We start from the raw sequence: 70,832 nt of genomic DNA on the forward strand, positions 1-70,832 counted from the left end.
AGCTGATGAATGAAGTAATCATATGAAGTTCTAAACCTCAAATCAGTCTCCCAAACTGCTGCAGCCCAATCGATCGCTTTACCAGAGAGAAGTGTCATCAGGAAAGCACTTTTTTTTTTTTTTTTCCCATCAGAATTGAACTTGTCCTTCTGGTTATCAAAATAAATCTCCACTTGGCGAATAAACCCTCTACATTGTTCAGCTGAACCATCAAACTTATCAGGCATAGCAAAACTTACTGTTTGTGGCATGGGTGGAGGAAGTGATCGAATGTAGTGGGTCAGGTATTCATTGGCAGATTGAAGCTTGTCGAGCTGTTCCTGGTATCCTTTAAGCACTTCACTTTGATAAGCGAAAGCTGCTTGGAGCTCGGAAACTTCTGCTGGATTCATTTGAGGCGAAGTATTCTGTAAGGAAGAGGCTGAAGCCGTGTTAGAATCCATGTGCAGAAGTTTAATAGGCAAACGAACCAAGGGATAATCCAGAAGGCAGGAGTCAAGAGGCAGGTCAGAAGGTAAAACACAATAAACAGTTCAAAAAGGCAATCAAGTCCAAAGGGTATTCCAGAAACAGTGATCGAGGTAAACAGGCAATGGTCAAACACAATGCAAACAGACAATGGGTAGAACGCTCGGTAAGGCAGTAGAACTGGCAATACTTCGCAAGGTCTAAACCATACCTGTAGTATTGCGAGAACCACTAGTATTTCACGTTATTATGGCCTTGCCCCCCCCACGTGAATGACAGGGTAGCCTGCATAGTGCTGCTAATGTCATCAAAATGGTTCCAGGGCCCACCAGATATGCTGTTAGACATAAATGACCTGAGACATAAACCTTTGTAAAAAAAAAAAAAAATCATATTCTGGAGGTTTAAATTGTTGGGGTCAAATTGACCCCCAGAGGGTAACAAATGTTGCTAGATTTGAGGGTAACAGGAGGGTTAAAAGATGCTCAAAAGTGGTGAACGGAACTAAGATTGTATTTAATGTTTAAAATAACTGGGTATACAACAGTTAATAATGGCTAACCTAAACATTTCATCTTTCAGAACTGAGTGGGCAAGAAGAAATCAACAAATGTGTCACATGAAGAAGTCTTAAGCAAGCTACAAAATCATCTTATTAAGACACAACAAAAACAACTTGTAGATGACTTATCTTGGAAAGATCTCAAGCATTCATGTTTGTTGGTGAGAAGTTTAAGAGTGATGGCGAGCTGCCAAAAGCAACAAAGGCAGGTGTAATTGCTGACTTTGACTACAGGCTATGACTCACTTCATGGACTTTATCACAAAGGCACAGCTTCCTCTTTCCTCTGTTACTTTCTATAGTTCATATTACCAGGTACAAAAACATGCTGCCTGTGGGATTACTAATGTTATATTTGGAGATGACTGAGAATATTGTTCCTTAATGATTTCTCATATTTTGCAATATGAATAGTTAGAGCATAGATGTGCATAGAGAGTTGATTATGTATTTAAGCAATTGATGGTATATTAAATCTCTTCATCCACCAATGGAGAATCTCAACCAATGTCCAGAGTCGGTCAATCTCATGAGGTCCTCAGTTAACCCACTGTCGTTACCTGGGTTGTCACAACAGGCCGTGGGTTGGGCACCATCACTGTGGGAGCGGCCATGACCGCAGGCTGAGCATTCACCACCATGTGATTTGTACAACGTCTTTTTAATTCCCTCGCTATTTGGTACCAGGAGCGAATGTTGCAGAAGGTCACATACAAGCAGTCGGATCCCCAACCCCCCTTTAAGAGAAGTAAACCATAGTTGTTTGTTCAAAAAGGTAAAACACGATTGCCTCGTTACTCTATTTGAACGCATTTCTTCTCTTCAACTCTGGTTTTTAAAAAAAGTGAGTTTTGAAAAATTTAAGTAATCCATTGCTTGACCAGTGTTGGGGAAAGCTACTTTTAAAACAATATTGCGTTAAAATTGCAGTAATGTGTCAAGTGTCAACATTGCTATTTCTCACCTGGGCTGGGCTTGCTTGTTTGTATTTTAATAACAAAGAAGTTCTATTTTTGGCAAATGTAAAGCTCTTACACACTTTGGGCCGGTGCAATGCGACGGCAGGTGTGACGCAAGTGTTTTTTGCTAGTTTCAGCCCGACGCAGTTATCATTCTCTCGTCCTCCGCCATGTTGTTTAAAGGGATGGTAAAACATGATTTCACTTTTCTAACTTTAGCTAGTGTGTAATGTTGCTGTTTGAGCATAAACAACATCTGCAAAGTTACAACGTTCAAAGTTTAAAGCAAAGGGAGATATTTGCTTTTAAAGAAATCAATTTCTAAGGACTACAGCAAACGGCTGGTAGGCGACTACAGACATTCCTCCAGGGTTGGTGACATCAACAGGCTCAATATTTACATAAACCCCTCCTCCGAGAATATTAAATAAGGGGGGGGCGAGGCCATTTTTTATTGCTGTGGAGAAGAGTTGTTGTGGTTTAGTTAGTAGGCTGGAGTGTTGTTGCCGCAATGCTGACGAAATGCTGTTATTTTCATCCAGATTGCAGGTCCACTTTGAAGCCTTCCTACGGACGGGGGAGTTGGTTAAAATCAATGGTTAAAATTTATTTTTAACTCGTCCCTCATAATTATTACCCAAATCTCGCTCTCTGTGCAGCACATTTCATGGAGGAAAGCTTTCACAATCTTCGCAAGTTCAATGCAGGATTCGCACAACGGCTTGTCCTGAAAGATGGATTTAAAAACAGAAGCTGTTTACAGGCCACAACCTGTAAGTCTGATTTATTTTTTGTCGATGTGTTTTCCTGTAATAGTTTGTATTGTTAATTGTACGTTAATTGTACGCAAGGAAGTAAACAAATGACAACGCTGTTTGGCTCTGCAAACCAGTTTGTTAAATGCTCATTCATACTTAACGTTATCCGACAAACACCTAACTTTACAAACTTCTTTTAAATCTCAACAGCGAACTTGGAATTAGTTTAAATTAATGCTTGTTTATCTACGGGCATGCTAAACATGGTTCTGTGTTTGATTTGGCTACTACAGTAAAGCCAATGTTTAGTGTTCGTTTTGGGTTAATAGTTCTTGCGACAGATATTTGGCTATAATCGTTCTAAAAATACAAAAGTAACAGTGCCATTCAGTAGCGATCACTATAGATCCGCAGTCTTTACTCTTGAGGAATGAACAGGTTCTGCTCGATCATCTTCACTAAAATGTTCTGGGTCTGATTCGGGCTCAGATTGGTATGGTTTTATTGACGCCATTGTTTCTAATACTGACCAAAGCACAGTCTACAGGTAAAGGTAAGGGGCGTGGCGTTTCCGACAAACGTGCACTAGGCGGTTAGCGAATCACAACACACTGGGCCAGCTAACCAATCTGAGCCCATTGCGTATTTTTGAGGGACTGGCTTCATACAACCCGGAAACCATCAGACCGTTTTACAAGGAGGGACAGAGCAGTGTAGAATAAAGGTCAAATATAAGAAAAATAATGCAATTTTTTAAAAACGAAGCATGAACACATGTTACAGTGCACCCCACAAACACAATCAAGCCTTTGAAAGAATGTGTTTTACCACCCCTTTAAAGAGCAATTTCCGCCCTTTAAAAGCGCAACTGGCTTTTAAAGGGAATGGGAGATGACACTCTGATTGGTTTATTGCACGTTATGCCCAAAACACACCCATGACTCATTAAGAGAATAGGGACAACCCTTTTGGACCATGAGCCTGGCGCTCCAACCATTTTTTCCGTCGTTAAACTAGAAAAAGTGGATTCGGACACACCCTAAGTGCACTTGCGCCGTGAGTTTCAGACCATGAGCTCAGATCATTCAAATCGAGCCCTAAGCTATGAAAGCAATCCGGAAGGGGTAGAAAGTGGACAATCTCAAAACATTTCAGACCCTGTTTACACCTGTATTTAGTGTCGTCCACTTGTGATCCGATCAACCAAAATGCATCTTAATACCAGGTATAAATAGATTGCAAGCCTACTGGGTTCCTATATTCATATACCATAGTATATACAAAAAATTCTATGCGACATGTCCAAATGGCAATGGTATTTGTAGGGCATATGTCCAAAATCCAATGGTACAAACCCATGGAACATTTTGGTAAGTTTTACCAAAATTACCCTGAACAATTTGTCCCGGGAACTCTTTTTCCCCCAGACCTGCTGCTGTCTGCGTTTCCATCGCAGTCTAAAGTAGCGTGAAGATTAGTCCGCTGGCGTAGGACTGCGCGACTTTCCAGTGCCCACTGGATTTCATCCTCCGCAAATAACCTTAATAAAGCCTGAACCTCGTTGTCGGTCCATCTGTCGTATTTTTTTAACTCCATTGTTGATTTGAATAGTAAACAACTCTTACTGCACGCACCTCAACAGACTTTTAGGTTGAAATAAAATGCTGCATGAACTCAACCAATCAGCATGTTCAGCGCTCAAGTCCCACCCCCGAAAGTTCCTGAACTTTGAAAAAGTACTACCTCGCGAACAGGGACGTTTTGAGGGGGAAATATTTACCCGGAACTTTATTTAGACCCCGTTTCCTGTGGTCAGAACACACAGAGTACCACCCCAAAGTCCCCAGTTCCTGGGGAAAGTTCCTGTGGTGGAAACGCGGCTTGTTATTTTTTTTAGATGCAACACATATGCTACCTGTATGCCGTAGTTCTCTCAGAAGCCCGCAGTGCCATAGATATCAGAGGAGTGCAGGCACAAAGGTCAATCAGGGGCAGACAGCAAAACTCCCCAAGATCTGATGTTGAGGAACAAGTAAAGCAGATGGGGAACCATGTGGCGAAGCAGCCTGGAGAGAAGCAAATACAAAAATAGATGAACGGCTGAATGAATCCCTTCAAATGGTGATGAGCAAACTCACAGGCATCGCAGTCATCGAAGCACCCACAGATTCCAGTGCTCCACTGGGTCGAGCTCACGGCTATCACAGGGCTGAACTGAGGCTGCTGAAACAGCATGTTTGCTGCTATACGGTAGCCACTGCAGGGGGAACAGAGAAAATAAGAGTAAAATAAGCTAAGAACTCATTCATTATTGATACAGCATTAAGATGAACTCACCTAGCTCTTCTCACACACAGAAATGTGCTCTGTGTTATGGCTTAACAATTCAACTGGAAGAAATCAAGGCTTATTTGAATACAAGAAGGAAGAATGTACTTGTATGGATATTCCGTAGCAAAGCGTCTCAACTGAGAAAAAAAAGAAGCTATTCAGAGTTAGACAGACGTCAGTCACAGAACACACAACCAAAACAGCAGCCGCCTTTTACAGTTCCTCCTGAACCAAAACAACCAGCACATGCTGCGTTCACCCCATAATACTGTAATTAAGAGATGGCAACCTGTGACTTTAGCTGTTCACGTCCTCAGACTCGGATTTATGTGTTTCACTACCAACACTATGTACGGCGAATTGAATCTGCAGCAGTCGGGTGGTGCAAGTAAACATAGATATCCATAATAAAGGCTAGATGTCTCGTGCGCGCTGCTGGCCAATGGAGGTCGACGTCCACACCTGGCGGCCATCTTGTCACAGGCAGCTCGCTCACTCATAACATTGTTTTCATGGGTGCTTGCACTTTTTAAATAACCATAACTTGCTAAATTTTCTACTGATTTTCAAACTGTTTGGTTTGTTATAAACTTCAGAGATGTAGTTATGACACTGCATACTTGTTCAAGCATCCATAAGTATAGCCACGTTAATAACCTTTGTAAGGAACCAAACCATTTGTGAATGCGTCAAGATTTCAGTGAGATAAGAGTATTTGTGTTCACGCAGATCACTCGCCTTACATCAGGTACCACAGAGCCCTGCCTGTGACAAGATGGCCGCCGGTGATGACGTTAGAGACTCCGCCGTAAGACATCTAGCCTTTAATATGGATATCTATTCAAGTAAAGCCCAATTTATACTTCTGTGTTGAGTGTGCGCCTTAGCTACGTCGTTGGCTGTGTGTTGCACGCGTAGCCTATGAAGTACACCTCTCCAAAAATGTAACAATGTGTCAATTCTACGCGGACCGCAGGCGCTGTGATTGGTCTGCCAAAACCCCTCCCTCAGGGGTACACAAACTCTCTCTGCATGTGTAACTGCACGTCGATGCGGACAAGGACGCAGAAGAATAAATAAAAAAATTGACGCGTAGCCCACGCCGTAGAGGCTATGGCGCAGGTCAGACGCAGAAGTATAAATCAGCCTTAAGAGCTCTGCAAGTTGTTTGTTCATTATTATTGTAATGTTATGTGCTTTGAGACATGAGGTAGTTTAACGCCGTCTCTCGTGACGCTTTGCAGACTCTGCTCTGGCTGTGTGCGTTCATGTGCTTTGAAGGAAGTGAGGCTTTGGAGACGCTCTGAAGGGAGGGTGGGATCTTGTGCTTTCAAAGATAGCTTTTAGGTGCTTTTACACCTGAGCGTTTGTTTCAGAACCTGGTGCGTTTTCTCCCTGGGTTCGGTTCATTTAGGGATATGAGAACACGGCAATTGCGCTCGGATCCACACCAAAACAATCGCTCTGAGATCGCCTGAACGAGGTGGTCTCGACCCGATTGCAAACGAACTCTGGGACGGTTCACTTGAGGTGTGAGCAATCCGACCCAACGGACCAACAAACCAAGTGGCATAATTCATAATGGAGAATGTGCTATATAAATAGCAATAGTGTCTGATTCTGTGAATGAGAACATTAGTTATCACAGTTGGAAACCAAAAGAGTTGCGTAATTGTGCTTCTCTTTGCGAGAATGCTGTCCCGATGAAGACTTGTCAGTGTTTGCGTGTCTTGACACAGCTAACCTCTAGACAACGCTGGGAGATCCAGAGAGAGCGTGTTTGAATTTGCTGCAGTATTAATACGAACGTAGTATTTAAATTTAACAGCGGGAATGATGGCTACATTTGTAGTGTTTGTGTGTCTCTCGACAATTACAAATAAAGCCGCAATAAGCTCATAGAGCGAAACATCTTGATGGATGACCAGAGGAAACTCTGACCAATAAGAGGACAGTTGTACTCGCATGTGACTTGCTAAACAGATTTTGGTACGCTTTGAAAGGTTGCCTTGTGAAAGCGAACCGAACCAAGAAGAAAACGCAACATTGTAACAAATTAAGTTCCTGTTTCGGAACAAAACAAACAATCTATAGGTGTGAAAACGCCCTTTGTCTACCCTACCTTTAATTGTAAGGAGTAGAAAATGGGTGGACACAGTTCCCATTCAATTTTTGTAAAAGTGGAAAACGGCAGCCTAAGGGTGTGTAGATGTTTCTAAGCATAATTCCTAAAAACATATATTGTTTTGTTGATAGAACATGAAACAAATGCTTCAGCTTCAATCAGCTTTATTGAGTGCCCCAACATTTTTATATTCTATACATTTAATCATTTACACAAACACAGACACACAGTAAAACATTTTTTTCTAATATCAAACCTCCAGTGTCACATATCAATGGCTCAATAGGACAAGTTTCCAACTACAGTGAAAATCGTACTAAACAGATATTTTCATAAAGATCCAGAGTGTGAAATAAAAAGAAACGCTATGCCATGTCTTTAAAAATGAAAACATAATACAACAATCTATAATAAAAATAATAAATGCTGTAACACTAAAAATCCCAAATCGACATATTCCTTAAGGGAATCCATTGTTCAGAATTCTTCACTTCCTGTATTAAAGCTGTAGCCCAACAACATCTAAAACACATTCCGCTACGATGCAATGCCAAAGGGCTGATCTCAGGTCAGTGTGTGTGGGAGGAAGATCAAAAACTCAGATTACACACGCAGAACAGCAAGTCTTTGTGTTTTGGACTGACAAGACTGTGATCCGATAAGGACAGAGCGCTTTAGAGAATGTATTGTGAAAATGATGAGGAAGGTGAGGAAGGTGATGGTGATCTTTAGATTGGCCTGTAGTTGAACAGAGTGATAGGTGTTAGTCTTGCCTTCATCTCCCGTCTGATCTGGCACCATGAGCACGGTCCGCAGAAGTAAGTGTACACGCAGTCATTACAGATGGAGTCCTGTGTGAAGAGAACAGGGGTTAAACACCATGCACCACAGTACACTGTAAAAACTATCAGTTGGCCAAATTGAATTTCTGTGAATTGTTGCAATTTAATTCACAGAAATTCAATTTGGCCAACTTTTTTTTCAATTTGGCCAAATTTTGCAATTTAATTCACAGAAATTCAATTTGGCCAACTAAAAAATTTAGATATGATCGGTCACTAGAAAATGTTCAATTGGAGACATGATTTTTTTTTTTTTTTTTTTAAAGATCCTTGACCTGTAAGGAAATGTTTTCTTCTGTTGCATTACAATATTGCTAATGTGATGGTGTTCAATCAATAGTGTATAGACCTTATTCAGAGCAGCGCCATGACAGGTATGAAAGTGAGGCTGTGTGTTTTCAATGGCATCCTCTTAAAAGCCCCTTATCACTTATATTTTCAACCAGAGCTCATGTTGTCAAGAGTTTTTTGTCTACGGAAATTTCTTGAAAATATATTTTTGCAGTGTTTGTTTCGTAAGCAGAACAATCCAAAACACATTTAATAACAGAACAACCCACTGAAGAGATGCAGGTCTATCCCTCACAGCCTCGCCTTCATTCCCGTTAAAAATCAAAGATGGCGCTGCTTTGAATAAGCTCTACAGGCTCAGTAAAACTTATTCAGAGCAGCACCATGACAGGTATGAAAGCGAGGCTGTGAGGGATAGACTTATCGTGTTTTCAATGGCATCTGCTGTAAAAAGCTAGGGCAGCAGTGTCCAAACTTAGTCCTGGAGGGCCACTGTCCTGCAGAGTTTAGTTCCAACTTGCCTCAACACACCTGCCTAGAAGTGTCTAGCATCCCTAATAAGACCTTGATTAGCTCATTCAGGTGTGTTTAAATGGAGTTGGAGCCAAACTTTGCAGGACAGTGGCCCTCCAGGATCAGGATTGGACACTGCTGCCCTAGCTTTTTACAGCAGATGCCATTGAAAACACTATAAGTCTATCCCTCACAGCCTCGCTTTCATACCTGTCATGGTGCTGCTCTGAATAAGTTTTACTGAGCCTGTAGAGCTTATTCAAAGCAGCGCCAGCTTTGATTTTTAATGTATTCCCTTACTAAAATTAACCATGGATTTAGGCCTACTACTACTACTACAAAAACATGGCTATTGTAGTTAAACCAAACATTAACCATGGCTTTGCTACACTAACTCTAGTTTAACCATGGTATTAGTAGTAAATCTGTGGTTATACACATGGTAATCAACAAAAAAACATATTTACATACAACATGATTATCCAAAAACATGAAATAACCGTTCACTGAAGAGATGTATATCTATCCCTCAAAGCCTCGCTTTCATTCCCGTTAAAAATCAAAGATGGCGCTACTGTGAAAAAGGTCTATGTTAGACGCCATATTGAATTTAATGAGCCACTAACTCACAACTTTCAAAACTGTGTTCGTCTATTGAATGGCTTATTTTTTTTCAGAAATAATTTTATTCAGCTCAACAATGTGTGCTTTAAACAACAGTGTGATCCATTGAACGCACTCTACTCCTTTGTTTTCATTCCTGTCAGAACTTAAATATGGAGATACCCTGATCAAGGTCGATTGGTTCAGCGTGTAATAACACAAAAGGACCCCGTTTCTTTCTTATCTATGCTTTGGTTATCATAAAGCTTTGTTTTTTTTGGTTGTCTTTACCGTGATGCCGTAACGTCGGCGCGTGGACACCCTCATGGCGAGAGTAACCGGGGGAAGACATCCGCAGCTGTCCAGCAGAGGGAGACAGAGACACTCTCCGTGATCTCTGGCTGTAATGCAGGCGAAGCAAGGGAAGCACCACACAGAGAAACAACCTGCAGAAGAACGACCAATTCATTCATATTTCTGCCTAAACAACCACACACACACACACACACACGCACACAAACTTACATTCATTGACATTGTCACATTCACAGATGCTGGTGGTCCACTGGTCTGATGCAGCAGACACTACCAATGCTTTGGGCTGCTGAATCACCATCTTGCTTGCCATGATGAATGTTTCTCAGACTCAACAACTCTAAAATCCCAGAAGAGAAATATAATTAGGAATAAAGCACAATTTTAGAATTTAATAAACAGGTGACTTCAAAAGTCAGACACTAAAATGTGTTACTTTGTCCCATCCGTAAAGGAAATTATCAATTGTAAAAAAAACAACAACTTGGCTCAACAGTTGCCTCAGGAGCAGATTTTTTCTTACCTGTGACAGGTGCAAGTTCAGCAGGCGAATGACACCTCGAGAGGCTGATGCTGTCATTTATTCAGGGGGAGGGAGGAAGTCGGGAATGTCTGGACGTAGATTCTCACACACACACGTACGCACATAGTGAAGGATGCTTATCAAAGAACAACTTTAGCTGTGTTTTCATCAGACCAGAGCATGGTAATAATGAGAAAAATGACAAGCATGCAAGATCAATAGATTTAGAATATTTCACAAGAAATACGACGTGATTGTTAAAGTGTAGTTATCCTTATTGTCTTTTGTGATTGAGAAAGTACCTAAAATAAGTGCAATGTGTGTGAGATTAATGTCACAATATTTATATGGATGCAGGTCTTTAATTGTTGTGAAACTCAGAGTAGGCCAACTCCAAAAATCTTTACAACAACAGACTTTTTATGAAATCATTAGATCGATTTTACAGTACTGATTATGTAAAGATATCATTGACTGCCAGTACATTATGTCTCAAGTCTTTTGGTATGTACTTTAAGGTTACAGTAAATAGTAGTGTACATTTGGATAAAAAGCATCTGCTAAATTGCAAATCACTAATAACTATTCAGGTTTAATGCTTTCTGTTAAGATAAAATCAAATTCAGACCTAACTAACTACCAAGCCCATGGCATGTGTGATTTTTGTTCAACTAATTGAATACTAACTAACTAACTTTTCTGTTTTTAGTACATCGATCATTGTCACATAAACGTACCCTCAACCCAGTGAGCGCTAACAAAACCCATAGACACAAGCAAGGAATGCAACAAACCAGCAAAGATATGAAGGAAAGGAGCACGATATGAAGGAAAGGAGCACGATATAAAGGGAGCAGAGCACACGAGGATCAGGTGAACACAATCAAGCAAAGAAAGACTAGACTAAACAAGGGATGAGATGAAATGAGCACATGGCAAATACAAACACAGACAGAGCCATGTGTTCAGGCACAAGACAAACAAAGAAACAAAGACAAAACAGACAAGACCATCAGGGCAGGACCCTGACATAATTACTATTACTAATAAAACTAATATGAACCCTAACAGAGAATCACACATATGTATTTTGATCCTTAAAGGGATAGTTCACCCAAAAATTCTGTCATTAGTTACTCACCCTCATGTCATTCCATACCCTCGTTCATCTTCAGAACACAAGTGAAGATATTTTTGATGAAATCCGAGATTTCTCTGACCCCTCCATAGACAGCAATTTAATTACCACTTTCAATGTCCAGAAAGGAAGTGAAGACATCGTTAAAATAGTCCTTGTGACTCCAGTGGTACTCTGCGGACCCTACAGGGTCCGGAACGACATCATCATGTATTTACTAACCATGTTAAATGTCTGTGGAGGAGCTCTGACCCATATATGGCCCATTTGAAAGCTTAGAGTCTCTACTTTCCGGAGATACACTCTAAAAAATGCTGGGTTGTTTCAACCCAGATTTTGGTCAAATATGGACCCAACCCAACAGTTGGGTTAAACAAATAATTAAAACATTTAACCCAAAGGCTGGGTTTGTCCACACTCTAAAAAATGCTGGGTTAAAAACAACCCAAGTTGGGTTGAAAATGAACTAACCCAGCAATTAGGTTGTTTTAACCCAGCGATTGGGTTGTTTTAAGCAAACATTTAATCTGACCGCTGGGTTAAAATGACCCATTCACTGGGTTAAAACAACCAATTGCTGGGTTAGTCCACTTTCAACCCAACTTGGGTTGTTTTTAACCCAGCATTTTTTAGAGTGCATATTTTACCCAAAATTGGGTTAAAACAACCCTGCATTTTTTAGAGTGTATGCATCACTTTGTTGTATTTGTTTTACACAAAGTAACTTATTTACACTAAATTACTCTGGAACATTTCCGCCTGGATTTGGCCTCCCCAAATTGAAAAGCTTCCCATATCCACATACAGTGTCTCTAAATTCAAAAATGTGGTGTCATTTTACAGGAAACCCTTTGAAGTTACATAAACCATTGCTAAAAGTGATAAACATTTAAGTATATGTTGTCTGAGCTGTAATATCCGCCCCAAAAAGAGACGCTTTTTAATTTTTTTCACCCTGCAGACAGTTTGGGCTGTTTCCACTAGATTCCAGAAAATTCTGGAAACAAGATGTTTGTCTGGATCATGTATGCAAGATTTATTCAAATTAATTTAAATGGAGGAATATGACCTTTTTTATGTAACGCCCCCCCCCCCCCCCCCATACCCATATACAGTGGTATAAATGCAATATCCCTCTTTTTTTTACAGAAAATCCAGAAATTACTTAAAACACTTCTAAAGTGATAAATATTATAGTATATGTTGTGTGTGTGATATAATAAACATATACAATATAAAAAAATATTTTTTTGAAAGTGTATAACCCAGGTCCTATGTGCTCTAGCACTCTGCAGGAAGTTTTGGCTGTTTCAGCATATGTCAGAAAACACTGTAAAAAAGAATTCAATGACACTGGGATATTGCATTTATACCACTGTATATTGGTACGGGTGGGGGGTCACCCCTTCAGAACCATTTGAATAAATCTTGCATACATGATCCAGACAAAATTATTTTTTCCAGTATTTTCTGGAGTTAGTGGAAACAGCCTAAACACTCTGCAGAGTGCACACCGGGCCTGAGTTACACACTTTTAAAACTGAATTTATAACCAAAAAATAAAAAAGTGTCTCTTTTTTGGGGAGGTTATTACAGCTTAGACAACATATCCTTACATGTTTTTCACTTTTAGCAGTGTTTTATGTAACTACAAAGGGTTTCCTTTAAAATGACATCAAAATTGTGTATTTAGAGACCACTGTATGTGGGTATGGGAAACTTTTCAATTTGGGTAGGCCAAATCCAGGCGGAAATCCCAAAAATGGTCCCAGAGCTTAAGAGGTTAATGTTATGAAGTGACTGACTGGAACACTTTTTGTGTGCGAAAATAAACCAAAATAAAGACTTTATTCAACAATTTCATTCTAGACTGTGCCAGTCTCCAAGCAGTTTATGTTGTAAATACAGCGCAGTTCCCGAGTCATCATCCCACATGCGTCGTGGTGCACTATTTACAAACTGCATAGGAGTCTGACACAGTCTAGAATGAAATGAAATAAAGTCGTTATTTTTGTTTGTTTTTGCGCACAAAAAATATTCTAGTCACTTCATAACATTAAGGCTGAACCACTGGAGTCACATGGACTATTTTAATGATGACTTCACTTCCTTTCTGGACCTTGAAAGTGGTAATTAAATTGCTGTCTATGAAGGGATCAGAAAGCTCTCAGATTTCATCAGAAATATCTTCATTTGTGTCTGAAGATGAAGGGGTTTGGAACGACATGAGGGCGAATAATTAATGACAGAAATGTCATTTTTTGGTGAACTAATCCTTTAAGCCTCAATCTCTGAATCTCACTATTTATTAGAAGATATTGTGTTCAAATTCTTTCTTTATTTCTATAATTTGACATGTTTGAAACCATAATGAGGAAATAATTCATTTTGAATCATTTGTTGACAATGAAAAAAAAAGGAATGGAAGGTGTCTTGCTAAAGTGGTGATGAAAAACTCGAAAGGATGCTATGTAGATGCATGAGGGAGGAAAAAACCTTGGGACAATGATAGATAATTAGACATTCAATATACATGTATGTGTGTGTGTGTGTGTGTGTGTGTGTGTGTGTGTGTGTGTGTGTGTGTGTGTGTGTGTGTGTGTGTTTTTTGTCCCCATGAGGAAAATAGCTCATAAATCATGCTAAATCTTTTTTTAATATCTGTGATGGGTAGGTTTAGGGTTAGCGGATAAATGAAATAACATGAAAGCCCACAAAGAAGTGCAGTTTTTAATCACAATTCTTTTTTATTTCAACACATCCAATGACATAACACATAAAAAACATTCATAAAATTAAACAAAAACAGCTTTAAAACAAAATGACCATATGATTCCAAGTAATAATCTCACACACATTTAAGACTTTTTTTTAAGATTTACGCAATTTAACTAATAGTGAAATTCCATCAAATTGAATAATCCTTTACGTAATAACTGAACAAGCCTTAATCAAGTATTCAATTAGGATTCAATTCAGTTTGATGGAAATTATACTATTAATTAAACTGCGTAAATCTTAAAAAAAAGGCTTCATAATTTTTTTTGAGTGCAGTAGATACAAACAGTGTTCATTAAGTGTAAGGAAGCATCAATAGAGCGGTTAACCTGAAGATTCATGCGTTTTAGAGAAGAGTTTTCAGTGTTCATTCCTCAGCCGACGAAAGCTGAAATCCACACCACTCCTCGGGTCAGAACTGAATTCCAGACAGAGTTCATTTTAGAGTCGAAGTTACGAATCGCTGACGGATGGTGAAGTGTTTTATTTTCGGATGCTTAAGAGGGTGACGGGGTGGTTGCGACACTTCAGCTCACGTCTTATCTGACAATAGGAGCACGGCCCGCAGCAGAAGGATAACACACAGTCATTGCAAATAGAGTCCTGATAGAGAGAAAGAGAGAGAGAAATCAGTCAGGACATCAAAGATTATTCTACATCACATCTAAATGATTCTTCATTCGAGAAAGGCTGTTTTAATACTGGAAAACAAGAACAGATTAAGATATGCATCAGTGAATTTCAAAGTCATTACCTCAATGCCATATGTGCGTCGGACAGACACTCGCATCGCCATAGTGATGGGTGGGATGAGGCCGAAACTGTCCAGCAGAGGCAGGCAGAGACACTCCCCGTGATCTCTGGCTGTGATGCAGGCGAAACACGGGGCGCACCAGAACGCAAAGCAACCTGCCCAACAAGATGGGGAAAATCAGTCCGCACACGAAGAAAAAGATGTCCGACTATCCATAGCGAGTTTTCATTAAAAACATGCACTCACAGTCTGGGAGGGTGTCGCATTCGCAGAGGTCGGTCGACCACTGGTCAGAACCGGGAGCCAAAATCAGTGGCTTGGGCTGCTGGATCACCATCTTAGTTGCCATGATGACTTGAGCTCTGAAAGACAACACACGTTAAAAAAATTAGGACTGAAGGTCAGCCCGATAGATCTTTTTATTATCAAAAGACGGGGCAAGACAGTTCTTACCGTGGGGACGACGACGAAGACCAGGAATGAGTGTCTGCGAGAAGGTTTCAGACTTTATAGAAGCAGCAGAGACCAAACACCTGCGTAGAGACGCGAGATTAGCATCACACCACGTCTCCACAGAGCAGGTTAGTCGGGTGCATGCTTTTCTTTTTATCGATAGATTGAAGGTGATTACCGTGAGACACAGTGACTCATCTTAATGAGACCGTCCACCGATGCAGAACCTGATCCACCAACAGCATTCCAATCAACCAATCAGATTTGAGGGAAGGGACACGTTTAGTTTACGTCTAGTTTAGGCTTCCAACCAGGGTTAGATGCTTCTACATCAGTGTTATTCCCCTAGCGTTTTTTGGGTAGGGTTAGGGATATGGTTTGGATTACATTTTCGGACAGGAATGTTGACCAAAATATGTTGACCCAGGGCTAATGATGATAAAAACAACTGCAAAATCAGGACGTGCGTAGACTAATGCTGATACTGATATCTGTGAGAAAGAAAAGAATTCAACAAAAAAGCACTCAAGGCAAATATTTCATCATTTCAAATGTTTCAAGAAGTAACAGCAAACAGAGGTTATGGACGTGAGGTTAAAAACACAAAAATGTGTTTTTGACACATACCGGCCCTTTAATTAAGGCACTACTGCTGTTTTATCAGTCTTCACACACAATATCTAGCTTAGTGTGTGCAGTATGCATTATGGGATGTTGAACAGATACTACTTTTATACAGTAATAAATGCTATTAATTAAAAATATGCACTACCGTTTAAAAGTTCGGGGTCAAGAAGATAAAAAAAAAAGTATAATAATAATACTTTTATTGAGCAGGGATGCATTCAATTGACTAAAATTGACAGTAAAGACATTCATAATGATTTCTATTTCAAATAAATTTTAATTTTGCAGTTTGTATTCCTAAAAAATAACCCTAAAAATGTACCAGGTTTCCACAAAATATTAAGCATCACAACTGTTTTAATGAGAAATAATAATTATAATGAGAAGAAGGCAGCAAATCATCATATCAGAATGATTTCTGAAGGATCATGACACTGAAGACTGAAAATACAGCTTTGATCACAGGAATAAATGACATTTTACTGTATATTCACATAGAAAACAGTTATTTTAAATTGTAATAATATTACTGATTTTACTGTATTTTTGATCACATAAATGCAGCCTCTGTGAGCAGAAAATAATATATTTTCAAACAAAAATCACTCATTTAATAACAATATTTGCCTTTGTTAACGATCTAACAGTAAAAATACTTCTAAAGAAAATATTAATTTCAACATTTTCTAATACATTTTTAAAAAACTAAATTTGTATCGGTATATTATTAATGGAAAGATGAACTAAGATTGAACAGTTGTATTTTTTTATTAACTAATGTTTACAGATAATTGATTTAGTTAATACATTATGGGAAATTATTGGTAAGTGTTACCAAAAAATCTTACCAACCCCAAACTTTTGAACGATAGTACACTCTAAAAAAAATGGAGCTATATGGCACTAAAAGTGGTTCTTTGGCCAATTTAAGTGCTGTATATAACCAACTATTGGTGCTTCAGTGGTTCTTCAGTGGTTCTTTGGATGACAGAGGTGCTATATAGCACCGCTACCATATACAGAACCTGTTAAGTGGTTCTTCAGGGGTCATTTGGGGGTGGTTAAGGTGCTATATAGCACCAATGCTGTACAAAGACTCTTATAAGCCCCTTTAAAGCCAAATAACCAATGTTGGTGCTGTTTAGCACCATTTTTGAGGAAGAAATTAAATGTGATATGGCACCTCTAATGGGTTCTACATAGCACTATTTTACAAAGAGGCTGTAGAGCACCTTTAAAGACATGGTGCTATATAGCATCAAAAGTGGTTCCCTTATGATTACGGGCCAAGAACCACTTTTAGTGCCATATACAGCACCATTTTTTTAGAGTGTAGGCTACAGACTTGCTAACACTAGGTTAGGCCTAACATTTGACAAGTCAAGTCAGGATTAGTTCCAGGAAACAATCATTTGTGCATCTCTAAGACAAGAACATTCTTCTTTTTCAGAGATCCAATCTTACCCTTTTAATGGCAGCTGTAATACCCAGTTATGTGCAAGTTATATTACACACATTTAAAACACAAATCTTATGCTAATTGTAAATCAGTTCCTACCAGAGACATGCCGCTCAGGGTCGGGCCGCCCTGGAAGTGAGGCGACAAACAGGTGTGGACTTTTCCCCAGGTACTGCTGTCATTTATTTTCATTGCATTAGGTGGAACACTTCACACTTCAGGGCAGAAAGCTGTAATTTCATAAAGAATTGATATATCATTACGGCTTCTTGTATTGCCAACCACCGGCTTCAACATCAAATCTTCACGCAGTCGCTAAAATACAATTCTTAGAAAGCAACTCATTCATAGCCATTCCCCATGAACACCCAAGCAGGGCGTGTGGCGGAGACGACACAACAAACACTCGTTAGAATATGTGAAAAATGTGGAATATGTGAAAAATGATCCATTATGTTGATTTTTGATATTCCACACAGAACATTGAGTGATCTTCTTTACAAAACGAACACAGTTAGGAGTAACTCAATACGTTATGATTTGTCGTGCAATAACTTCTCTCCTCTCCAACCTGCTTGTATGGTATGTGTGATTTCTGTGATATTAAAAAAGCATGATAAAATATGCATGTAAACATTCACATTACTATAACTAGGTACAACTAAGTTGGCAATCAATGGTGTGAAACAAATATTACACAACTCTGATGTGCACCCAAGCTAATTGTACAGTGTAAAAACAAACCTGTTACTTCCAAAAACAGTTTATATTGTTTAATAGTATTTTACACTTAAATTAAATTAAATGTAAAGCTATAGAATTTTTCCCAGTATAGTAAGGGAATATATTATTAACAACATGTTGTACACTGTAGCATTTTTAAAAACAGTTTAGTTCAAATTATAATCATATTTGTGTGTATGATGTGTGTATGTTTGATCATTGGGCTCCCTCTAGTGGTTAACTAACGTAAGATGTCATGCACAATGTGTGTGTATTTGTTCGTTCACTTGTTTAGACTCGGTTAATCTTTTTTGTGCTTTTGTTATATTTAATTGCTACATAACACATACACGTGTATATAAATGGCTTAAGTCAATGGATGAATACCACTTTTGTAAAACTAAACCCAGATGAAATTGTAGGTTTAAAGGGATAATTCTGTCACTAATTCCTCACCCTCATGTTGATCCAAACCCGAGGACTTTCGTTCATCTTCTTTCGTTCATCGGAACACAAGTCGCTCCATTGACAGCTACGAAACTCCCACTTTGATGCTTCAAAAAATTCATAAAGAGATCGTCTATGAATTAATCCACATGAATCGAGCTGTTTAGTCCAAATTTTCTGAAGAGACTAGATCGTTTTATATGATGAACAGATTAATTTGATCTTTTATTCACATATAAACATTCAACTCACACATCAGTTGTGATAAACGGAAGCTCAAGCATGTTTGCTTGATGTGCGAGAACCAATGAGGTTCATTCTCGTGTTACGCATCACGTTTGAGCTTCAGCAAGAACCAATGAGGTTCATTCTCGTGTTACGCATCACATTTGAGCTTCAGCAAGAACCAATGAGGTTCATTCTCGTGTTACGCATCACGTTTGAGCTTCAGCAAGAACCAATGAGGTTCATTCTCGTGTTACGCATCACGTTTGAGCTTCAGCAAGAACCAATGAGGTTCATTCTCGTGTTACGCATCACGTTTGAGCTTCAGCAAGAACCAATGAGGTCAGTGCCGATCCTGACCTCCCTGGGGCCCTAAGCAAAATTCTGCTAAGGGGCCCTCTAACTGACCCGTGACGCCGTGAGCTATGTAAACCATTTGCCATTGCCACACAGTCACACCTGACACTTCAGTGATCCCAATACAATCCTCCCTCCTTTAAACAAAACAGTCGCAATACAGAATGAGGTTCAAACAAACAATATTTATTGAATAGAGTATTTACTATAGAATATTAAGATAACAAGTGAATATTATTAAGTGAATATTAACGTAAACATAAATAAGAAGAAAATAATAAATTATAACTCTGAGCTTTGGCTTTTGGGATTAACTTAGGTTCTCACTACAGCCTGGGCATTTTCGGCATCAGTATGGGCAACACCAGTCTATTTTATTTAATATTATTAGTATTAGCTATTATTGACTAACTATTAGTAAAAATAATCAAGAATTCACATTGCAAATAGTAAAAAAATGTAATGCTTGATATCAAAAATGCATAAACTGTGAATGAATAAAAGCTAAAATGGCTTGCCATAGCATGTTAAAGTTTTTTTTTATTTTTGTAATACATATGGTGAAGCAATTCTTGATTTATGGTTATTATTAACTGAGGGATGTGCATCCACACATTGACCAGTATGTCCAGCTAATCAACATTTTAAATTCAATATAGCCTATAAATCAAGTCAATCACTGTCAAATTATCAATACATTGCTTTCCATCTTGCATAATTAGTGCAGTGCAGTTGTATAGAGTTTTTAACTACACATTGACTGAGACTAGATAATCAGTGTCTTGTTTTAAAAGTATGTATGTATAATGTGCACTTTTGATGAGGAGTGCCATCATTCACGCCCATATATTGTACAGTCTGTCTGGTCTCCACATATATTTCTGCTTGAAAAATGTGCATTTCATTTCGTGCATATGAATGAACGCATGATAACACACGCGACGCGGTTATCTTTTCCGAGCTGCAGTAAACAAACACCGTTGCACTTTGTCGTTTATCAAAAACAAACGTAATAAATAATTGTATTTTACTCTCACTTTTGTCAGGCACAAAGTGATGCAAGAGATGCACTGCCTGCCTGTACAGCTAGGTTAGCAAGACCGAAAAAACACAACAGAAATGCACATAAACTTTACTTTGCTGACATCAAACTTAGAGAGAAGACAAGTTTACCTGATTGTTGTTCCTGCAGTTCACTTTCATGGTTTTTTCTTTCTTTCCTCTTTTCATGACCTGAACGATAGTTTTGCTTCATTTTGTCATGGATGTTGTAAACATTAATTGACGGTGACGTGACGCGCTATGACACGGGAGGACGCGGGGCCTTGAGTAATTTGCGGGGCCCTACGCAGCTTGCGTAGTGAACGTATAGGGCTGATCGGCTCTGAATGAGGTTCATTCTCGTGTTACGCATCACATTTGAGCTTCAGCAAGAACCAATGAGGTTCATTCTCGTGTTACGCATCACATTTGAGCTTCAGCAAGAACCAATGAGGTTCATTCTCGTGTTACGCATCACATTTGAGCTTCAGCAAGAACCAATGAGGTTCATTCTCGTGTTACGCATCACATTTGAGCTTCAGCAAGAACCAATGAGGTTCATTCTCGTGTTACGCATCACATTTGAGCTTCAGCAAGAACCAATGAGGTTCATTCTCGTGTTACGCATCACATTTGAGCTTCAGCAAGAACCAATGAGGTTCATTCTCGTTTTACGCATCACATTTGAGCTTCAGCAAGAACCAATGAGGTTCATTCTCGTTTTACGCATCACATTTGAGCTTCAGCAAGAACCAATGAGGTTCATTCTCGTGTTACGCATCACGTTTGAGCTGGAAATAAATGAAACGGTGGAGTTCTTGCTATCATGTTTGACCCTTCTCTTGTTTTAAGACTTTAGTATAATGTTAATAACTCATAGCAGTCAGATTGTAAATTTGTGGTTTGCTGCCATCTACTGGTGGGACTAGATAATTATATATATTTTTTTATCTTTTACTGCTGCTTTTTGGCTTTTGGCTTTGTGCTTGTAACTTTCTCAGAGTGACCTTTTTTCATTATTGTTATCATTATTATAAGCCTTTATATAATGCATTATAAAAGTATTTTTAATACAGTAATTATGCCTTGTTTGGTGGAGGGGGGATTATGGTGTGGGGGTTGTTTTTCAGGGGTTGGGCTTGGCACCAGTGAAAGGAACTCTTAATGCTTCAGCATACCAAGACATTTTGGACTATTTAATGCTCCCAACTTTGTGGGAACAGTTTGGGGACGGCCCCTTCCTGTTTTTAACAGAGATTTTGGTAAATGGACTTTAATTGGAGGGACAGAAATCTCTCACATTTATTTTAAAAATATCTTCATTTGTTTTCTGAAGATGAATAAATGTCTAACGAGTTTGGAACGACATGAGGGAAATGGCAAATGATGACAAAATGTTCATTTTTAGGTGAACTATCCCTTTAAGGAAAGTTTCATAGAAAGATTTTTTAACGGATTCTAAAACAGAGACACCAGATGACCATCAAACTGTTTTTATTAAGGCAATAAACTAATAGACACCTCCACACTTTCACCAGTTGATTAATCACAGTTCAATAAAACGATAGTTCTGTATTACAAGCTTTCAGATTATTTCTTTAAATATGCAAATGAGGCATATCCAATGAAATATGCATTCATTTGCATACAATTCCAGAACAGAAATCTGAACATTGGATAAAGCCAGGTTCAAAATTCTTCTTGACACATTAGAGTCATATATGTTTTTACATCTGGGATTTTGGATTTCTCTTTTCATCACTCAACAGTCAGAAAAAAAAAAATAATAATAATACACCATATAAAAGGAATATAAAAAGGAACAAACTGTAACGTTTGGTGTAAGTTCTGCTGAAGTGGAGATTTCTGACTATATAAGGGGGAAAAAAAGCCTTTAAGATACGTGTTATAATTGAAACTTACAGATGCAAATAGATAAAAGGCAATAAAATAAACACTTAAATGTGCACTTTCCACTAGTCTGAAAGAAGACTTGTTATGGAAACAAAATCCAAAATCTCAAAAATGAGCTGTGTCATGGTTTTGCCTGTAAACGAAGCAAATACAAAGGTGCAGATCTAATGTCACAGAGAAGACTGAGGGTCGTTTCATTTTGTTACTTGTGCAGAATACTGAGAAAAATGTAGGGCCTTCATTTTGCTCGATTGTTGACGAGTGTGACATTTTGCTCACGGATATTCATTTCTCGAGACATCTGACACCAGGAGCAGATCCCACAGAAGGTGGAGTAAACGCAGTCGTTACAGATAGTACCCTAGAAAGAGAGAGAGAGAGAGACAAACACCATAAGCTCTCCAGATTTAAGGTACTGCTAGGATAGAGAACTGGCTTTAAAACACAGAGTCCTGCTTGTCCAAACCTGGATTCCATAGCGATTGCGCACCGATACCCGCATGGCCACAGTTATTGGAGGAATTAATCCAAACCCGTCGAGCAGAGGCAGACACAGACACTCGCCATGCTTGCGAGCCGTCGAACAGGCAAAACAGGGAAAGCACCAAAACGCGAAACAACCTACACACAGTGATGAGAAGGAATGAAAGAGTTGTAAGCAGCATTGACATCTCACTTTTGTTTAAATGCATTAATTACACGACTCTCTGGCATACTTGATTCTGAACGACTAACTGTTGCATTCATCAAACGCCATTTTCATATCTGCCGTATGATTTCTGCTGCCTTCACGTGATATGGGGAAAACCCCAGGAGCAGGGTTAAAGGTAATGAGGGCAAATGGAGAAATCATTTATGATAAACACTGCAATATTTGAGAAAGAAAATAATTGATTTCATGGTAACTTTAAACACATGCAGATTGCGCCATCTAGTGTCAATTATTCATTCTAGTGAAAATGACTTCAGTATTAATATAATTTTACTGTAATATCATTGTAGTGTTAGGACTGACTATTGGGCATTTTTGGACTATTTGACTTTGTTTAAAAGCATCTGCTAAACGCATGAAAAATGTAAACATAATATTGAGTATTAACATGCCCTTAATATCCTGTTTGCCCTGAGTGTGTGTTTATTTTGCACACTCTTAAAAATGCTGGGTTAAAAACAACCCAAGTTGGGTTGGAAATGGACAAACCCAGCGATTGGGTTGTTTTAAGCAAACATTTAACCCAACCACTGGGTTAAACTCAAAAGCAATATTTAACGTCACTGTATTTAATTATGTGGGGAGTAGCTGTAGGTATGATATTGGACAAAAAAACGATATTTTGTTTCTCTGCAATATATATATATATATATAGTGATATGAAATAAATTATTAGAATTAACCATTCTAGAATGATTGAGGTAATTTTATATGGAGTGAGTCTGCATAGAAAATAATAAACAAACAAGATAAATACAATAGAACAAAGATACAAATGAAATAAACAGGTTGAACAGTATTCAGGTAGTGTAATAATCAAATGTAAGTGAATTTAAGTGAATTAAATATAGTTAATCTTCATTAAAGCTACAGAAAGTGATTTTCTCTTTGTATTTTTTTGTTCGATTAACATTAAAGGGATAGTTCACCCAAAAATGAAAATTAGCCCATGTTTTATTCCCCCTCAAGTCATCCTAGGTGTATATGACTTTCTTCTTTCAGGCCAACACAATCAGAGTTATATTAAAAATGTCCTGGCTAATCCAAGCTTTATATGGCAGTGAATTGATGGTTTGTTTTTGAAGTCCATAAGTGCATCTATCCATCATATAACTGCTCCACACGGCTCCGGCGGGTTAATAAAGGCCTTCTGAAGCGAACTAGCTTCCGGCGGTCAGCGGTACGCAAGTCGACTTACGGCGAAAGAGTAACCCTTGACCCTTGAACCCTTGTATTGACGAACGCAGAAGCGCAGAGGATAAAGCAAAACAAAACACTGGTTATTAATTAGAGTCTAAAACAAGAATTTTTAAAGAGAAATGGCGGATTTCGATTTCAGAGAAGAGGGGCTTCAAACCTTGAGATGCTCCTGTACATCACGTCAAGGGTCACTCTTTCACCGTAAGTCGACTTGCGTACCGCTGACCACCGGAAGCTAGTTATATAAGTCTATAAAGTTTTAAATATGGATATTTTTCTTACACAAATGCGCCACTTTACTTCAGAAGGCCCATATTAACCCTCATATACACTCATAAAACAACCTTTTCATTGCACAAAAGGTTCTTTGTAGTGAAAAAAGGTTCTTTAGACTATAAAATGGTTAGAAAAAATGGTTCTTTAAAGAACCTTTCACAAAACGTCTCTTCAGGGAACCAAAAATGGTTCTCCTATGGCATCACCGTGAAACCCCCTTTTTGGTTCTCACTGGCACCTTTATTTTTAAGAGTGTATGATGGATCAACACTTTCTCACAACCAATCCGAGGTGGCTAATTCGTACGAATTTGTAGGTTTTGTCTAAACCCCAGTACTGGGAAGGTTTAGGGGCGGGGTTTGAGGTAGGTCATTCGTACGAATTAGCCACCTCGTAAAATATGTACGAATTGCCGTGAGATTGGGTTGGATGGATAGATAAGTCACTGCTATTATAAAGCTTGGATTAGCCAGGACTTTATTAATATAACTCTGATTATATTCGTCTGAAAGAAGAATGTCATATGGATGACTTGAGGGCGAGTAAATCACAGGCTAATTTTCATTTTTGGGTGAACTATCCCTTTAATGACACAGACGCAGCAGGAATATTAGGCTGCTGTCACTTTAAGATCCAATATAATGATACACATCATTTTCTTTCTCAATTGATTATGTTCACATAAAAAGCGACTGAGACCTAAGAGCGCTTGAATGTTTAAACAAACAGGACCTAAAACACGTACAAATGAAGGTTAAACTCGCAGCCCTCACCATGAAATCAAAATGGAAAATTTTTTAAGGAATAATTGCAATATTTATTATAAATGATTCATCTGTGTGCGAGGGTCTCACATGAGATCACAGCAATAGCAAACGATAATGAGCCAACAGTTTTTCTTGTCCGAGAAGCAGTTTCACTCGGATATACGTCATAATTGGGATGAAGATACTGAAATGTCCAGTTTAAAAAGAATGACAGTCGACCAGTAATTATAGCAAAAACTGATTACACATTATCCCTTGCTTAAGTTATTCTGGCACTCCTCCGAGGAACCCTTTACACACATACTTCAGTGATGTACAATGACAATATCACAGCTACATTTAGCAGGACTATTGTATAGTTACAAAGTGACATTCTTCAAGGAAATACACCTGTACAGACACACCAAAATCAACATAGCTCAGAGAGAGACTCACACTCTGGTACGTCCTGACAGCAGTCGCAGATTTCAGAGCTCCACTGGCTGGAGTTGTGCGCCATGACGAAGGCCCTGGGCTGTTGAGAAGTCATCCTGTTTATTACGAAATCCTTCAACACACACAAGAACACACAGACATGTGAGTGCATACACCGCAAAAGAACAAATAAGTAAAACGATTTTCTACCTCAGTATTTGTCTTGTTTTCCATTTATCACAAAACATTTATCTGAGAAGCAAACGTACTTAAGATATAAGTCATGTTTTCTGAAAAATCGACCAACATTAAGAGATTTTTTGCTTAAAACAACAACAACAAAAAAATCTGCCAGTGGGGAAAAAAAATCTAACTTCATTTAAAAGGAAAATACGTTTATTTTTCTTACCCCACTGGCAGATGTTTCTCATTTTCTCACTTTACATTTTAAGCGTAAAGTCACTTATTGTTACACATTTTTCATAAAGATTTATCTTATGTCATTTGCTTTTCAAGTAACATCTACAACTACATCAAACTACTAGAATCAAACTACATCTTGATTAAAGAGTGTTGAGATAAAAATGACATTTCATTTGGCAGTTTCATCCAATGTATGAAATTAAATAAAATTAATTAGTCATAGCTGATTCATTTATCATGTGTGTGTGTGTGTGTGTGTGTGTGTGTGTGTGTGTGTGTGTGTGTGTGTGTGTGTGTGTGTGTGTGTGTGTGTGTGTGTGTGTGTGTGTGTGAATGAATGCAGAAACAGCCAGGGATCAGTAAGAAAGATTATTTTATGCTGGCCCAGTCAGACCATACACACTCCCTGTTTTGGATGATGCCATTAGAACCATTTTTGGTTCCTCGAAGAACCTTTCTGAGAACAGTTCTTAAAATAATTTTTTTTATTCTTAGTTTGAAGAACTTTTTGAAAAATCTAAAGAACCTTTTTCCACTTTAAAGAACATTCTGTGGAATGGAAAGATTCCATGGATGTTGAAGGTTCTTAATGGAACCATAGATGCCAATATTTTTTATTATTTTTTATGATGAACTGTCTATTTTTCATGAGCACCAGCACAAAAACGCTCATTGTTGGAAAACATGTAATGTGATTTGTTGATCATTTTTAAACCATTGTAGTGTTGCGTTTTAAAGACAGGTTTTTGAAAAAATGGTAACACTTTACAATAAGGTTGTATTAGTTAACATTAGTTAATGCATTAGTTAACATGTACAACACCTCTGTTCAGCATTAGTTCATCTTTGTTAACGTTAGTTCATAAAAATCCAGCTGTTCATGGTTTGTTCATGTTAGTTCACAGTGCATTAACTAATGTTAGCAAGATTGTAATAATGCATTAGTAAATGTTAAATTAACATTAACAAAGATAAATAAATGCTTTATAAGTGAAGTTCATTATTAGTTCATGTTAAAGGTGCACTATGCAAGTTTTCAGTCCACTAGAGGTCGCCTGTTCAAAACAAAGGCGTAGTTTGATGACGCTACGTTTGAGCGCAGAATCTTGGGACATGTGGTCTTCACCTCACAGCCGGTGGGAAAGAATCGGGATAGGACTCGGGCAGAAATCATGTTGATGGATGTGATTATTAATGTTACTGTAGTCTGAAGCAGAGCAGGACCGAGTGTTGTGGAGCTGAGGAACCGCTGGAGCGATTGTTAATAAGATGAACGCAACACACGCCTCGAGAGCAGCGGGACTTTTATTATGACACAGTCACCGGCGCCACTTCCGCTTTTCCGGTCATGAGTATGAGGTAACGCAGCTCTGATTATCATATTAGACACATCTGAGTGTGTTGATGATGTTATGACGTTACTCTGTGTGTTCGCTCGGCGGCTGCTATGACACTTGTTCACACTGCAGTGAGAGGAAAGCGTTTCTGCAAAAATAAAACCGGACACCGAGGGAACGCAGATATGACGCAATCAACAGGCGACTCCCTCAAACGTCCCAGTTCCTTGGGTAAAATAGCAATTTTCTCACGATTTACAAATAGTTGGAAACATTTGGGATATTGTAAGTACTCAACTGAACAAAATATATAACACTGGCCTAGTGGTTTATGGATATTTTACTGCAAAATGTTACATATTGCAGCTTTAAAGGGTTGGTTCACCCAAAAATGAAAATTCTGTCATTAATTACTTACCCTCATGTCATTCGACACCCGTCAGACCTCCGTTCATTTTCGGAACAGAAATGAAGATATTTTAGTGTAAATCTGATGGCTCTGAAAGGCCTCCATTGGCACAATGCACGGTTCACTCTCAAGACCCTTAAAAGGTACTAAAGACGTCGTTACAAAGTCCATCTCACTACAGTGGTTCTACAATAACTTTATGAATCGGCGAGAATAGTTTTTGTGCGTAAAAAAACCCTAAATAACGACTTATATAGTGATGACGATTTTAAAACACGGCCTCATGAAGCTTCGAAGCGTTATGAATCAGTGAGTCGAATCATGATTTGGATCGCCAAATTTCAGCAGTTTGGCGGTTTGACACGCGATCCGAATCATGATTCGACTCACTGATTCATAACGCTTCGAAGCTTCATGCTTGTTTTGAAATCGTCATCACTATGTAAGTCGTTATTTAGGGTTATTTTGCTCACAAAAACTATTGTCGCCGATTCATAAAGTTATTTTAGAACCACTGAAGTGAGATGGACTTTGTAACGACGTCTTTATACCTTTTAAGGGTCTTGAGAGTGAACTGTGCATTGTGCCAATGGAGGACTTTCAGAGCCATCAGATTTCAACTAAAATATCTTCATTTCTGTTCTGAAGATGAACGGAGGTCTTACGGGTGTCGAACGACATGAGGGGAAGTAATTAATGACAGAATTTTCATTTTTGGGTGAACTAACCCTTTAATGAAACTTACATTCAAGTGTTGATAAAAAAACAAGAATGCTTGAAGCTAGAATAAAACAGTTTTTTTGTGTGTGTGTGTTTGTTTAAACGCAGATATTCTTTCGATATATTACTTGTTCAGATATTCATACAACAAAATATTCTGGAGGCCAAGAACGTTTTGTGAAAATGATCAAAAATGCTGGCGGGAAAGAGTTAATTACATTCTTTGTAAGTGTAAACAGTGGGTAGAAACATTATTTTATTGAAAAAATGTTACATAGTGCACCTTTAACTAATTAACCTTATTGTAAAGTGTTACCGAAAAAATAAGCTATCAGTGCATAGTGACGTAATCAGATTACAAAAATTATATATTTGTAATGATATATTACATTTTAAAATACTCATAATCAGATTATAGTTACATTTTTATTGATTACACAACATTTAATGTTTCCAGAATGGCAGTAAATTATTCACAATGTACTGATTCTCACTAATTCTTCTTTTCTATCTTTTAAACTGTCCTTTCTAAATTTGTATTATTAATATTGTATGTTCAGAAAGTGATTACACAAGTCAGGCCACACAGCATATCAAATAAAATATTTCATCTTTTGTGTGTTTAATTTTGATTATTAAAGTAAAATCGTACATTTTTATGGTTTGATTAATTATTACCTGTTCAACAACTTCTGAACTCCCTGACGTAATGTAATGTAACGTTTAACGCACTTTAGTTTGTTGGTAACATATTTTCATCATTTTTTTCCCTCTTTGTTCTTTTATATCACTATAGTACAAGATCACCGTATTCACATCTATGTGAAAAACTAGTTAAGGCTAAAAGTAATCAAAAAGTAGTCCAATTACCTAAAACGTGTCAATGAATGGATTACGTTACAATTTTCAACATGTATTTTGTATTCAGTAATGGACTACAATCCTAGCACAGTGACACCAGTGTCCAATATATCACACAAAATCAAATGTTTATGTTTAAAAGACATGATCAACAAATGTAAGTGGCCCTCAACAATAAGGATGGCCCCCTATTTGTCTCACAGAATACATTTAATCTCTACCTGTGTCTCATATTAAAATGGAATAATCTCAAAAACTGTTTCTTACCTGAGCGCCAGACTAGAGACGACGGACAGACTTGTGTTCATTCACACTGGAAGAGGCCAAATGATGGAGATCCACTGTTAAGACTTTAACACCTGAAGGAGAAGGTGTGCATCTCAATTTAAGCACTTCCCCAAAGTCACTGGTCAGGTTATGCGTCACGCCCGTGACCCTCCGCCTGAAAATCCATCATCATGTCGCTTTAACAGGGGCATAGTTTCACTGGAGGATGAAGGCTCTTTTGTTGATCTTGTGTGTTATATCTGACTAAGAATGACTAAGTAAGCATCTTTGGATTGCTGGTCGCACAAATTAGCAATAAAAGCCAAAACCTGCTGGTTGCTACAAGGAAATGTGTGTATAGATATAAGTGAATATTTTTTTCTGCTGAATTCATTATATAACAACTAGACGGACCAGTTATCAACACCTACACTTTCCATTGTGGACTGAGGACTTGTAGCTTTATCTGTAAAAAAAACAGAGAAACAATTGAATGATATTTAACTGGGTTACAATGTCTTCAAGTCTTTAAAATAAAGGATATCAAGCAGTTTTTGTTCTGAGATAATACCTTGACTCTTTTTGGGGTATGAACACTGCCGGGCTATTGTTCATCAAAACATGTCAGGCATGATCCAATGCTTTGTCATTGTAATTTAATTTTAGGCCTGGTTTCACAGACAGGGCTTAGATTAAGTCAGGATTAGGCCTTAGTTCAATTAGGACATTTAAGTTGCTTTTATAAACGTGCCTGAGAAAGAAAAAACCCACTACTGGTGTGAAGACAAAACAATGTCAGTGACACATTTAAAGATATGCCAGTGGAAGTTGGTTTCAGTTAAAACAGCTCAAGCAGGCATTTTAATCGGCTTAAGTTTCTGTAATACAGCCCGTGCAAGTCTAACAAGGGATCTGTGGTAGTTTTCCTCTTGACCAGGGGTTCTCAAACCTGTCCCAGTGAAACCTTTTGTATGTCTCCCTCCCTCATTAAATATTTGTAAATATATATATGTTAAATATACACATTTATACAAATGACCGATCTGTAGCCCTATATTTTTTATATATCATTTATTTATGTTTTATTTTAATGTACTATTTACACATTTTATTTTCTTTATTTGTTTCATGTATACACCGATCAGGCATAACATTATGACCACCTTCCTAATATTGTGTTGGTCCCCCTTTTGCTGCCAAAACAGCCCTGACCCGTCGAGGTATGGACTCCACTAGACCCCTGAAGGTGTGCTGTGGTATCTGGCACCAAGATGTTAGCAGCAGATCCTTAAAGTCCTGTAAGTTGTGAGGTGGGGACTCCATGGATCGGACTTGTTTGTTCAGCACATCCCACAGATGCTCGACTGGATTGAGATCTGGGGAATTTGGAGGCCAAGTCAACACCTCAAACTCAATGATGTGCTCCTCAAACCATTCCTTAAACATTTTTGCTTTGTGGCGGCGCATTATCTGCTGAAAGAGCCACAGCCACCAGGGAATACCGTTTCCATGAAAGAGTGTACATGGTCTGCAGCAATGCTTAGGTAGGTGATACGTGTCAAAGTAACATCCACATGGATGGAGGACCCAAGGTTTCCCAGCAGGACATTGCCCAAAGCATCACTGCCTCCACCGGCTCGCCTTCTTCCCATAGTGCACCTGGTGCCATGTGTTCCCCAGGTAAGCGACACACACACACACGGCCATCCACGGGATGTAGAAGAACACATTATTCATCAGACCAGGCCCTTCTTCCATTGCTCTGTGGTCCAGTTCTGATGCTCCTGTGCCACTGCTGGTGCTTTCGGCGATGGACAGGGGTCAGCATGGGCTCCCTGACTGGTCTGTACGCAACAAACTGTGATACACTGTGTATTGTGACACCTTTCTATCAGAACCAGCATTAACTTCTTTTTGATAGACACTGACCACTGCAGACCGGGAACACCCCACAAGAGCTGCAGTTTTGGAGATGCTCTGACCCAGTCGTCTAGCCAGCACAATTTGGCCCTTGTCAAACTCGCTCAAATCCTTACGCTTGCCCATTTTTCCGGCTTCTAACACATCAACGTTGATCGGTGTAGTTTGATTTTTCAATTAATCTTTCCTTCTGATACTTGCATAAAATTATTGACAATGGATACAATTTAAAAAAGGGCAATTATGAGCAATTTGCTTAGCGTAATTCACTTTTAATTGAACTGAACCGGTCGGACTTGTTATAGTATTATAAGCTAAGCTCCTCTTTCAGTTTTTCCACCCATACCGAACCCACATCACCTTTTTTCCCTCCTGAAATAAGCAAGCTCATCTTCATGGTTTGATGGCTTAACTGAAATCTTAAGTAGTTTAGTAAGTATTTTTATTATGTTTTGAGATCAATCCTTTGTGATCGGAAGCGTATAGTAATCAAACGCTTACTTCATCAGAGAGCTATAGATGTGATGCCCATAGATACAGCAGTGGTGAGTAATGGGTTTTAGAGTTGGCATTGACATGCGCAGATGCCCGTCCCGTAATCTCACGCCAGATCTGACAACAGCAGCCATAAAAACAGTCACTGCACACTTCACCCTAGGAAAGAGAGAGAGAGAGAGGTTTGAAATGATGCCAGTCACCTTAACTTCCTGAAAGTGAATACTGTTTTGGCATTCATCCCTTTCAGATCCAAAGAATTACCTCAGCCTGAACTCTTGTGTAGGACATTTTTGTGTAACATAATCTTATAAATCACACATGTAAACCAATCTAGTGTTGAAATTAAATACAGCTTATTACTCTAGCAGTCATCTACACAGTATCTTGAGATTCCCCTAGTTATGAACACTTCAATTCAAATGAAATAAAACAGCTTTATTATTATTATTTTTTATTTTTAAATTTTAAGAAAGAAAGAAAGCCATAGAAACGACATGAAAATAGAAGTAAACAATGAAATTAAGTAAATAACGGCAGAAGTTTATTTTCATGTATTAATCACTTTGTTATTGCCAATGTGTGACCAGTTTGTAACTAAACTTTAAAAATAGAGACCTTCCCTGACTTCCATAGTCTATGAAAGACTGTAGACTGATTTTTATGTGAAGGACTCGGGATGTTTTTGCCGGGAAAATCAAAAAGAAGTGACGTTTATGCTCCGGAGAGCCTCTCTTCCATTCGGTGACACATGAAATGAATGCTTATACAGTAGCTTTTCCCATATTTTTATGCAAAAAAAACGCTGGATGAAAATGTCAAGATGCGCATAATGCGGTGGATAATTTTTATAGGACAAGAAGACATGCACATAGATTACAATGGAAACACATTTACTGAATAAATTCCTCAATGCCCAACAAAAAAACGTATGTGACTTTGCCTCAGCAGTGGATGTGATTGGATAGCTGGGCTATCCAGGGGACCAATCGCATCGCAGCATCTCAAATGTTGGGTTTGGTCGTTCTGAAACACCAGAGCCAATGTCTGTCATCAGACTGATTTGATTTAAGTCTCTCCCAGAAGCGTCTCACACGATTGAGTTCCCAAACACCAGCATCCCAACTCAAGAGAACATGACAGCATTTATGACAGCGTTTCAACTGCCGCTCTGAGATGCAAGTCACTTATGACGGAGTAAAAAAGAGCCACAGTGGCTTCCCAATGGATTCCCTGATATTACAGCTACCAATTTTACAGGACGTGACAATTTTAGTCTCTTCAACAAATGGGTTGGAAACACTGCTTTACTCACAACCGTTTTCTGCGATTTTGCGTATAAGTTGAAATAAAATCGCAACTTTGGATGGAAACATAGCTAGTGTTCAGGATAATGCGGAAAGAGCCTTTCTGTAAGAAAAATGATTCATTCGAACTATAGTCTCACATAGCCAGATCTTTATAGTCTATAGTCTCAAATATACTTTAAAATCAAACTATCATGACAGTGTAATTTGAATAACCTCATCTGTCGACATGATGCGGTGAATTTCAGAGCTGACGCAACACTTTTGTCTGATCGTCTGAGACAAAAGTCATTCATTACCTGCAGTGTGTCTTAAAATAATACGAACTCTCTATATGATATGTACTCTGATATGACTGAGCTCTTTCTTTCTGCAACAAGCAGATTTCTCATGCCACTTGTACACCATGCAGTCACGGCGCACTGGTTCGTGTTGTGGGTGTTTGTTTCCAGAAGAACTTTCAGTTAGTTTGGTGTTGAGAAAAGATGCTTATCGCAGCCAATTCACTTGGTTTTGGAAGAGGGTCATAAGGGTGGAATGTAAGTGTGTGTGTGGGCATCGGGTCATGTGCGTGGATGTTTGTGTGTGTGCATGTGTGGGTGCCTGTTTGTGTAAGTCTTTTCATGCTTGCATAACCGTTGTAAATCACATGTTGAATTGGAATAATGCTTGGAGACTGATATAGACTTCCAAACAGAAATTTGGTGCAATAGTGCCACTATTATACTAATATATGAGAACATCATTGAATGCTGTTTTTGTTTCTTGTCACAGTATTTGAACACCTGAGATGTAGTTTGCCTCATTTGACGTCATTCATGAGTGATTTCATTTCATCTCAATGCCGTAACGTTCTCTTACAGCTGCATGCATGGCCACATCTGAGACGGTCCAACAAGGGTCGACATGGAGATCCTCCTGCGGCCCTGCCTTAAAAACAAATAAAGGCATGCACCAGAAAGCACCTGCAAACACATACACACAAACAAATATAGATGTATGATTTAAAGGGTTAGTTCACCCAAAAATGAAAATTCTGTCATTAATGACTTCCCCTCATGTCGTTCGACACCCGTCAGACCTCCGTTCATCTTCAGAACACAAATGAAGATATTTTAGTGTAAATCTGATGGCTCTGAAAGGCCTCCATTGGCACAATGGCACGGTTCACTCTCAAGACCCTTAAAAGGCACTAAAGACGTCGTTACAAAGTCCATCTCACTACAGTGGTTTTAAAATAACTTTATGAATCGGCGAGAATAGTTTTTGTGCGCAAAAAAACCCTAAATAACGACTTATATAGTGATGATGATTTCAAAACACGGCATCCTGAAGCTTCGAAGCGTTATGAATCAGTGAGTCGAATCATGATTCGGATCGCGTGTCAAACCGCCAAACTGCTGAAATTTGGCGATTCAAACCGCTCATTCGACTCACTGATTCTCCGCTTCCCGTCGTGACCGCATCACCACCTCGGGTGTGCATTATCATTCTAATAATTGAACGGCCCGTCGTCAATTATTCCTTACTTATTGAATGCTATTGTTTAAAAAACAAACTTAGAATCTAGAATCTTGAATTCCACAGAAAACCATGGACCTTATTTTAACGATCTGAGCTCATGGTCTGAAAGTGCACTTAGGGCGTGTCCGAATCCACTTTTGCTGGTTTAACGACTGAAAAAATGGTCAGCGTGCCAGGCTCATGGTCCAAAAGGGTTGTCCCTAGTCTCTTATTGAGTCATGGGTGTGTTTTGGGGCGTAAAGTGCAATAAACCAGTCAGAGTCTCATCTCCCATTCCCTTTAAAAGCCAGTTGCACGGAAAGACTGAACGCTTCTCCAGAGAGGAATCCTTTTATTTTTAATATTTAAAAATGTTTCTTTGCTGCTGCACGTCCCTGTGTGTGTGATAAGCAGAGTGTACGTATAGGCATGTTGTGCACCCCCCTATAGGCGCACATTACTAATGCGTCCTTTAAATAAAAAATACTGTGAATTTGTCAGATAAATCAATTATTAAAGGTAACTTTTGATAAGGAAAAAAACAGCATGCATTTTGCAGAAGAACATTGTTTAGGTTGTGCTTGGCTCTGCATGACTGTGGATGAATATGGTTCTTTCTTTATAACTCTCAAAATTTTGTAATTTTCCCACTGCCCATAAAACATTCACTACTAGGCTTAAGAGATATAACCCGTTTAGATGGAAAGGATCTCAAGCTGACTAGCTGAAGACGTTACTGTAGCTTTACCCATTAATAGACATAGTACTTCTTTGAAAATAAATTACCGATCAGCGTTACAACAACCCGTAATGAGATGAGCTTCACAATAGATAATGCTTTACAATCAAAGTCAGAGAGCTACATATGATGATTTATTTGCTCAGTAAAACACATGACTCACCTGTTGAGTAATAAAAACACCATCATCTCTGCGTCGCTTTCACAACATTTCAAATCCCTCAGTTCTCGCCATCTCAGAAAAACCAAGCCAATGTTGATTCTGGTTTTATTACGAGCTCGGTCACGTTCTCTTATCTCCAGCAGACTCTCCTCTGTTCGGCGTTTGTTTAAAACTGGTGATTCTCCGGAGGTTGAAGATTTAACGGCTCCATGTCAACCTTTCTTACTAGTTGTGACAGCTAACATCTGCCAATCTCACACCAGACACACGTCAAAGCAGCCGGAGCAACTTTTCTCTATTATATAATTATTATAATAATATTATATGATTTACGGAGACGCACGGGCGAGTGACTTATTTACGCAATTTTGCACAAAAAACACCCAGACAGGAATATAAACACTAATAATAGGCTTTCCATAGCGAATCAGAGTGAGGCAAAAACACATTTTGAAAGAGATAGATGATGTATTGGCTCATTTCAATTTTGAACAAAATCAATTTGCAGCCCTAATCTATTGGTTTGCTTTCTTTTTCTTCCACTTTGTGCAGTAACCAGGCTATTAGTATGCCTAAATATGCTCATGGTTATCAAGAATTTGATTAAAAGTTGAAACAAAACTGTACTCATAAAAATTATATTTTAGGTGCTCAAAATACAAAAGCACTGACAATAATATGAGTATTTGATAATCAAACGTGTCTAATTTAATGATTATTTTTCTAACCCATCAGCAAATGATAATGATAATATATAAATAATAAAGTATTTCCTTGCAAAATACACTTATAAAGAAACACTTACAAAATATAAACAGTAATGTAGGCTACAGAGCCGCTAATTGGACATGGTGTAGGAAAAAAAAAGATGGAGGACAATTTCTTTGTCAATGCTTTTGCATTCTCTTTGAAATATTTTGTGTTCCCCCGAGAAACTTTGCGTTCGCAAAACCTTTTGAGCTCTTTGTAAGTGAACACAAATTTACTTGCCGGAACACAAAGTTTATCGGGGAACGCAAAAGCACTGACAAATATATTTTTTTCCTTTACCAAGTCCATTTAGGAGCTCCGTAGTAATGTAATAGGCTACTAATTTATAAATAAAAAGAAGACTTTTGAACCAAAGTATTAACTAAACAATAAAAATGCACATTCTCATAGAGGAGTAATATGTGTAACATTCATGTATTCTTGCTTCCATGAAATCAAGTCATTCCAAGAAATCTTCTTAGTCATGAAAACTGATATCATATTATCAGATTCTGCGATGCTGAGGGAAAGTTTAGCCTAACAAAGGTGATCTCTAGATCTTAGAGATCATGAGATTTGCTTTACCAGTAAAAAATGTACTTTTGGGTCCAAACATAGCTGAACCTGAGTGGGACAAGAGCTTGTCAGAACATGCACAATTCTTAAAATAAAGTCTGAATCTGGCCAAAGAAACCTGTATTGGTGTAAAAGCTGCAACAAAGATGACCAGTGGAGATACAGAACACAATATCTCTCATTGTTATCATAACAAACACACACTGATAACAGGAAAACACGGCTCAACAGTTCACATCCTTTTATTGTGTTGTTTTAAGATACGCTTACAGCATTGTTCGTGATTATACTTCAGTGATTTCATCATATATAGAGACTTTAAATGTACATGTTGGGTATAGATATGAGACAAATTATACTGAGGCACTTTATAAAGCGTCCATCAGATCACAAAGGAGTTTGAGAATTTGAGCTGCACATCTTCCGAAACATTTTCTTGGAGGCTTCATTTAAATCTGTGTAAAAGACAAAAAAATGAATAGTTTAGATTTTCCATAACGGCAATTATTATATATAATGTTGTTTAACTTACATTTTTGGGGGTTCTTGCAAATACACTCGACAATTATGTAGTACTCCTCAATGGTTTTAGGATTGTGTTTCGTTTTACACTGCAGACTATTATTATTAGGATGAACTGAGAAGAGAGATTTGAATATCGCATTAAAAAGAATGAAATACTTTTGTGGTCGATATTAATGCTTTGGCAAAAAGACGTATTTCTTACTTCTGCAGCCACAAACAGGAAATCGTCCCCTCTGTGAACAGACTGTGTGGAGACATGAGGTGACATTAGTCGAACATCGAAAGGATAAACATTGAAAAATCATATGCTTTATGATTGCATTACAGAATATTAGGGATGCAACTAATTCACTCGAAAGGTAATGTTAAAAAAATTCCCTTAGTTTAATATTCATGTGAAAACTAATGAACCGTTCCAGAAATTACCTGAGTTGTTGCACAAAATTGTGGTCAGAATCACCAAGGCAAACACCAGACGGATGGATTTGGACATCTTCACGCTTGCTCTGCTCCGGGTTATTGAAGGGGTAAGACTTCTGCTCTCCTTTTATCCCCTGTGTAATGATTATCTCCCTTGTCCCCTTCCCACTTCACCCCCTTTTATACTCTAAACTATTCATGAGGGTTTAACGGCATAAATAAGTCTCGACATGTCCGCCGTGCATACCAAAATTTGAACAGAATGAGAAAGGAGATATTGCTTGTTTACTTGTAATCTAAACAACAATACTCAAGAGAAAACATGTTAAATCTGATAAGGTTGATCCTATCAGGGGTTTAAATATCTAATATATCAGCACTAGAGTTGCTTCAGAGTTCAGAGCATGTGGTTTGAATCACTAGTTTGCTTCCATATAATGGAGTACACTAGATAAGTACGGTTTATTTGGTCAATATAGACCACAGACTGATTCAAAATAATTGTTTGGCCACACCTTGGGGATGAACTGCAAATATTTACCATAAATAAAACATTGCAATAACCAATATGTTGTTCATATTTTACAGTTTGTATATTATTGTATATACAAATATACATTGTTTATACCTTGTTTATGTAGCAAACAGTGCAGTCTTGATGAAACACCACAACACCACTCAACCTCATTGGGATTTCATTCCTCAAATGTTAATGCAAGGGATGTGTAGCCAAGTAAAACTTGGACGAAGATTTACTGTTGTTCTTACATTCATAGCAAATATTTTATTTTTGTAAAGTTGCCAAACTTGCCCTCAACTGTGTTTCTTACTAAACAAACCACATATTATATTAGGAAAAATATTAAGTTTTACTTACAATAACCTTAAAACCTGTTTGCCAGATATTAAGAAAGTTTTTAACACACACATGTGAAGAACTTGAAGATCAGTGGGTGAAAAAAACCCAAACAAGCACAAAATAAAAACAAAGAAACAACGATGTTTTCTGGACGTGTGCCTCTTTGACTTCTAAACATCATGGCACATGTACAGTGTATGGTAGACCTTATCACACAAAAGATGTGTTCAAAACTCATTTGAGAACGTCACATCATGTTAGGTAGAACCATTGCGCAACGCGTCTATGAACAACACAGTGGCGTTTGGTTTCAGAACGAGTCAGTGTTTTTCCCCCAGCTTTTTTGGCTGAAAAACTTAAAGGGGTGGCTGACTGCCCCTTTTTACAAGATGTAAAATAAGTCTCTGATGTCCCCAGAGTGTGTATGTGAAGTTTTAGCTCAAAATACCCCACGGATAATCTTTTATAGCATGTTAAAATTGTCACTTTTTGAGGGTGAGCAAAAACGTGCCATTTTTGTGTGTGTCCCTTTAAATGCAAATGAGCTGCTGCTCATGGGGCGGAGCTTAAGAACTCCGATTAGCAGCTCTGATGACCTCATGCAGACACACTGAAACTGTTTGCTTTGAACTTTGAGCGTCGTAACTCTGCAGATGTTGTCATATATGCACACTTTACTGTCCCAAGATGCCGTGGGATGGGATTTATGGCAGTAAAGTGACGCAACATACGCAGGTCACATGATAATGAAAACATGGTGAATGTAGTACGTCCAGATTACATTCATACTTCACACATTCAGACTATATAGAACATACTTTTTAGCGGTCGTGAAGTAATTACTTATTCAAAATAAGTACCTGCTCAAGAAAGTAGGTCATCACAGCTACTTTTTGCTTACTCTTTTCTAAGAAGGCCTACTGTGAATTCAGACATACTTTTGTCATATCCTCCTGGGACCCACGAATAGACTTTTGTCCACTGTAGTGGACATTATATTTTAGTGAATTTCATTGAAATATGTTTCTGACATGTTTATTGGACATGTCTCAGTCTGGATGTCCTGTAAAGAGCACATTCGGGGCTTTGCAGAGATACCTAATGATTGGAGGTTTCACCAGGACAACAACTTCTTGGTCTTTAAAAACGTCTGACATTAATGTTTAGCACTCTTATGGAAATATGATAATATTTTGTAATTATAATTTAAATTGGATGAATTTTCTAATTGTTTGTTATAAATCAACATCTCAGAAAAATGTTATGGGGTTTCTAATCAAAATACGACTTTCTGTTATAGATTAGGCCATTGATTTCATACATGTCCACTGTAGAGGACGCCAGGACTTCAATCATGTTTATCAGGCATTTTGGAGACGTAACAAGTAAATATAAGAAATTACATATCAATATTCCTATAAAATATTAGATATTATTATGAAAATGTTGCCAATTATTACTCCCATTATTACACTTCTTTTTTCATTACATGTTGCACCAAGAACACATTAATATGCAAATTAGATGCAGTGTATAGATGCATTGTATTGAATGGGAAAATCCAATTTTACCCATATATTGCATAACGTAAAATGGTATACCAATGCATTTCGTTATATCTTTCATAACATAGTTCAGAATCATCTTTAAACAAAGTTTGTTTTAAAAAAATCCTGAAACCTAAAAATTGATTGGTGAATCAAAAATAAATCTCATTGTTTTTGCCTATACATGCAATTTCATGTCATTTTATTTTTTTAAACAACTGTGTCAACTACAGAGGACATATCATAACATATTTTTTTTCTGGGTCCCAGGAGGGGATACTGTTTTTTGCCTACTACTATGTAGGGAAGTGTGCGATTTCGGATGCAGCCAGTTATTCTATTTTCTTATAGGACAGATATTTTACTGTAAATATCGTCTGATAACATCCTATGGTAGGTACCATCACACTAAGTAGCCTACATCACTTCCAACAAGCAGTCATGTGAAGATACACAAAGCATTTGTGTTTTATTTGTTTTGGGCTTTATTATCAAATATGTGCTAAATCAGGGGTTTTCAAACAGGGGTCCTGCAGAAGGTTCTAAGGGGAGAATAAAAAGAAAAAGCCAAAATGGATAAAGTCTACTGAATATTCTAACTGTTTCATTTCTAAATGTTTCTCTCCTTTCTTGCAGTACAGAATTGCATATGTTTGCTTTGTATCTTTAGTTTGTTTTTCTCACTATAGTCCCCTTTATCTCACTCACTGGGGTTGTAAGGTCTTAACGCAGTACAAGCTGATTACATACATTTATTGTGAAAGTTGCTTATACAAATAATTTGTAATTTTTCAGGTTTATACATCCAACAAACATTAATATCCAATTTAAGTTGGGAAACAACTTGTATTTATAATGTCACCCTTACCATTATCTAACATTTTAAATGTTTTTTTTTTTTTTTTTGTACATAAAAATAGATGGATTTTAGGAAGGGGGTCCCTCATAAAGGTTAATCATATTTGGGGGTCTTTGGCATCATCAAGTTTAAAAACCCCTGTGCTATATCACAATTGCAGCTGCTTATTTTTAATATTTCACAAAGCTTAGCTAGCCAATATTTTACCAGCCAATCTCTCTCTCTCTCTCTCTCTCTCTCTCTCTCTCTCTCTCTCTCTCTCTCTCTCTCTCTCTCTCTCTCTCTCTCTCTCTCTCTCTCTCTCTCTCTCTCTCTCTCTCTCTCTCTCTCTCGTTGGCAATAAGTAGGCTACCTCATGCTAATAAAGTAATTTGAATTCTCTGAAGACAAACCGTCAAACCTTCTCTAACGTCCAGTGTGGGTTCTCGCCTATGTAGTTACAGTTGGTGAGCCCACACACACGCGGTGGGCGAACCGTCAATAACCGCCTACCGTCGGCTCAGCGTGAGTATCTCTCGGGCCCTCCCTCGCAGTGACGCATACAGAAACGACCAAGGAAATCCCCAAGTGAGAGTTACGACAGACTCTCGCCGCCGTAGATAGTAGGCAACTTCCGACTCGCGCTGAACACGGCGCACAACACGACATAGCAAACAAATACCAGTCAACGGTGGCCACGCTCCGGACGAATACAAGGTAGGGACACGGTTCGGTGTTTTAAATCTGTATGTTATATGTTTCGGCTACAGCTTAGTGTAGTGTAAGCGAAAAGCTGTGTTGTTGACAGGCGTGAACATACTCAAGCTCATCCGGTGCACGCGAACTGTTTCTTCGTCACTTGTGTGTGTGTATACAAGGTGTATATGTAATCCGACTGTGTGATTTATTACTAAAATTGCTGACTAGATTTCTTTATCTAGGACATATAGGTTCATCCATTAAAAAACTGTTTTTTTTAACCCTTCACAGGTGTTGTAAACACTGCTTTTAAGGTGGATTGTGAAATATTTGTCGCCGTCGCGGAAGTGCACCGACAACCTACGACTTGTGGTCGTTTTTTTATGAATACACCGACCGAAGTACAACAGCAGGAGGTCATGTACGGCATGGCAGAGATGCCCGATCTCATCCCACCGACAGGTGCTTTACAACCCAGTCCGGTAATCCCGTACGACCACGGGCAGGCAGGGCGAAACCGACCAGACTCCCGGTCCGCCCCACGGAGAATGCAGCGAGCCCCCAAACTCGGACAGATCGGCCGCTCTACGAGAGGTGGGTGTGATCTTCCACTGTGTTTTTATGTTGCCTTTTTCTTCTTCTTTCCAAATCGTTGACCCGAGTCCAAGATTTCGAAATCATGTGTTGCTTGTATAATAATCCACGGAATCATTTTGGAAGTTTCCCTTATTTACTTCAGCTGGATGAACTGCTCAACTGGGTGTGTCAAATAAGGGGAAACATCCAAAATATGCAGTGCAGTGCTGTCCCAAATCCCTGTTCTCAAGTAACATTCCCTAAACTTGGTACACATATATCTCTCTGTCCAAAGCAGGTTATGTGGCATATCTGGGTATGAGTAAGCAAGCGGAGCAAAAACGGAGGTATATTTCAGGGTAAGTAAAAAAAGTTGAAGTTAAACACTTACTCTTTAAACATACCCGGATATGCCACATAACCTGCTTTCTGGAATACACCCTGCATTCAATTAATTAGCATCATTAAACAATCAATGTTATCATTATTAGTTTCAGTGAATAAAGATGAAACGAAAAGATGATAAATAGGTGGTGATGTGCACTAAGTAGGTTATGTAAATCACCATTAAACAAAAGAAGAAGGAAGTAGAATGGCACACTTTTTCTTAGCGTCTGTTTCCACTGAATCATCGATTTGTCGCTCTGTTGAGATTGTCTTGTGTGTTATACATACTCCGAGTTGTCTGAACTTACTCACGGACGCGTTTTTGTATCCAGCATACACCTCGAGTAAGCAAGCTTTGGGTTAATCAACCGAGAGTTCAGGGTATTTGTGATTGGATCCTGTCTTAAAGGGATAGTTCACCCCAAAATGTTGTCATTACTTACTCACCCTCAAGTTGTTCCAAACCTGTATGAGTTTCTTTCTTCTGTTGAACACAAAAGAAGATATTTTAAAGTGTGCCAGTAATCAAGTTGACGACTTCCATATTAGGAAAAAAAATACTGTGAAAGTCATTGTGTGTCGTCAACTGTCTGGAGGTGACCAACATACTTTAAAATATCTTCTCTACAACAACACAAGGGTGAGTAAATGATGACAGAATTGACATTTTTGGGTGAACTGTCCCTTTAACCGTCTTCTATCGGCCAAGAAGTTGTGTGAGAAAGCCGGTGAAGAGCAGAAGCAGGAGACAAAGTAGTAATTATTTAAAAAATGTCCGTTTATTGAATAATTGAAAGCAAAGCAATGGAAAATGACTGCTTCACAACATCGTCCTGTGACGCTAAAAACCTTGAAATTGAGACATTGTCTTATCTCGTACTCGGAAAGACAAACATCCCTTGAAACCACACAATAATGACATGAATAATAATAATGCTAGTATCAAAGAAAATAAGACACAACAGGTTGTTATTGAGAAGATCACAAGCAACATGTTCCCCTTTCTAGTTATTAAAAACAACTTTGTTGAGAAGTAATAATTGTGACTAATGGTGTATTCAAGTCATGTCGGAAAGATTGTATTTATAGATTTGACATGATGTGTCACGCCAAAGTTGAAATTATGAGAATATAAAAACCTGTTGCTGAGATGAGGGTGTGTCAGTGAGAAAACAACATGTTGGACGCAGTGTCTGTGAATTTGTTAATTTACAATAAATCTATCTCTGGCCTTGTTTACACCTGGTATTAAGATGCGTTTTGGTGGATCGGATCACAGGTAGACGAGAGACATATTCCCGTTTACAGCTGGTGTTTTAATCCGTCTCTTTTGTCCACTTTCAACCACTTCTGTCCTGATTTCTTCCTTGGGAGGGTCTATGGGCGGGTAAATGTATGGGCTTTTTCAGATCTTTCGATCTAACGGACTTCTAAGCTTGTGTAATTTACATATGAACACACCCGGAGACGACGGAAAAACACTCTGAGAGCATCAGCTTTAGTTTCTGCTCTGACATACTCAAGACCAGCCGAACGCTGTGAGTGTGTGTTAGAAATCAGGAATGGAGAGAGAACATTGGGACGTTTTTCATCTTCAAACCAAACTTTGGTCTCAAGTTCACACTTGTCATGTTTGGTTCGATTAAAATGAACCCTGGTGCGATTGCTCCGCTAAAAAGATGGGTCTCGGCCCGCTTCCAAACCAACTCGGGTGCGGTTCGATTGATATATGAACGTAACACGGACCAAAGACATGTAAACGAACCAAAAACAGGACGTGATGTCACAAGATGCGACGCTACAAGTCAGCTGATTTGACGACGCGGAAAGATCGGTGTATCCAAAATGAGTAGAGGGCAAACGTGGAGCAAAGAGGAGGGAAAGCGCCTCATCAATATATGCAGATCTTCATTTCTGCACACGACGGAGGAAATCCTGCTGCTGTTTTGAACATTTTATGAGCTCTTCGTGAGTTGTCAGCTGGTAAAAATAAAACCATAGGCCTATGTACACGCATAAAATTATGGCGTCTAATCCAGCACACAGCATTGTTTTGAATGCTGGTAAGCAAACTCCGTCGCAAAATACACATCATAAGCCGACCAATCAGGTTGTGGCCGTATCCCTATGCCTTCGGTAACTTTAGGTTCGCTGTTAAAAATGCCAGTGTGAACGCTAAGCAGACCAGGGGTCCGTTCTTCGTACCTCGCTTAATACATCGGAGATGATTTGACAGATCCCAGATCGTTTCATCGTGATAAATGATGTCTGGCTAATTTGGTTCTTCAAACGAATTTGCGGATTGGATTTAAATATCTGGATTAAACGATCTACGATCACTGCGCGTTCTTGTTTTCCCTGAAGAGGGCCGATGCAGCGATACTCGAAACCATGATCAGCAATGCAGCGATTGGCTGGCGTCAAGACAGCAACGTAATGACATCATATAATTAAAAAAGCCACCTGGCAAAAAACTTGGCAAATTACACAAAAAAAACCCTACGAATATCTGGACCTTTATTATTTGAAACAGCTAAACGACCAAACCAACATAAGTTATTGATCAATGATAAAAAAAAATTTTTTTTAACATGATAACCAATTATTTATATTCACGATTTTATACAGTACTTGTACACCCTTTACATTTTTATTTCAATGTTGTAATTAAATTTTTATTTCAATTTGAAGCAGATTTGTAACGTGACAGTATTAAAGTTTCTTAAAGGTCCCATGGCATGAAATTTTCATTTTATGAGGTATTTCAACATTAATATGAGTTCCCCTAGCCTGAATATTGTCCCCAAGTGGATAGAAATGTTGATCGGTGTAAACCCGAGTTATGGCTGTCTCTCTCCGCCTTTGAGAAAATGACAGGCCAGACTAGCCAATCCTGAAGTCTCCTGGTTTGACGTCCAAGCAGGAACGGTTTCCTCCCTTTCCCCCGCCCAGAGAATCTGGCACGCCCATGCAAACACTCAAGAGCATTAACGTTACTTGTGAACGAGTGAATGCTGGCAGTTTCTCAGTGTTTGGATGTACAAATGAAAACAGAAGTCTTTCTTCAGTTCCTTCTGATCTGTGATCATTGATTTCTTATGTGTAGCTTATTATTTATTATTTGTGGACACGCAGCGGCTTCTCTCTCTCTCCCGACAGAACGGTGTTTTCGTGTTTTCTATCTTGTGAGTCAGTGTTTTTGTACGTCCTTGTCGCGTCTATCTGTTCTAAAATGTGCATACAGTCTTTTCTGTTTAACATCAGCAGTCACATCTTTAGAGATAAACCTCACGCACGCCGAAGCTCGGCCTTCATCATCCCCGACCCCCAGTACTGCATCTGGCCCACAGCGGAGGCACCAAACGCGGCGTGAGATTAAGCAGAAGGGGGGTAAGCGTGAGGGTATCTGGCTAGGCTAGCCAGCTTTCCCCACAATAAACTGGATTACATTCGATTACAGCTGTTGTGTCTTTGTTTGCGCTGTGTAACGTTACTCAATGCGCGTCAATGACGCTATTCATATGATTGGAACATATCTAAATAATGCTTTAATCAAACTTACTAACTCGTTCATCTCGCTGTAATGGTACATTGCATGTGTTACAAAGTTGGTAGAATAATGATGAAGACGGACTCGGTGTGACTGGGACTCGTGTTTATTCAGAACTCTCAGATACAAACACAATAAACTCGCGCTGACTGACAGCGCTCTCATAACTCCGTACTTACTATAAATAACTTTGTTAGCAATCGCTTCGTCTCCGTGATGTCCGGTTCGCGAACGAATCATTCTTTTGAATCGGTTCTTTTTAGTGAACCGAACCAGTTCACCAAATCGGACTGAATCGTTCTAAACGGTTCGCGTCTCGAGTCAGCGCTGATCCATAATTTACTAAAGTTACTAACTTTCTGACATGAGTGACAGCCCCTCCGACTAGAAATAAACTAATAACCTGAAGTATATGCTGTAACTACAACAGTTCACCCTGAACTGAGACATGCTGAGAGAACTGATGAGAAGTGAACACAGGTCCATCCGTCTCTCTGGCAGACTCGTGCCTGCTCGTGCCTCGTTAAACCACGCCCCCTCCGCTCATTTAAAATGCAAAGATGTCAGCCAATCACAACAGTGGGCGTTTTTACTGAAGTCTCACAGCAGACACGCCTCTTGAAGCAGGGCATTCAGCCACAGGGCAAACAGCAGTATAGAAAAAATGCCTTTTATTTCTAAATTATGACATTTTATGATGTAAAAATCATACTAATAATATAAGTACACCTCAGAAAACACTATAAAATAATAGAAAAATGCCTTGCCATGGGACCTTTAAGGGTCAAGATCAAATTATCTGCATCTCCAAGTGGCTGTGTCTATAGTATTATACACAACATCATATTATATACATTCTCATATACATATACAATTAAAAATGTGCTTATTATTATTATTATTATTATTTAAAAGTATTATTATTGCCCCTGGTTCAGTAATGCACTCTTGTAATAAAGTAGCAGTGGCTGGGACAGATTTTAAGTATCACCTCAAGATGCAATCTAATCCTGTTTCCATGAAATAAGCCGCTCGCGAGCAGGTTTAAGCTTACGGACCTGTTGCTATGACAGCAAGTCCAGGATGAGCGTCGAAGAACCAAATAATCCAAGATCATGCCAAATCGTCAACAATCAAATCCAGCTAACTGAGTTAGCGAGGTACGAAGAACGGGCCCCTGGACTATGTTTTGTTTTTGTTTTTTGGTCCGGACCAAACGAACCAAACTACAAGTGTGAACGCACCCAAAGTGAAAATCCTATCTTGCTAGCGTGAATCCCATAATGTTTACGCATTAGGTCAGTAGAGGAGAGTTTGGTTCGTTTTCACACCACACTGATTGCTTTGGTCCGACCAACCAAAGTGCAGTCACATGACAACATCCACAGCACTCATTGGCCATGGCGTATTTCCTAAACTGCGACTGCGCGGGCTGGTTTTGTCCCGGGCCATAATCTATTACATTGTTTGTATACACCACAATATGCAAACAATACATTTCTATAATGAAGCGCAGATGCGGCTTGAAAACACCGCTCTAATGCACTGCAAACGGCGAGCGCGCATCGCTCGTCACTTCAAGCGAAGATCGCGCTGTTCTTGTGAGTTTTCGAAAGTTGGACCTAATATGGTCATCAGACCAAATTTCTATGAGGCTCTGCACCTCCTCCCTACTCCAAGTTTGTCTGCGAGCCGCCATGCTAACTGTCAACAAACACTTCCTCATCCCATAATGCACAGCGCAGCTGGTTTATTCCAAAAATGATCAGTACTTTTTGCAGTTGGGTCTGTTCGAGGTCGGATCACGTTCTCACCACAAACGAACCGCTCCAGAGTTCGAGTACCACCAAAGAGCTTTTGGGATGCTTGTTTGGTCCACTTTTGGTGCGCACCCGAGTGTGATTGCTGCTTTCACACCTGACCAAACGATCCGCACCAAACGGGAAAACCAACTCTAGTACGATTCAACCAAACTAAAAGAGGCAGGTGTGAAAGCAGCCTTAGGGCGTTTTACATTTACATTTACATTTACATTTATGCATTTAGCAGACGCTTTTATCCAAAGCGACTTACAACTTGGACAAAGTTAAGTTTTCACACCTGAAAGTCCGCACCAAGGTCTGAACCGAAGTTCATGTTTTGATACTTTTTATATATTCGGTTAGTTTTGGTTTGGTTTCACATTGCAATTATGCGAGCGCACTAAAGAACTTTACATAACACACTTGCGTCCACTCGTCATCATCTCTGTGGGCGGCATCTGGACATTGATTGTTTTGTAAACGGACGTCCGTCTGACATCAGCGTCTTTGACAAGAGTGAATGAACGGACGCATTTCGTTGCCACTATTGAACAGGGCGCATTGCTTGACTATTTTCTTTTCGTTACGTTTAAAAGTGGACATTTCAAGCTTTATATACACATATTTCTCATTTTTTTGAGACGAGTAGCTGCTGAGTTTCGGTTTATTTGAGACGCGCTCCAGTTCATGTGCAAAGCATGTGAACGCTCCTGCGATTATTGTCTGCTATAGACTATTTGCTTCTTAATTATTAAATCCAGGCAATTATCTGATTAAACATTGATTAAAATTAAGATACAATTTATACGAAACTAAATTCACATTAAAGAAAGGCTTTCTAAGCAAAATCATACAAAATTGTCTTCTGACATATTGTGCATCTTTTCACTTTTCATAATCAATGTAGCCTAGATTGAATTTAAAAACATCATTATAATATTTAAACATAAACAGGAACTTTTTATGAACCTCTTTTTGTCGAACCAAACTTCGTCTGTTTGGTCCGGACCGTGGTACGGGGGAGGTTTCACACCTGTAATTTTGATTCGGACCAAACTGAAAAGTCAGAAAATCCGGACCAAACAAGGTAGGTGTGAACGGGCCCTTAAACTCGGTTTACTTGTGATCCGATCGACCAAAACTCATCTTAATACCAGCTGTAAACATGGCCTGTGTTGCATGTACAAAATACAACACAATAAAACAATACAATATATAACAAATCAGCATCTTAATAAACTGAATAAAAACAAAGCAAAACACTTTTTTTATTCATCACTTTTGTGAATTTTATGCATGCATTGCCATCTTGCTCCCACCAAAGTGCACCTCGCGTTATTACAACTTCCCAGGACGCACCCGGACTTGTCATATTCACTTGTCGTTTCCACTCTGTTGTCAAATGATGCATTTCTTCTTGTGTCTTTTCAGTGGTTATAGATGATGAGGACTTGGATGATATCATAAACAACAACAGAAGCTTCCCGGCGTCTCAGAGAGTATCACCCGTTGCCTGAGCGACTGTGCCAAAGCTGTTGGGAGGCCGACACACACACACACACACACCGACATCAGGCCTACACCAGTGAATCGAACTACAATCTCCCTATCACATGTTCTCACTTGTCGTCACCCTTCGCTGTCCAGCTTTTACGGCTTTCGCCTCTTCAAAGGTCAAACGAGAGAACTGTGGACTTTGCTTCCTGTTCACTTTACGCTTGCTCATCACTTAACTGATGTCGAATGATCCTGTCTGGTGTCCTCAGTTGTTGGATGCTTGATTTTTTTGAGGTGGAGCTCTTGACGATCTCTAATGCAACAGGGCTATATTTATGAAATTTGCACTTTACTGCAGAATAAGAAAGCTAACCTCAGCAGGTTGGATTACTCATCTCCCAAAGAGGACATTTTCCTGTGAAACTCTGTTAACGTGTAACGCGCCATTTGGTGAGACCCGTGGTCTACCTTGACATGTCTCTGAATGACATCAGTTAATTGTGAGGAGTTTTGGTTTAGTCACTGTTTTCATGTGCCTGTTGATTTGAATCTTAAATGCATACTGACTGCGATGAACAATCTCACATGTTGGTCAAAATGTCTTCTAGATGTCTGCATGGAAATAATTAATGGATTTTTGTCAATTGTTTTGGGGGAGTGCAGTGGAATAGGAGTGATAAATAAAGTATGCATGAGTAACTTTATTGCCATTGTTAATGTTTTGAAAAATGAGCTTAAATGGCATGATCTTTTCTATTCGATTAAAGTTTGAAAAAAGCGTGAAATCTTTTATTTCCAGGTTTAAGTCCCAGATTTCAACATAGATGTGTGTAATGCAGATGCACACTGTCATTGTGATAAAGCAGACTTTATTGAAAATAAGCATGTACATAAACGATATCTAACTAACACTGACATGATCAAGAACAACATAAGATATTCAGAAGAACTCACGGATGGTTAAAGTTAACATGATGTGGCGTAACACAAGTGATGAGTTAATGTGTTTAAGCAAATAACATCAAAACACTGTTTCCGGATCCTGCTCGGCCATATGTGAAACACTGCAATTACATAAGAGTGACTCGTATGAGTATTAATAGTGTTAGCATTTCAGCTGCTATAGGATAAATACTCCACAAAAACAAATCTTGAAAATCTCCCTCCATTTTGGGCGACTCACACCTGCTCACTGTGTTGGTTACAGCGCTCCCTGGTGGACACTTTGGAAACGCCAACATATTCGAGTTTCTCTTCTTTCACATGGAGAAAACAACATAGTTGTGTACTTCACTGAAACGCTGACACCTCAAAGCAGGCTGTGAGTATTTTTACTGGCACTAGATTTCTACAATCCTCCATTTCAAAAGCTCCCAGAGCACCTGTAAATATATGACCTATTTTTATTTGAACTTTTGGACCGCTGATTTGCCCTTTGTGTTGTGGGACGTTAGACAGTTTGTAAACCGCTTGCTTTCTCTGTTTTCGGCTGTGTAACCTCGTTGTTCTGTTGAAGAAGTTCTTCCCCTTCTGAAGCTGCTGCGGAGTCTGTCCAGTGAGAGGCAGTGTTGCTCACACGTACTCTTTGTTGCTGCTGCTGCTGGGAGAGCGCGCAGAGTTACCTTTAGGATATTTGGACACTTGTTTACTTCGACTGCAGGAGGCAGCCAACATGGATCCACCGAGAACATCGAGAAATGACCCGCCCCAAGCAATGAAAATGGCCGCTCCAAACTCAAACCTAACGTTGAAAAATACAGAGAAAAGGGAGACATGACAATGATGAATTATTTTAAATGTGGTAAACTGATCTAATTATTGATTTGAATTGAGAATTTTTTTCATGATTAGATCATGACTCTCCCACAATTCTGAATAGACAACTAAACAATATCATGTAACTTACGAGAGATTCTGACAAAATGTTAATTGCTGTGGTCAAATTATATATTTAATACATTTAATCATTCATTCAAACCGAAAAAAATAAAAATAAATAAATATATATATATATATATATATATATATATATATATATATATATATATATATATATATATATATATATATATATAAATATATATTCAACATAAAAGAGAACATACACACCAACATGTACCAATTCATCTGAACAAGTAAGGCAATGACTAGACGAGGACAAATGTATAGAACAAAGCAGTCAACCTTATATACACTATATTGCCAAAAGTTTTGGGACGCCTTCCTTTACATGCACATGAACTTTAATGACATCCCATTCTTAATCCGTAGGGTTTAATATGGAGTTGTCCCACCCTTTGCAGCTCTAACAGCTTCAGCTCTTCTGGGAAGGCTTTCCACAAGGTTTAGGAGTGTGTTTATGGGACTTTATGGACCAACGCTTTGGTCACTGGAGCGCAGTCATGATGGGACAGGAAGGGGCCGTCCCCAAACTGTACCCACAAAGTTGGGAGCATGAAATTGTCCAAAATGTCTTGGTATGCTGAAGCATAAAGAGTTCCTTTCACTAGAACTCAGGAGCCAAGCCCAACCCCTGAAAAACAACCCACACCATAACCCCCCCTCCACCAAACTTTACACTTGGCACAATGCAGTCAGACAAGTCCCGTTCTCCTGGCAATGGCCAAACCCAGACTCTGCCAGACAGAGAAGCGTGATTGGTCACTCCAGAGAACATGTCTCCTCTGCTCTAGAGTCCAGTGGCGGCGTGCTTTACCCCACAGCATCCCACGCTTTGCATTGCTCTTGGTGATGTAAGGCTTGGATGAGCTGCTCGGCCATGGAAACCCATTCCATGAAGCTCCACACACTGTTCTTGAGCTCATCTGAAGGCCACATGAAGTTTGGAGGTCTGTAGCTGTTGACTCCTGACTTCTGTGCACTGTGACCCTCAGCATGCGCTGACCCCGCTCTGTGATTTTAAGTGGTCTACCACTTCGTGGCTGAGTTGCTGTTGTTCCCAATCGCTTCCACTTTGTTATAACACCACTAACAGTTGAGCGTGGAATATTTAGTAGTGAGGAAATTTCACGAGCTCCTGAGAGCCACACATTCTTTCACAAATGTGTGTAGAAGCGTCTGCAGGCCTAGTGCTTGATTTATACACCTGTGGCCGTGGAAGTGATCGGAACACCTGAATTCAATGATTTTGAGGGGCGTCCCAATACTTTTGGCAAAATAGTGTATATTTACTATTGCATTCCTAGGGTGTTTCTTATCCCTGTTCCTGGATTCTCCCCAACACTACACATTTGGGGATGTTTTCACAATCGAATACACACAATTCATCTCATCAACAGAGCTCAAGAGCTGAACTGGGTGTGTCGGATAAGGGAGTCATCCAAGATGTGTCTATTTGGGTGACCTCCAGGAACAGAGTTGGGACACTGCGCTCCAGTAATTGTGCAAAGTAAAATTCCTTGTGCTCACTTGGTGTTGACTGGAGTGAAGGGGTTGTAGAAGGCTCGGATCACATTGTGGGCAAACCACGAGCAGGCGACAACTGCACAGAGGGCTGAGGGAACAAAATACAGACATTCTTTCAAAGAAAAGACAGAAGATCTTTCATTCTTTGATATATTTTCAAAGCATTCTCTATGATGTTCACTGACCCCCAGACTGAGCCGAGACTGGTGTTATATAAGAGAAGTTCAAAGATGTTTTACTGTAAACTTGCTTCAGTTAGTGTGATCAGTCAGTCTCAGTTTTCTCACCTCCCACTAGCAGTATGATGCCTCCTGTCACGGCCGTGCGAGACTTGCGGACGTTGTCATCAGCTCCGCACGTGGTGCACTTCATGCCCATGCAGGCCACACCAAGACCAGCAATGGACACGATGATACCCACGATCATCAGAGCACGGGTCGCTTGAAGATCACCTGCAGAGAAGGACAGAGCGTCAAACATCTATACACTGGAGACTTTAACAACCGCCAGTCACGCAAATGGACAAACCCCCAGGAAATACCTGACAAACTAATCAGTTTACTGTTATAAATGATAATAACTTAGTATTATACAAGTAATATTACATTGCTATTATTATTATTATTATTATTATTATTTATAATATTAAATATAACAAAAATAAATTAAATTGTGAGATTCTACTCTTCACAACAACCAGTCCTGCAAAATGGCCAAACCATCAGGAAATAGTGGTTAAATAAATCTGTTTAATATTATAAATAATAATAATAATGACAATATAATAACCTAAATACATTTTACTTTAGTAAAAAAATATTATAAGTAACAATAATAATGACAATAATAACATTTTAATAATATTACATATAACAAAAATTGGCCAAACCACCAGCCAATATCTGTTAAAAAAATCTGTTTAATATTATAAATAATAATAATAATAACTTAAATACATTTTACTTTAGTAAATTATTACTTAGTAATAAATATTATAAATAATAATAACTTAATAATATACAATAAATTATACAAAATACGTCATATTAAATTATTATTATTTATAGTATTACATATAACAAACCACCAGAAAATATAGCTGAAGTTTTCAAATGTGTAATATTATATATAATTAATAAGTTATTATTATTTATACAGAATTAAATATAACAAACCACCAGGAAATAGCTTGACGTTTTCTAAATTGTAATATTATGTATAATTGTATATAATTAATAAGTTATTAATATTTATAGTATTAAATTAAACAAAATTAATTGAAATTCTTGCTATATTCTTGAGTGTTCAGTCATTTTTACGAAAGTATGAGCATTAGTGATGCTTGCACATCCAATAACTAATAATTCCACTCTTGATATACGGTTGGAAAAGGATGGCAATGAAAAACAACTCTCTAAAATCAATCGCTTAGTTCAAACTGGGGTCCGGGGACGTCCTGGGGCCGCGAGGGAGTGACAGGGGCTCCGGGGAAAAGTCTAGAGAAAAACTGTCTTAATATTAATAATAATAATAATAATTCGATTAAAATAAACAAGAAAAGCAATAAATTAGATCTAAATAAAAATGTGATCAAAATAAAAACAGTGAGTTATTAATATATTAAATAGATTAGATTATATGAAAATTACTAAAAACAATTACATTAATACACTGAGTAGAACAAAAGATATAACAATGCAACTGACACTAATTTTATATGTATAATATTATATTTTAATGTGTATAAATTGGGTGTTTCTAATAGTCAGATGCCTTATCTAAAGTTCAGGATGGGCTCCTTCACACAGGGATGATCACATGTGCGGGTCCGCAAACCCCTGACTTGGGCAATTCATCTGAAAGAGCGAGCAAGAAACATTCCAACAAGAACCAGTCTGTGCCAGTGCATTCCTGTACATGTGCACACAAAACCCACCAAGAGAGGAGGTGTGAGGGGCAGGGGTGCGAGCCGTGGGGAAACGGAAGAGTTATTCCTCTCCTTTATTCAGTAAAACACAATAAGGCGTCTCCTGCCAGGCACAGAAAACAGTCAGCTGTGGAATTCAGAGTTTTCTCTGGTGTTTTTTGCCTTCTGCTCCTCCCTCCATCCTAATTCAACCTGCTGTCAGGTGCAGTTTCAGCTGGTTTCAACTGGAAGTGTCCCGCGGTTTTCTCAGAAATGATCCCTGAGGTTCGGCACAGAGCCCCTCAGTAAATACATCACTTCAAGGAGTGAACCGCAAGAGCTAAATCACATTTCTGGACAGTCGACGTTAATCCGTAGAGTGTTTGTGCAAACGTGAGGTTGTGGTTTCCCAATCCTAGTCTTTGGGGAACCCATGTAACAGCCCTAAACTAAAAACACTCCAGTGCATGAATACACACATAATTCATTACTGGTAGTTGGGTGTGTTAATAAAAATACTCTGGCAGCTACAGGAACAATGGGTTACACTGCTTTCACCATGGCTACCTGTCCTGCCCGGTTACATTACAGGCATACGGTAGATTCAAACTCCCACTGACCAGGCCAGCGGACATTCATCAAGCGCTGGCTGGGAACGACACATGTTTATTTGAGTGTGCGTGTGAAGAGTTGGAAACTATGGCTCGATATGCCAGAGAATTCCAATAAACACCTACCGTATAGATTTGCAGTATATTAAAAGGCAGGCCCATTCGTCAATATATAGGCTATAATTTGATAAATGTATATTTATTCACTTTCAATGACCTGTGGATCTTCGGCCTATTAGAAGTAACATACAAAACATATGTGACACAAAACCAGTCATAAGTCGCACGGGTATATTTGTGGCAATAGCCATCAATACAATGTATGGGTCAAAATTATCGATTTTTCTGTTAGGATATGAAGTAAAAATCCTGTTCCATGAATATATTTGGTATTTCCTACCGAGAATATATTAAAAAGTTATTATTATTAGTAGTAATATGAATGGCTAAGGACTTCATTTGGACAACTTTAAAGGCGATTTATTTCGATTTTTTTGCACCCTCAGATTCCAGATTTTCATAGTTGTATCTCGGCCAAATCCTAACATTATCATACATCAATGGAAAGCTTATTTATTCAGTTTTCAGAAGGTCTTGTAGTCCAGGGTCTCATATGTACAAACAAAACTGGTAACACTAACACAATAATAATTAAAGGGATAGTTCACCCAGGAATGAAAATGCTGTCATCATTTACTCACTGTATGAGTTTATTTCTTCTGTTAAACACAAAATAAGATATCTTGAAGAATGTCGGCAACCAAACAGTTGATGGACCCCATTTACTTCCATAGTAAAGGTAAATGACAGAATATACATTTTTGGGTGAACTGTCCCTTTAAGGGAAATTACTGCGTGCGTGTAAAAAGACATGATATTATTGCAACATGTTTTACTTTAACTCATCAATATAATTTAAGTAATTTCAACCTTTTTACAAGTTATACGAGATTCAACTACATTTTTTAAAGTTAGTTTGATTTAATTCAAATACAAATGTATTGTACTGACAAATTGAGTAAGTAAACTTTTACAGTGCGTGTGTGAGACATGCGACAGAGAGACGGGTGTAGTAGGCTATAAGATGGTTTAACTCACTGTCTAATTGTAGAATGGAGTCGTAGATTTTGCACTGGAGCTGTCCGGTGCTCTGAAAGGCGCAGGACATCCACAGCCCCTGGTAAGTCGCCACTGCCGTGATGATGCTGTCCCCCACGTACGCCGACATCTTCCACTGCGGGAGGATGGTGCCCACGATCAGTCCAATGATGCCCACCAGAGACAGAGCAAATCCAAGCAGCTGAACGCCCGAGTTTGCCATTTTATTCACTTAATGGCAAGCCGAGCAACGGTTAGCAATATATTCGAGTGCCTCGGATAATCCCGTGTCCTGTCCCGCACCTGTTGCTCTCTGAAGAACCTCTCCGAGTAAACTCACACTGATGAATCTGAGGGAAAGGTGGGCTACTCAACTCTCCAAGACAGAAACTAGCAGTCAGACACTCACTCTGTTTGTTTATACCTCGACAGAGAGATGTCAACAGACAAAGTGTTGCTGCGTAAAATACAGATGACTAAGTGTAGGCTCGAGGGAATGAGGGGGTAAAGGCTGACTGGCGCGCGCGCGCGCGGTGCCCGTGCCTGTCGTGACGTCACGCGATCACATCACACAGAATTGCTCGCATCATCATCATCATCTTCACTGAAGTTACGCGACACAAAATGTCGGGTAGCAATTTAGATGAAGTTTGTTTTCTCTATAACATTCTTCAATCAAGGGAAGTTTCTTTAATATGGAAGCACTTCCATCACATAAGAAAGTCCTACATAAAAAGTCATATTATGACCAGTGTTGAGGAAAGTTACTTTGAAAAGTAATGCATTACAATATTGTGTTACTCCCTTAAAAAGTAACTGAGTTACTTTTTAAGACAAGTAATGCGTTACGTTAATTTTACGTTACATTTTCTCAACTGGGCTGGGCTTGTTTTTGTTGTTTTTTTTTATAACAAAAAAGTTATATTTCTGTAAAGACCTCTTCATACCAAAATTGAAATAATAAGCCCCAGGCTGAGGTAAAAATGCTAATTCACGCATGAACAGTAGAGGGCGCAGCTCTGCTGTGCTGCCATTCCAACGCTATCTCACGACCAATTCGTACATATTTTACGAGGTGGCTAATTCGTACGAATTTGTACGACCTCACTCGTACGAATTTGTACGTTTTGTCTAAACCCCAGTGACGGGTAGGTTTAGGGACGGGGTTTGAGGTAGGTCATTCGTACGAATTCATACGAATTTGTCGACTCTTGGCAACTCGTCAAATACGTACGAATTAGCAAAAATCGTACACATTCGTACGAGTGAGGTCGTACAAATTCGTACGAATTAGCCACCTCGTAAAATATGTACGAATTGCCGTGAGATCGGGTTGGCCATTCTGGATAATGGTAGAATAGGATGCAGGAGAAAAAAGTTTTACCAATAAAAACAAAAATTTTAGTAATTTTCATCATCAAAGATCAGTAGCAAGACATTGGTAAATTAAATATAAAGGTAGATTATGCATTAAATAGTTGTTTTATTTAACATGTAATTATTGGAGGTTTGCATAGTATTCTGATTTTGCATTTGACTGATTTTATTCATTTTGAGGAGTAGGCCTACAGAATCTTTATTGTGCAAGTGAGATAAATAAATGCTCACATTTAGTCTAGAACTACAATAACCCTCATGTTTACACACACGCCTCTGCACTTATTTTTCTCAACATGGGGGCAGGAGAGCTGTCGGTCAAATGAATGTGAAAAAGTAACTTGCGTTACTTTTTGAAAAAGTAACTGAGATATTTTGTGGTAAATTTGTAAAGTAATGTGTTACTTTACTAGTTACTTGGAAAAAGTAATATTATTACGTAACTCAAGTTACGTGTAATGCGTTACCCCCAACACTGATTATGATATAAAAAGCCATTGTGAAAGACTACGACAAATGTGTGAAATAAAACGTAGAAATTATGGCATTTAAAAGTCAATTATGATTTACCAAAACAAGTTTTCATGTTCCCTTTTGAGAGTAGACTACTCTCGTATTGCGTAGTTTACGCTATGGGAAAACTAATTTTCTCGAGAATATTGAAGCCAAAATGATCCTTATATAAATTTATATTAGGTCAAAGACATTTCAGCTGACAAAAAAAGAGTTGGGGAACCTGCTTTGCATGTAGCTAAATATGAAATGACATGAACTTGTACATTTTAATGTTCAAAAGACAAACGCTTTCCAAAGACATGGTTAAATAACTCACAGAGTCAAATGATTTCTGTAAATCCAGTAGGGATGCACCAAATCCAGGATTCGGGTTCGGATTCGGCTGAATATTGGGCTTTTTGACGGGGTTCGGTTTCTGCCAAACCTTAGAATTTTTTTCCACCGAACCGAACCCTAGGCTTGCACTACGCGCGAATGTAATGACGCCGCCGTTGATTATGGGAAGGTGTTTACTAGGTGGGCCGTTCGAATGCAGTAGGCCTTGAGAAAGTGAAAATGGAACTTGTGAACAGAAAACGTGTTGTTTTGTCAGTACTCTCAGTCAAAAGAAGGCGATTCAAGTCGAGCTACATGTTCAATATGCAATGCCGATTTGTCTCGTGGTGGCAAGGACCCTAAACAACAGCCGCTGTTAAAACATTTGCGTATGAAACATCTGAAAGAATACGAGTTGTGCATGAAGGAATCTACAGACAGCAGCCAAAATGCAGCAACTTCAGGTAACGTTACGGCAAAGGAAGGACAGTCATCCTGGCATAATGTTGCCTATTCTTAAATAAAATAAAATAAAATAAAAAATGGGATGCTCATTAGGTTCATTTTCCCAAAGACAACCGCTGCTCATTATCCGACTATTAACCGTTAACTGATAAGATTATAATATTGATTTGGCATTAAATCAAAATACAATTGACGAGTGTCTGTGACCGGTCAAAAAGGCACTTTTTCCCATGGGTTTATTTTACAGTGCAAACAGCAGCATACAGATCAGATCAAATATAAATAAAAATAATAAAATAAATAGGCCTACACTATATATTTTTAATAATTACCAAATTAAGCTGACAAAACGAAAATACACTGAATCCGTTTGAAGCTTTGAAGAACCGGAATAGTTTTTTTTGTCAAATAAAAATAGCAGGCCTACCTCAAGCCACACTTTTTTTTAAGTAACAAGTGATGCCGTTGTGTTGTTCTCTGAAACGACAGAGGACGACTCAGGGTAATTGTTCTATAAACCATCAGGAAACAGCGTCGAGAAGAACATACGCGACAATGTTTACTTTAGTAAACTTGACCAAAACCACACTACGAAACCGTTTTTCCTGTGTTTTTTTGAAGCTTTGATTGTGTTTACAGTGTGCAATATAACATGTGTTCATGTTTCGCGTGTAAAAAAACACAGTATTTTTCACACAATTTACTTATCTGTATACCGCTGTTTTCACTGTCCTAAAAACGGCCTGAGAATTTCCTCGTTCTATGAAGTCCCTCCTTCAGAAACACGTAACGAGTTCTGATTGTGCCAGCGGTTCCCGTGTTGTGATTCGACAGCAGCTTAGCGCACGTTGCCCGGAAAGGTCACGCCTCTCACCATAACGGGGAGATGAACGCGCTCAAACTACAGCCCCTGAAGGCCAAACAAAGGTGATTTGACTCCGGGATGAAAATAACAGCGTCTGAACGACATGGCGACAAACACAACCCAACGCAACACTTCCTCTTCTCCACGCAGGAGCAACAAGACCACGCCCCCTTTTTTGCGTATTCTTGTGGGCGGAGGTTAGTCAACAAACTGTTCTACTGACGTCATTAAAGCAGGATGTACAGGGATGTAGTCCAAACCAGCCGCTCGCTGTAGGCTTTGAAAGGGAACTTCTGTTAAATAAAATATCTCGCTTGGCATTGAACTTTGAGCGTTATAATTTTACAGGTATTATATATGCTCTAACAGCAACATTACACACTAACTAAAGTTTGAAAAATGGAATCACGAAGAACAGGACCTTTAAACAAGGCTTCAGATGGCACTGATGCCCCGGGAATACAGAGAGAACGCCTCGCTAGAGTTGCTTTACCAGTCTGGAGCTTGTACTAGCCTACTGCTGTCATTTAATATCGCATAGCATATTTTGCAAGTAACTTCATCGCCCTTTCTGTCGAAATGTAGGCTCCTTCTTTTCCATTGCTTCATTTTGGGAAATATATCTGGTTCGACATGATGTGGTTGCACGTGTCGACGCGCTCCGTGAGTGAACAAATACAGCATTTTTTTCTTTAACCATGCAGCAAACATACAAACAAAAAAAGCGTTAAAAAACATTTAAACCGTTTAACTGATAGTATTAATCGGTTAACGGTTAAACGGTCAATATAAGCATCCCTACACTGCTGTGGACGTTGTTTACTTCATTAATGTGTTTACTGTGATAATGGACTGAGGATGGGAGTAGGATTCGGTATTCGGTTTTGTCAGAATCTTAACCAGTGGATTCGGTATTCAGCCAAACCCCAAAAATCTGGATTCGGTGCATCCCTAAAACCTGGCAGTGATCCAATGCCGTGTTTTGCTCAGTTTACAGTGATAGTCACATGACGGCTGGTCTGTGTGTGCAATTCCACAAACCTGGAAGAGCTTCTGAACGTACACAAGCAGTAAACTTTTTTAGAAAGGAGAATTAAAAAGATAAAAAAGGGAGAATCCATGAATTATGAACATTTGACTGCCCTTGTGAGAACAACGTGTAATCATGTAATAAATAAAAAGATAATTGTAGTCTGAATACGAGTATTTTTAAACCTAATATAATCTAATTACAAGTACTATATTTTTGGAATCTGATTATATAATCCAGATTACATGTAATCAGTTACTACCAGCACTGAATATATTCATATTATTAAAGACACAGTGTGTAAGTTTCGTCGATAGAGGTCGCTTTTTCAAAACAATAACAATAATTGATGACCCTGTGAATGATCGTGGAAGTGGTCGTCTTCACCTTCACAGCTGGTGGAAAGCAATCCAACGGGACTCATCGGGATGGGAAATCATGTTACATATTGTGCCTTTAATGCTTTAAATTACATTGATACATTTCAGAAACCTGTCTTTTTTTTTTTACTTATTGGTGCCTATAAAAAAGCATGTAGGCCTGATATTTAATCCAGTTGTCCCTTTCATGAGGCACGTTTGTCACGTCTAACCACTCCATCAGATGACCTCTGCACTTCCAGTTAAAGGGGAAAAAGGCCTGGAGCTCAGTCAACTATTGTCTGCAGGGCTGAGTTGGCGGCAATGTTACAATGATCTCACCAAGGTAAAGAGGAAATATCTATAACCTGAGAGAAAATAGGGTGGAAGCAATAATGCTGTTGGAAGAGGAAATGGTTTTCACTCCAGAAAATGTCTGTGACACCCTAGATATGGAGTTTTGCGTTTGATGGGTGTGCGAAGGTTTTTAAAGGAACACGCCGACTTTTCGGGACTTTATCTTATTCACCTTATCCCCCAGAGTTAGATAAGTCCATACATACCATTCTCATCTCTGTGCGTGCCATAACTCTGTCTGACGCACACACCACTAACCTAGCTTAGCACAAAGACTGGAGGTAAACGGCCCCAGCTAGCCTAGCTTAGCACAAAGACTGGAGGTAAACGGCTCCAGCTAGCCTAGCTTAGCACAAAGACTGGCGGTAAACGGCTCCAGCTAGCCTACTGCTCAATAAGTGACAAAATAACACCAACATTTTCCTATTTACATGTTGTGATGTGTATAATTACATTGTGTACTAAGACAGACGGAAAATGAAAAGTTGTGATTTTCTAGACCGATATGGCAATGGACTATACTCTCATTCCTGCTTACACAGAGAGCGTGCCGGAGACTATTTTCAGGCGCTGTCCTTTAAGTCGGCGTGTTCCTTTAAGTTAACTATAAGATTTAAAGGGTTAGTTCACCCAAAAATGAAAATTCTGTCATTAATTACTTACCCTCATGTCGTTCGACACCCGTCAGACCTCCGTTCATCTTCAGAACACAAATTAAGATATTTTAGTGTAAATCCGATCGCTCAGAAAGGCCTCCATTGGCACAATGCACGGTTCACTCTCAAGACCCTTAAAAGGTACTAAAGACGTCGTTACAAAGTCCATCTCACTACAGTGGTTCTACAATAACTTTATGAATCGGCGAGAATAGTTTTTGTGCGCAAAAAAACCCCTAAATAACGACTTATATAGTGATGACGATTTCAAAACACGGCCTCATGAAGCTTCGAAGCGTTATGAATCAGTGAGTCGAATCATGATTCAGATCGCATGTCAAACCGTCAAACTGCTGAAATTTAACGATCCAAACTGCTGAATCGACTCACTGATTCATAACGCTTCGAAGCTTCATGAGGCCGTGTTTTGAAATCGTCATCACTATATAAGTCGTTATTTAGGGTTTTTTTGCGCACAAAAACTATTATCGCCGATTCATAAAGTTATTGTAGAACCACTGTAGTGAGATGGACTTTGTAACGACGTCTTTAGTACCTTTAAGGGTCTTGAGAGTGAACCGTGCCATTGTGCCAATGGAGGCCTTTCAGAGCCGTCAGATTTACACTAAAATAGCTTCATTTGTGTTCCAAAGATGAACGGAGGTCTGACGGGTGTCGAACGACATGAGGGGAAATAATTAATGACAGAATTTTCATTTTTGGGTGAACTAAACCTTTAACCTCTTAAACTCCAAGGACCCTGACATCCTGGATTTGGCCTCCCCAAATTGAAAAGCTTCCCATACCCACATACAGAGGTCTAAATACCAAATTTTGGTTTCATTTGACAGGAAACCCTTTGAAATTACCTATAAGTGAAAAACATGTAAGTATATGTTGGCTGAGATGTAATAAACCCCTCCAAAAAAGAGACGCTTTTTGATATTTTGGTTATAAATTCATTTTTGAAAGTGTATAAATAAAATAAATAACCAAAAAATCAAAAAGCGTCTCTTTTTTGGAGGGTTTTATTACAGCTCAGCCAACATATACTTACATGTTTGTCACTTTTAGCAGTGTTTTATGTAACTTCAAAGAATTCCCTGTAAAATGACACCAAAATTGTGTATTTAGATCACTGTATGGGAAGCTTTTCAATTTGGGGAGGCCAAATCCAGGCGGAAATCCCCCCAAATTGTCCCAGAGCTAAGGAGGTTAAAGGGATAGTCAGAATTCTGATGTGTAGGAGACGGGGAAATAACAGTTGGAATATAGGAGGTTCGGATTTGCTTCAGTAACATGTTGAAATCAGCACACACTACCCCGGTCACCCTGGAAACGTGATTTATCTGTCATCCTATTGGCCAGTTCTTGAGCACTGGGCCAAATAGCCTTGACACACAAAAGAAACTTGAAAGTTTTTTCGAAGCTTCTGTCCCCACCTAGTTCCAGTAAACAGACAACACTCAGGGAACAGGGGAGCAGACAGTGCTAAATCAGCCCGGAGAAGAACAGAAACCCCCTTCATGGCTCCTCTTCTGGCTGGCTCCAGGGCTTTCTTTTTTTTTTTGAAGATTATAGAGAGTGAAAAAACAGTGATTAAACTGGTGTAAGCCGCCTTAGAAGCCCACCGAACCGTTAGCAATAAAACACACAGGCCTCTAGTTTCCCCTCAAAAGCAGTGACTCGGCTAATAAGCTTTTCTTATTTCATTGTTCCTTACCTCTTTCTTTTACTTCTTATTCAACAAAGTGCCTTTGCAGAAATGTAGGTAAAGTCCAAACTGATGTAATCTAGGAACTCAATATTTTTTTCAAATTTCTGTTTAAATAAATGCAACTGTTAACAACTTCAACAAAGACTGATTAATGCATGAATTATTAAATCATGCTTCTTTTTTTGCTTCAAAACAAGTATAATGCTCATTTTGAAGTCTCTTATGTTCACCAAGGCTGCATTTATTTGATACTTTTTTGTTGTTGTTAAAAAGGGGTTCATTACCATGTTAAAGGTAGGGTAGGTAGGATTTGGTTAAAAAACTTTTTTTTCCAAATTTGTTTAAACTTTCGATATATATCAATACATAATTAAAATGTAAGTACTCTGAAAAAGAAAGTATAAAAATTGAGTGTCTGTAGACCTCTCACGACTGTTTTAAAGACAGCTCATTATTTCCATTCACTCCACCTTCTCCCTTCTGGGCTCTTTCCAAAGCCACGCCCCCAAAACACATGAACGCGCTACGCCGACCGCGATCAGCTCAGCTGGAGGAAGACGCATTATTTACCTGAGGCGAGCGGAGAAGAAGTGCATGTAGTGACATCATGTCAGAATCACAGGTAATAAAAAATCGAACTTTATCTTTATGAATATAAACAAATAAGATGTCTTTTAGTACTCACTCTCAAGCTAGAATACCGATACTGGTAAAGTTTAAAATACACACACACAACACAGTGTCTACGACACACACAGATACAAGATAAAAACATCAACATAAACATTGCTAGAGTATATAAAAACAAACCAAGGGCCGAAATAAACGTGCAGGTAAAGTTCCCGGTGAACATGGTAAAAGAGTTTAGACAGAGGGTAGTAGCTAAAGCTAACTTAGTTCTAAAAAAAAGTTCCTGGATGCGGTGTACTAGCTTTTACACATGCATTTTGTTATCTAAAGTTACAAATTCAAATGAATTTGCGAAATTCAACACGACAGCGATCAACTTGAGCTAGGCATATTGAGTATTTATCTCTACTAATGGTTCGCTAAGTGTATAACATTGTAACTTTATGCTAAGTAATGTTATGTTAGCTATATTAGGCAGCTACGTGTGCTAGTGAGACATGCTTCATGAAAACATAAACCAAAAAAATGTATAATCAAAATGAAAGATTACCTGTCCAGCAGAAATACAGCCTTGTGAACTCCTCAAATCAAACGGGTGCGCCAGGGTTGCCAGGTTTTCACAACAAAATCCGCCCAAATGCTACTCAAACTAGCCCAAAACAAGCCCGCGTTTGGAGGGTAAAATATGTGTCTTTTTGGTAGGGGTGCCTGCAAAAATGTGCAAATCCTGGGGCAAAATATCACATTTTGATCATTCTTACCTACCCCACCTTTAATAAAAAGAAAAACAATGTTAGTTAATATTTGAAATAATAAAATGGGATTTTCTGTGTGTGTGAGAGCTGAAACATTGGCTGAAAAAAAGGTGGGCCTGCCAGAAACGATCAGGTAATGTAGTTTAGAATAACTGGGCATCAGTTCATTAACTTTACTGAAGCTACACTGGCTGATACAGCAGTAGGATTCATATCCTAACAGCTCAATGAGCAGTCACACACACACACACACACACACACACACACACACACACACACACACACACACACACACACACACACACACACACACACACACACACACACACACACACACACACACACACACACACACACACACACACACACACACACACACACACACACACACACACACACACACACAACCAGGGAAATATGGTCTGCCAGATTATGCTGAATGCATCTGATTATCATTTGTATGATAGAATTTCAAATTATATGTTTATAAAATGAAAACATAAAAAAAAACAAAAAACAAATAAATGACAAAAACCAGTGAAATAAAAGAGGCAACAATTTGCATGCTCTCTCTGGTTTATGAACACTGGATCAATGAAATAAATAGGTTGTTCAGACTACACCAAGAATAAAAAACAGTTATTCGTAAAGGTATTATAATGACCTAATACAGAATGTAAGTGACAAGTAAAGAGCACAAAATTAATAATTATAAGCATAGTGGATGAATTGAAAGAATATGACAATAACAAAATATATTGTCATTGAAACATATACATTATCAACAAATGGAAACATTAATTTAGGAAGGAAGAAAGAAAGAAAGAAAGAAAGAAAGGAGGAAAAGGAAGAAAGGGGGAAGGAAAGGAAGGAAGAAAGAAAAAAGAAAGGAAGGAAGGACAGATGGATGGAAAGAAACGGAAGTAATGAAAGAAAGGAAGGAAGAAAGAAACAGAAGGAAAAGAAGGATGAAAGAAAAAAGACAGCCAGACAGAAGGAAAGAACGGATAGATGGAAGAAAAGAATGAAAGAAAGGTAGGTAGTTAGGAAGGAAGAAAGGACAGAAAGAAACAGAAGGAAAGGAAAGAAGAAAAGAAAGAAAGAAAGAAAGAAAGAAAGAAAGAAAGAAAGAAAGAAAGGACGGGTGGACGAAAGAAACAGAAGGATGGATGAAAGAAAGAAAGAAAGGACGGAAGGGAAAAAAGACGGATGGACAGAAAGAAACGGAAGGTAAGGAAGGAAGGATGAAAAGAAAGAAGAAGGGAGGAAAGAAAGAAGGAAGGACGGATGGAACAGAAGGAAGGATGGACAAACAGATGGATGGTAAGAAGGATGGAGCACGGATGAAAAGAAAGATAGAAAGAAAGAAAGAAAGAAACGAGGAAAAGGAAGGAAGAAAGAAAAAGAAAGGAAGGACAGATGGACGGAAAGAAACAGAAGTAAAGTAAGAAAGGAACGAAGAAATAAACAGAAGCAAAGGAAAGAAGAAAGAAAAAGGACGGACGGACAGAAGAAAAGAATGGATAGATGGAAAGAAAGGGAGTACGGAAAAAAGAAAGAAAGGTGGGAAAGAAAAGAAAGAAGGAAAGGACGGGTGGACGTAAAGAAACTGAAGGATGGACAGAAGGAAAGGAAGTATGGAAAGAAAGAAAGAAAGAAAGAAAGAAAGAAAGAAAGAAAGAAAGAAAGTAAAAAAGACGGATGGGCAGAAAGAAACGGAAGGTAAGGAAGGAAGGAAGGAAGGAAGAAAAGAAAGAAGAGAAGGGAGGAAAGAAAGAAAGAAAGAAAGAAGGAAGGACGGATGGAACAGAAGGAAGGATGGACAAACAGATTTATGGTAAGAAGGAAGGATGGAAGGAAGGATGGAGCACGGATGAAAAGAAAGATAGAAAGAAAGAAAGAAAGAAAGAAAGAAAGAAAGAAAGAAAGGAAAGGAGGAAGAAAGAAAAAAGGAAGGGAGGAAGAAAGAAAGAAAGACAGAAAGAAAAAGGGAAGGGAGGAAGAAATAAATAAAGGGAGGAAGTCAGTGAGTGTGGTGATCCTCTGGTGCCCTCTTGAGTCAGTGTCTGTCAGCCGGAGCCGGAGCCGGAGCCGGAGCTGGAGCTGGAGCCGGAGCCGGAGCTGGAGCCGGAGCCGGAGCTGGAGCCGGAGCCAGTTGTTTAGGGATGTGCTCATGGAAAAGGCTGGTCAGGAGTGTAGTTGAAGCTGGCATCCAGAAACATGGCCAGTGTTCCCAGAGAAGTGATGACGACAAACAGCCAAAAGAAGAGACGATCCAAAACCAAAGCAATGTACTGCCAGTCATCTGTCATCTACACACACACACACACACACACACACACACACAATGGGACATGTTCATCTCCCTGACAGCAGGATGTGTGTGTGTGCTCAGTTTATCAACAATCATGAGGATTGGGATCGGGAGGAAGAGCCTTAGATAAAGGTTCGTTGTGTCTCTGTGAGTGTGTGTGTGTGTGGAAGGAGAGCGAGAGTGTGTGTGTTCATAGACTTACAGTATCGTCCACGTCCTGCTTCTTCAGCTGCTCAGACATGTACGTGATGGCGGCGATCGCAGACTTGAGGTTCGGGGGCAGAATCAGACAAAAGCTGTCACTGTTGGAGAACCTCTGCAGCTTCACAGTGCTCTCATTATGACTAAAACACACACACACACACACACACACACACACACAACACAGATATTAACCCTCGAGTGTATTAACAAAACACAAACGGTCATATTGAAGTCAGGAGTTCACTGACTGTAAGTCGATTATTAAAATTGATGAAAATTTTCATTAAATGGTGCTTATACATCCAGTTATATTGTACACAATTGCCTTATCATGCCCTTTTAGTCTTGATGCTGTTTTTACTAGAAGAGTACCAGTGTTCCCAGTACACATTATCTTTCCCATATTCTCCACTGTTGCAGCTCCTCTCTTAGCCTGGTCCTACCAGACTCTCATACATTTCATTTGTACAGAGGTTCTGGCCACTCTCCATTGACAAGCGTTTACTTCCTGGAAGGCGGGAACTCTGCTGAAGTTTTAAACTATTGGATCTGCCCAGAGCCGCTCTGGATCTGCCATAACCAATCGCTGACGTTTGGTCGTGACGCATGTCATGCGCCGTTCATAAAACCTTGTGCATTTGGATTGTGATTTATTCACGGTGGAGGGGAGAGTTTTGTGATCGGGAACGCGCTGCTCACGTGGTCCATAACATGACTATATGCTGTAAATAAAATGTCATATGTTTGGTATGATAAGAATAAAAGCTGCCGTAACAAACGGCCCATTTCAAACGTTTACGTGCTTTTCTTCTTTTATTTTTTGAGCGGTGATGAAATATATTGCTCTTGAAAATACTTGCCAGCATTTAAAGACATCTAAAGTCTAGAAAGGCATCCAAATTACAGGGAAGCGCAACCGTACGGTGCTCTGCAGGGGTCAAAAAGGATATAAACAGTGAATTTTGAAGTGATATATTCTTGAAAACTCAGAGATGTGGATTCGGACAGCAATTAAATGACCACACGGCCTTGGTGTTTGTCTAAAACAGGAGGTAATTCGGCCGGGGATTTTTACGCGGGTGGTGGGAGACGGACGGCAATCAACAACTCCTTCACCGCTAACGGAGCGAGCTGGAAAATCAAACTTTTCCCGGGACACAACATCATGGCCACCAACAAAACATAGAAAAGTTTGTTCTTGCTCCGGCTTTAACTTCTGGATATTCGGCAGCGGTGCCACAACGGACCGAACGGCTTCGCTCACAACTTTACTCCGCCGCCATTACTGAACTACAACTCAAACTAGCGCACAACATCAACGCCATCGTTCTCAGCCACTCCCTCTGTTCGCTGATTGGACCGGTAAAAATTTGTTCGGAGAAAACCTAAGAATATACCACAGTCCCAGACGGAGCACTGAAGGAAAAGGAACATTGAGCGGAAGTACGTAGGAGGGCGGAGCCAGGCTTCTCCTCTCTTCCCAGTCTGTCAGTAACGCTCTGTTTAGTTCCTGTCTCTATGAAGCCCCTCCTCCTGAAAAGCACAGTGTGCACTGATTGGTCGGCTGGAGTAGTGTGTTGTGATTGGTCAATCGCTTTCAGTGTGTTTGGGAAATGTCTTGCCCCTTACCATAACTGCTAGTTTCAACACATTACTATCTAACTCAACCAGGCCCCGCCCCTTTATTCTGTGTATGCCTTGGGCGGGAATGATTTAAGTGAGGAATATCGTGATGTGTTCGTTCCCAGAAGAAAACTCAAGACTCTAAACGAGGCGTTTCAGGGGGTTCAGAAACAGTAGCCGCGTTTCCATTACAGATTTACGCAAAACGTTTGCGATATTTTCTAAATGTCGATAAAAAACGATTGCGAAATGACAGCGTTTCCATTAACCGATGTCATGTGACTAAAACATGTTTCTTTTCCTCTCGTGATAAGTCATTCCAAAAATGATTCCACGTATGTTGGCCATTATTATTAATGGAAGGAGACGTAGGCGTGTTATTAAAGGGCCATGAAACCCCCTTCTCATAGGACAAAGACGTACTAAAGCCAGACTATAGTCTCATGAATATTTATGAGACATCGATGAGTCATCGCCGTACTATAGTACGAGAAAACGTCACATCCTATGACGTTGACATGAAGACGAATTTACACCAGGAAGTTGAAAATAGAGCAAAAAGGTTTCAAATTAACTAGTTTTCTCCCACATTCAAAACTAACAGACGGTAACATTGACTTCCATGATGCTCAACACACATACTTCTGTTAAAATCTCAGAAAATTTGGTTTAGGGTTTCATGACCCTTTAACGGCAAGGAAAGCCGTTTTGGGAGCATCACGGATGAGGTCTTTCTCCCTCATATCTGCTTCAAGGTCTTGATCATTTGTGGCATTTCTTTGTTGTTTAGAATCCATTATTCCTGTCATTCTCTTGTCTTTTATGAGTTTAATAAAGAACTCCGTCTCGTCTTCTGTTCAAAC

General features: G+C 39.0%; 7 protein-coding genes across 9 annotated transcripts in view; 1 reads left to right on the top strand and 6 right to left on the bottom strand.

Moving 5' to 3' along the window:
• Nucleotides 1-7,352: 7,352 nt before the first annotated feature.
• Nucleotides 7,353-10,447, bottom strand: ponzr4 (plac8 onzin related protein 4). 2 transcript variants are annotated; one of them, XM_079841401.1, is made up of 4 exons: nt 10,291-10,447; nt 9,978-10,107; nt 9,744-9,898; nt 7,353-8,054 (listed from the first exon to the last, which is right to left on the bottom strand). In XM_079841401.1, exons 2-4 carry the CDS (start codon nt 10,078-10,080, stop codon nt 7,932-7,934), a joined length of 381 nt encoding a protein of 126 aa, XP_079697527.1. In that variant the 5' UTR covers nt 10,081-10,107; nt 10,291-10,447; the 3' UTR covers nt 7,353-7,931. The 2 variants fall into 2 exon arrangements, with proteins under 2 accessions (XP_079697527.1, XP_079697528.1); XM_079841402.1 differs by having other exon boundaries at nt 9,978-10,294.
• A 3,704-nt stretch (nt 10,448-14,151) lies between these two features.
• ponzr3 (plac8 onzin related protein 3) lies at nt 14,152-17,813 on the bottom strand. Of its 2 annotated transcripts, XM_079841425.1 has the most exons (6): nt 17,599-17,813; nt 15,592-15,904; nt 15,414-15,493; nt 15,207-15,322; nt 14,961-15,115; nt 14,152-14,809 (listed from the first exon to the last, which is right to left on the bottom strand). In XM_079841425.1, the coding sequence occupies exons 4-6, from the start codon at nt 15,307-15,309 to the stop codon at nt 14,690-14,692; spliced, it is 378 nt and encodes a 125-aa protein (XP_079697551.1). In that variant the 5' UTR covers nt 15,310-15,322; nt 15,414-15,493; nt 15,592-15,904; nt 17,599-17,813; the 3' UTR covers nt 14,152-14,689. The 2 variants fall into 2 exon arrangements, with proteins under 2 accessions (XP_079697551.1, XP_079697550.1); XM_079841424.1 differs by lacking the exons at nt 15,592-15,904; nt 17,599-17,813 and having other exon boundaries at nt 15,414-15,539.
• Nucleotides 17,814-21,770: 3,957 nt separating this feature from the next.
• On the bottom strand, nt 21,771-30,281 carry ponzr5 (plac8 onzin related protein 5). Its single transcript, XM_079841447.1, has 4 exons — nt 29,593-30,281; nt 25,597-25,708; nt 22,673-22,827; nt 21,771-22,567 (listed from the first exon to the last, which is right to left on the bottom strand). Exons 2-4 carry the CDS (start codon nt 25,688-25,690, stop codon nt 22,445-22,447), a joined length of 372 nt encoding a protein of 123 aa, XP_079697573.1. The 5' UTR covers nt 25,691-25,708; nt 29,593-30,281; the 3' UTR covers nt 21,771-22,444.
• A 6,990-nt stretch (nt 30,282-37,271) lies between these two features.
• Nucleotides 37,272-38,146, bottom strand: LOC307140676 (uncharacterized protein). Its single transcript, XM_079840333.1, has 4 exons — nt 37,997-38,146; nt 37,773-37,814; nt 37,578-37,682; nt 37,272-37,500 (listed from the first exon to the last, which is right to left on the bottom strand). The coding sequence occupies exons 1-4, from the start codon at nt 38,061-38,063 to the stop codon at nt 37,433-37,435; spliced, it is 282 nt and encodes a 93-aa protein (XP_079696459.1). The 5' UTR covers nt 38,064-38,146; the 3' UTR covers nt 37,272-37,432.
• A 3,680-nt stretch (nt 38,147-41,826) lies between these two features.
• LOC307140691 (uncharacterized protein) lies at nt 41,827-50,516 on the top strand. The gene is made up of 3 exons (XM_079840359.1): nt 41,827-41,951; nt 42,225-42,527; nt 49,680-50,516. Exons 2-3 carry the CDS (start codon nt 42,317-42,319, stop codon nt 49,763-49,765), a joined length of 297 nt encoding a protein of 98 aa, XP_079696485.1. The 5' UTR covers nt 41,827-41,951; nt 42,225-42,316; the 3' UTR covers nt 49,766-50,516.
• Nucleotides 50,517-50,593: 77 nt separating this feature from the next.
• On the bottom strand, nt 50,594-57,392 carry cldn7a (claudin 7a). The gene is made up of 4 exons (XM_079840352.1): nt 56,787-57,392; nt 53,459-53,623; nt 53,175-53,259; nt 50,594-51,486 (listed from the first exon to the last, which is right to left on the bottom strand). Exons 1-4 carry the CDS (start codon nt 57,007-57,009, stop codon nt 51,318-51,320), a joined length of 642 nt encoding a protein of 213 aa, XP_079696478.1. The 5' UTR covers nt 57,010-57,392; the 3' UTR covers nt 50,594-51,317.
• Nucleotides 57,393-67,999: 10,607 nt separating this feature from the next.
• Nucleotides 68,000-70,832, bottom strand: part of chrnb1l (cholinergic receptor, nicotinic, beta 1 (muscle) like) — a gene marked incomplete at both ends in the record, with an annotated part of 24,020 nt that continues 21,187 nt past the window's right edge. The window contains 2 exons of the mRNA XM_079804218.1: nt 68,000-68,140; nt 68,345-68,486. Coding sequence (XP_079660344.1) covers nt 68,000-68,140; nt 68,345-68,486 — 283 coding nt within the window. The remainder of the gene's footprint in view (nt 68,141-68,344; nt 68,487-70,832) is intronic.

This window comes from Gobio gobio (genome assembly GCF_949357685.1).
Source record: "Gobio gobio genome assembly, chromosome: 2".
In the NCBI taxonomy this organism is placed as follows: Eukaryota; Metazoa; Chordata; class Actinopteri; order Cypriniformes; family Gobionidae; genus Gobio; species Gobio gobio.

Excerpts from the sequence above, each read along its gene's own strand:
- cldn7a (XM_079840352.1), bottom strand. The coding sequence starts at position 57,009 with ATGGCAAACTCGGGCGTTCAGCTGCTTGGATTTGCTCTGTCTCTGGTG. Across the intron at positions 53,260-53,458 it reads CATCATACTGCTAGTGGGAG|CCCTCTGTGCAGTTGTCGCC; the intron begins GTGAGAAAACTG and ends TTGTTCCCTCAG. Across the intron at positions 51,487-53,174 it reads TTCACTCCAGTCAACACCAA|GTTTGAGTTTGGAGCGGCCA; the intron begins GTGAGCACAAGG and ends TTTCAACGTTAG.
- ponzr4 (XM_079841401.1), bottom strand. The coding sequence starts at position 10,080 with ATGGCAAGCAAGATGGTGATTCAGCAGCCCAAAGCATTGGTAGTGTCT. Across the intron at positions 9,899-9,977 it reads ATGTGACAATGTCAATGAAT|GTTGTTTCTCTGTGTGGTGC; the intron begins GTAAGTTTGTGT and ends GTTCTTCTGCAG. Across the intron at positions 8,055-9,743 it reads GCCGACGTTACGGCATCACG|GACTCCATCTGTAATGACTG; the intron begins GTAAAGACAACC and ends CTCTTCACACAG.
- ponzr5 (XM_079841447.1), bottom strand. The coding sequence starts at position 25,690 with ATGACTTCTCAACAGCCCAGGGCCTTCGTCATGGCGCACAACTCCAGC. Across the intron at positions 22,828-25,596 it reads CTGTCAGGACGTACCAGAGT|GTTGTTTCGCGTTTTGGTGC; the intron begins GTGAGTCTCTCT and ends CACTGTGTGTAG. Across the intron at positions 22,568-22,672 it reads GCAATCGCTATGGAATCCAG|GGTACTATCTGTAACGACTG; the intron begins GTTTGGACAAGC and ends CTCTCTTTCTAG.
- ponzr3 (XM_079841425.1), bottom strand. The coding sequence starts at position 15,309 with ATGGCAACTAAGATGGTGATCCAGCAGCCCAAGCCACTGATTTTGGCT. Across the intron at positions 15,116-15,206 it reads ATGCGACACCCTCCCAGACT|GTTGCTTTGCGTTCTGGTGC; the intron begins GTGAGTGCATGT and ends CTTGTTGGGCAG. Across the intron at positions 14,810-14,960 it reads GACGCACATATGGCATTGAG|GACTCTATTTGCAATGACTG; the intron begins GTAATGACTTTG and ends TCTCTCTATCAG.
- LOC307140691 (XM_079840359.1), top strand. The coding sequence starts at position 42,317 with ATGAATACACCGACCGAAGTACAACAGCAGGAGGTCATGTACGGCATG. Across the intron at positions 42,528-49,679 it reads GATCGGCCGCTCTACGAGAG|TGGTTATAGATGATGAGGAC; the intron begins GTGGGTGTGATC and ends GTGTCTTTTCAG.
- LOC307140676 (XM_079840333.1), bottom strand. The coding sequence starts at position 38,063 with ATGTCCAAATCCATCCGTCTGGTGTTTGCCTTGGTGATTCTGACCACA. Across the intron at positions 37,683-37,772 it reads TCCTGTTTGTGGCTGCAGAA|TTCATCCTAATAATAATAGT; the intron begins GTAAGAAATACG and ends CTCTCTTCTCAG. Across the intron at positions 37,501-37,577 it reads TTGCAAGAACCCCCAAAAAT|ATTTAAATGAAGCCTCCAAG; the intron begins GTAAGTTAAACA and ends TCTTTTACACAG.